Source organism: Blennius ocellaris, assembly GCF_963422515.1.
Source record: "Blennius ocellaris genome assembly, chromosome: 15".
NCBI classification, from domain to species: domain Eukaryota; kingdom Metazoa; phylum Chordata; class Actinopteri; order Blenniiformes; family Blenniidae; genus Blennius; species Blennius ocellaris.
In genome coordinates, this window is record NC_137664.1 from 18466206 (window position 1) to 18527153 (window position 60948).

General features: G+C 42.6%; 2 protein-coding genes across 5 annotated transcripts; one reads left to right on the forward strand and one right to left on the reverse strand.

The window, feature by feature from the left end:
- Positions 1-10883: 10883 nt before the first annotated feature.
- On the reverse strand, positions 10884-45164 carry tsc1b (TSC complex subunit 1b). 4 transcript variants are annotated; one of them, XM_080510669.1, is made up of 22 exons: positions 45066-45164; positions 37701-37948; positions 37502-37605; positions 35627-35779; positions 35382-35526; positions 33781-33935; positions 33614-33687; positions 33356-33534; positions 31639-31757; positions 29481-29646; positions 29278-29399; positions 29028-29121; positions 28761-28868; positions 24701-25358; positions 21859-21902; positions 19648-19814; positions 18417-18599; positions 17958-18068; positions 14462-14584; positions 13243-13430; positions 12985-13158; positions 10884-12868 (listed from the first exon to the last, which is right to left on the reverse strand). In XM_080510669.1, the coding sequence occupies exons 2-22, from the start codon at positions 37807-37809 to the stop codon at positions 12187-12189; spliced, it is 3858 nt and encodes a 1285-aa protein (XP_080366795.1). In that variant the 5' UTR covers positions 37810-37948; positions 45066-45164; the 3' UTR covers positions 10884-12186. The 4 variants fall into 4 exon arrangements, with proteins under 4 accessions (XP_080366795.1, XP_080366793.1, XP_080366794.1 ...); XM_080510667.1 differs by having other exon boundaries at positions 12979-13158; XM_080510668.1 differs by having other exon boundaries at positions 28761-28871.
- A 3844-nt stretch (positions 45165-49008) lies between these two features.
- On the forward strand, positions 49009-54265 carry gfi1b (growth factor independent 1B transcription repressor). The gene is made up of 7 exons (XM_080510062.1): positions 49009-49124; positions 49459-49559; positions 49744-49920; positions 49998-50242; positions 51856-51993; positions 53311-53476; positions 53840-54265. Exons 2-7 carry the CDS (start codon positions 49466-49468, stop codon positions 54016-54018), a joined length of 999 nt encoding a protein of 332 aa, XP_080366188.1. The 5' UTR covers positions 49009-49124; positions 49459-49465; the 3' UTR covers positions 54019-54265.
- The last annotated feature ends 6683 nt before the right edge of the window (positions 54266-60948 follow it).

The window sequence follows — 60948 nt, forward strand, 5'->3', positions numbered from 1 at the left end:
TACTTTGGTAACTTAATACATGCCTGCCCCAAAAAAAGCACAACATTTGGAACCAAGTTGTGTTATTTTCCGATGAAAGAGATCAAATATGCTAAAACAAATGATATCATCACTTTTCATTCCGAAATGGTACTGAAAATAATCAATTACACTTGTTGGTTTTAATGAATAGTATTTCATAAAATTTAGTAACTGTATCAGTTACGCCTCCTGCGTGAGACATGATGTTTAGACAACTTGTTGCTATAACTCTTCCTGCGTAGTGCAGCTGTACGATGTACATGAAGACTACGTAAAATTTGGACAGACGCCAGATGAGATGGACTGACACTTTGTTCGGAATGGTTCTGGGCCACCTCCCGTTAGACCACACGACGGGACAAGACCCCAGGGTCAAGATCAGGACTCGCTGAAGAGATTCAAATCTCCTGGGTCCCCCAAGATAAGCTGTAGGGAGTTTTTTCCAGGACACAGGAATACCTGTGTTTCTTTGATTAGACCCCATGTGTATTAATAAGGAAAGAATATGAATGGACGGGAACAAGTGCATTTGCCAAAAGCCCATCCTCAGACCATACACCACTGTGGGGAATTTGTCCTGTCTAAATGGAATATTGATTTTCAACAGCAGGACTTTTTGTTCTTCTGGCATAATGTTTAGGGTCATCGTCACTATTAAGAATACAATGTGATGAATTAGACCTCTCTGTAATGGTATTTTGTGATAAGACAAATGTGTAATAGGCAGCTCACAATGTCTTAAGTGTTTTGAAACAGTATATAACATCAAGCAAAAAACTGTCACCAGTCTAAATATTGTGAAGAATTCTCCAAAGAGTCATAACAAGAACAAAAAAACCCCAGCATTTTGCAGAGTTGTAGCTCCTTTTCTTGTGTCTCTATCATCAATTCTAATTAGCAGCAGTTGAGCTCAATTAATGTTAGAGACATGAGCCACAGATGAAGGTCTGAATAGCAACGTCTCCCTGACAGGACAGGGGAGATCAGAGCTGATTGACAGACACATTTCGGCTCTGATCAAGGTGAAGAGAGCAGGGTGGCCGCTTCCCGGCGTCTCACATTTTGTAGTAATTGACAGGTGCAGAGAGACGTTCGAGGGTCCAGGAGGAGCTCTCCGCCGTTTATGCAGATTAACACGTCAAAAGTACAAATGAATAAATAAGCCGGTAAGCACGAATCAGGCATTTAGCCTGAGGGGATGCCATCATTAACAGATTAAACAAAGCGACTAATCACAATAACAATCCGCTTCTGAAGTGAAGGAAGTCAAAAGACGGCAAAGTTTAGGGCGAAAAAGCTAAGCCGTCTTAATTATTCAGCTATAGGCACACACAAAAAAGGGAGAAAAGAAAAAGAAAAAAGCACGACTGTATAGTAAACAGGGCAATGACAGGTAACAGTTTGGTTTTTGTTTTTATTGCTTCCTCCTCACATTATCAACATGCCGATACACAAGAGAATCTGATGTTACTGATGGTGAAATTTCACAATTCAAACCAAAAATGGGCTTTGAGGACTGGATCACAGGGATGGCATGAATTCCCAGCACAGTCAGGCAATGTGGGGGACCTGAGGTATGGGGGCCTCGCGGGAATACTTTGGGTCAGTCTAAAGAAGAAGGTGGGATAAGAGATGACGAACAAACGAGACCCATGCGGAGGTTTTTGACACTAAAAAGGAAATCCAGCTCCCTTTGAAACCCAAATGAGATGACGCGTGGTCTCAGTCTGAACGCGCGCTCATGCCACTGCTCATGAACCGAATCCTTGGATGTTTGAGGAGGAGCCGCAACCAGGTGTTCTTTCATGACGTTTTCTATCCATGTATATATATATATATATATATAGAGAGAGAGAGAGAGCGAGAGAGAGAATGTATCGCCGTGCTGCCCAGACCAGCCGTAACCTCAACTTCAACTTCTCTCCATCCTGGACACAACTCAGCTGTAAACACATCACTCCTCTTAAATTGGCCTAAAAGCGCCCTTGGTTTCCCAGACATCGCCCAGCGCGCTGCGGACACCGGCCTCCTTTGACCTTCACACCAAGCCGTGGCCCGAAACCTCAGCTATTGATTTTTCTAACTATCTGTTTACTCCTCGTCTGCACACTTTCCCAGCTGCTTGGAGAGCATCGTTTGCCCCGAGGCGATCAGCAGGGCTCAGCTTGTTCCACTCTTTGATCATCGTTCAGCCAGCGGATTAACATATGCACACTCTCTTCCTCCCTTTGTCGCTGCGCTTGGTAATAAATCTACAGCCTCTTCCTCTATCTCTTTCTTCCTCCTCCTCCTCCTCCTCCTCCTCTTCTCTCTCTCTCTCTCGCTCTAATATGGGACGAGCCATGAATCAATCACCCCTGCTTTACGCCTCGTGTCCGACATGGATGCAAATCACAGAAGGATCTGTGGGTAAAGCTCTGCTTATTAAAACCCGATGCCTGACTCATTACAACCCGGCTCGCGCACATGCATGTCGCCAAGATGAACAGCAGGTAACACTCGTGAAATACAGCGATGCTGCTGGAGATAAAACACAGACAGGCAAGATTAACTGATTTCTAAGACTATTATCTCAACAGAGGCCAAAATTAAGCCTCACCCACTTTGCCAAAACTAAAAGGAGAGTGGGGTGGGGTGAGAAAAAAAAAGAAAAAAAAGGGGGGGGGGCTGATGAAGTTAATTACTGAGTCATTGTGGGAGGTTTGTGCGCCCTCTAAAAGAGGCTTAATCTGAGGGAAACTGTGGCGCCGAGGCTCGACTCCGCACCTGCCCTCGCTGTGCAGTAAGTGTACTAATTAAGGTTGGTTTGAGCCTACAACCATCTCAGTTAGCTTGCTTAAAGGGCCAGGACGTCTGGGGTTTAGAACAACACTAATACGGACTCTGCAAGTAGGACACTGAGTAAATGTGCACGAGTGGAAAGAAGAGTGTGTGTATATTCACAGGTAGACAGGCGACTTTTTTTTCTTTTTTTCAACTCTAAAAGCAACCTATGTGGTTTCTCTAACGACCACTGTTGAGACACGCCCTCGCTCCCCGTTGCTGTTCTTATTTATTACGACCTAATTATATCAGCATGTCAGCGAACGCACCCGGCTCCTTGCCCTAAATGCCTCCATGCTCCCGTGGCTGAGCTCGTACTTTGCAGACCTTATGTTTTTCCGAGCCGTGTACCATTTAACCACGGCTTTCTCGAAGGCATGCAAGGTTGTTTAGACCTCCACTTTTTTTTTTTTACCCCCCCCTAACGTCTACCCCTCCCCCCCCCCACCCCCTTCGCACTTCTCCATTCAGCCCCATCAAGAATGCAATGGACGTGGCAGTGAAGGGGGTAACATGCGGTGAATAAAAAATACAGTAACAACATGAAGTCAGGACTGGCAGGAAGAAGGAGGAGGAGGAGGAGGAGGAGAAGGTGGAGGAGTGAGTTTGGATGAGTTTCCCTCCTCATCATCAGCGTGTCGGACCGAGCGAGGCCTGTGAGGTGCCAGAGTCGAGGCCCTATTAAAAAAAAGAAAGGGAAAAAAAAAAAAAGGGGGAAAAAAGAAGAAGCCCATCTTGCTGGAAAAGATCCGTCCTTTCACCTCAGAAAACAACAACCTGCACTGGCACTGACAGCGAGACAATCAGCCGTGTGCTGCTCGGGGGTTGAGGCGGCAGTGACCCGGCGTGCCGAGAGGAGGCCGGCTCTACACACTGATGAGCGCTTTCACAAGACATCAAACGGGAGGGGAGCGCCGCAGACCTCCCCGCGACCCGCCTGCGCTGCCTTGTCTCCTGCTCTCCCGCTTTTATTTGAGGTTGATGCGGGCAGACGGATCGGCAAATATCGATCACGGCGCACTCGGTAAAATTCTCCCTCCAGGTTTGAGAGGTGATTACAGGGCTCCAGGCCCCAGCTGATGCAGAGCGAGCGTGCGTGCGTACGTGGGTGCGTGTGTGTGTGTGTACATTAAGAGCTTCCCCTACCACACCTTTCAGACACGGCTGAGAAGAGCAGCCCTGATCTTCTTTGGTTCGAATGTCTCCAATCATCTGCAGAAGAGATATCTTTAAAAAAAAAAAAAAAAAAAAGAAAAAGAAAGGGAAAAAAAGAATAGAGACACGCAGGCGGACTGGTGGGTACGCCGAACAACACAGAAAAGAGGTTATAAAGCTCGAGGAATAATGCATGTGAATCCCAATCATCGAAATTCAAATGATTTGGATGCATCCCCAACCAGCCCTCCTCTCCTTGTCTGCCTTCTGTCGAGGCCTCGCAGCTCACCAATCGGATGGGAGGGAAACAGGCTGCAGATTCAGAGGGTCTGCATTAGGAATGGCCCGTTATTAATTAAGCTCGCAGAGAGGAATTTCTTGACAGCGGCTCCCGAGGCGGCGAAGCGGTGTGGATCTTGGCGCTGACCTGGCCCAGCAGGGGTAGGAGTCTGTGTCTTTGAGGTGGTGGGTAGTGGGCTAGAATGGGCGGTGGGCGGGAGATGGGGGGGGGGAGGGGGGGTGGATGAGGAGGAGGAGGAGGAGGAGGGGGGGTGAGGCACTGGCTCCATGCCGACAGCCAGGCCTGCCACGTCTGCGTGCCCGCTTTGAAGTGTCACCTTGAGGGAAGAGCCGATGGCCGGGAAGCCGGGGAGGGCGGGCGCCGCGGAGAGGAGTGGCACCGTTGGCATTGCCAGACACGGCGCTTTTAATATTGCATGGGCTCCCGTCCATCTCTGTAACACACTCAGGACATTCCTTCTGCTTGATTTAGTTTGAAAGTAGATCTTTGTTTTTTTTTTCTTCCTCCTGCCTCCCCCTCCCTCCCTCCCTCCCTCCCTCTCTCCCCTCCTCACTCGCCATGCCGGGCCTTAACACCTGTGCTGGTTTTGTGCTCGTTCCTGCCTGAACAAATGTCAAGTTCTGCCGTCAGAGCAAGTTTAACAACTCGCCACGTTATAAAAGTTGACGGCAGCTACATTGGGCCCTCAGAGAGACATTGAGCCACACAATCCGGCACCTTATGGCGACACCAAAATAAATAATGCTTAGAAAGCTATGTAATTAAAAGAAATAAATACCTTGGGTTTCTCTCTTTAGCTGCTTTAACATGTATTTTGCTTTTTTTTTTATTACATTTAAATAGGTATGACTGAATTGATTTTATAGATGTAAAATTGGTAACTTTAATAGTTTTTCAATTTTACAGTATGTCTTGTGAATCTCATATGTCATTGGATGGTCGTTCAGTGTACTGGGAGGCCGTAGTGACTAGTACATGGGTGCAAAGCTCTATTTTAACATTTACTGTTGAGAGAAGCAGTCATGTCAGCTGTGAGAATGTAGAAATTGAAAGGGTTAAATCATCTTGTCTTGAGAGGGTGATTCCACTCTGGGGTGACGAAAGCATCTCTGACAATGATTGTTGTAACAAAGATACACTGAGAAAGAAAACATGGCACAACTATTTCCAAAAACCTGATTAATGTCAAAAAAAAAATAAAAAATGGGTAATGTAGCTGAAGAGAGGGGCTGAACTATTTATAAATATCAACCAATGAAGCACCTAAATTATTTAGATTGTGTTGCAATTCTCCTCGTTAGGTTATATTGATCAGAAAATTAAATATTAACAATTCAGCTGGGGCAATTATTTTTACTAATCTTGCCAGAAATTGAGAATTTTGCATAAACTCTTCTCTGGATAAAACCCTCAAGGCCACGCACACAATGTGTTTATCTGTTCAATCGTTGCCGACACTGAAACTGAGGGTCACAACCATATATGGTTGAAATAAAAAATAAATTTAAAAAAAAGGCCTATTCTGACTGAAGCCATGTTTGTATGCTTGCTGAACTGTGGCTGTCCGACCGGCCCGACACGTCCACCTTCAGCGTGCGGGTCGAAGAGACGAATGAAGGTGAAATCAGGTTTGGAAAACTGCTTGAGAGAAGTTAATCTGCACAGGAGATGGGAACACTTGTGGTGTACTGGCCGGAGGAAAATGCTTGGAACGTCCATTTTTTTTTTGAAAAAAGGCCAAAATTGAGAGGCCGATTTACTTGTAAGGCTCAATTCATGGGTCTCAGTGAATTGAATTGGCGAGTGTGTCTTACATGTCCACGCCGTTTCACCTTCACGTGGCCTTGAATCGTATGAGGCTACGACGTAAATTATCGTATGTTCATGCCACATTTGCACTTATTTGAGTTGATTTGCATGTGAAATACTGTTGTTTGTATTAAGTAAATGCTCAAGTGTATTTGGATACACACACACTCAAGCGACAGTATTTAACAGTGTGTGTGTGTGTGTGTGTGTGTGTGTGTGTGTGTGTGTGTGTGTGTGTGTGTGTGTGTATGTGTGTGTGTGTGTGTGTGTGTGTGTGTGTGTGTGTGGGGAAAGCACTCACTCCCCCGCTTAGTTTTTGGATAGATCAGCCAATATAATAATGAGGTGCCAGATTGTCCGATTCCGCCTACAACATCTTACACACACACAAAAAAAAAAAAACACTCCTTTGCTGCGACTCGCTAATGCTGCTTTCATCACTTGCTCGAATGCCATCATCCTTTACGAAAACAAAACCGCACCGCTGGGGACCAAACTTAAACTTTTATTATTTTCTCTCCGCGGTTCCTCGCCGCCACCGCCGCCGCTCGCCTGACCCGCTGCCAGCTGAACGCGGCGGAGAATCAAACATGGCGTTAGTTTGAGGAGGCACGCATGAGAGGGAGTTTATCAACAGAGGCTGCGAGGAAAGGAGGTGTTTTGAAGTGGTGGAAAGAAGAGAAAAAAAAAAAGAGAAAACACACACACCCACACACACACACACACCACTGCATGCACTTTCTACCCACTTTAACAACCGTCCCAGTTCACAAATAGCAGTTTTAACTCCCCTGATTAGCGCTGACATCTGCAGCCTTTCATCTCTCCCTCCATCTTGTTTTTTTAATCAGATTAACCCAAACGGGCATCCTTTTAATGGCCTCTTTTTTTTAAGGAGAGCTGAAAGAGGAGAGATAATTAAAATAATTAAACCGCTGGGACCGGTCGGCGCGCGCTCAACTCCCGCTCTTTTCTTTTTCTTCTTTAAGTTTTTTTTGATTCCGCCTTGCTTACCGATTCAAGCGGCACAGAGACAGAGGAAGGCAGCGAGACTCATCATCCTCACTTAATTGCATTAAGTTGACTCTCGGAGGTCTAATTTTTTTTCCCTCCAAAACCAGCAGCCAATGCTGGATGTGATCTTTAGGTGCATGTCAGCCATCTAAATGTGGAAGTAGAGAGAAGGGGGGGGGGGGGGGGGGGGCTTCTAAACAGCCTTTATGGAGTATATGTATTTAGTCAGTGTGTGTATTTTACATAAGGCCGAAGAGAAGAAAAAAAAAACGGGTGGTGTTGTGGGGGACAAGTGAAGTGAGTGGAGCAGGAGGGGGGGGAGAAAGTATCCTCTTTAATGATTATTTATTCATGGACTTTTAAGCTTTTAATGAGGACAAATGAAGCCGTTTTTCAGAGTGTCAGTATGTAGTATGCTTACCAAAAATATTCTTGTTTAGCATTTCCATTTTTTTTTTTTTTTTTTTTTTTAACGCCGGGTGTCCGTGAGGAATAAACAACTAACGTTTAAATATAACTAGGAGTTTTTCCGGAGCAATCAGCGCGTCTTGATCTCGCATAAACAGGATTAAAAAAAAAAAAAATGTATAAAAGAAATGAAGTTTTGATCACGGCCTGATTTCTTTATGATTTATTAATTTCCCTCCACTAATTGAGGCGTAATTGATGAAATGGTAACAGATGACCACTTGTGTGAGAAATGGGAGTTTAATCAGGGTGCTTTACAGAAGATTCCTTCAACTTTATAAAGTGGCGGCCTCCTCAACAAATCCACGCTGCCGTGTATCAATTATTCACTTCGGCGTGTAATTTATTCGAACACACCGTGCCACACGCTTCCTAACTTCTTCACTGACAACTCGGTAGGAGGAAGAAAAAAAAATGAAGAAGAGAGAAAAGAGGCCGGCTATACCGCAGCAGCCGAGTTATATTCTACATTATAGGTGTACATATCTTGAATATTATAATTACACGTCTTCAGATGAGTTCAGACTTTGCTTCCCTGTCAAAAAGAATCTAATGAATTCTTGCATGAGGATTTGACTGAAAGCAACAGCACCGACATGCTCGTCGGGAGCGAAGCCCCCCGAACTTTTACAACAAGCTCGGATGTCTTCTTTCCACTCCTTTCATTCAGATCATTTTCACAGGGCTTCATTTCAAGTTGGCACAAAAAAGTGTGGGGATAGAGGAGAGGAGGGAGGAGGTGGAGAGAGAGAGAGAGACAGACAGAGAGAGAGAGAGAGAGAGAGAATCCCTTTGCTGGAAATACTTAAGATTTATATTTAAATTTTCATGGAATCTTTGAGAACATTGAGGAGCAATTTCACATTTGCACTGACATCTAATTTCTCAAGTAGAGTCTGAAAGCACAAATTGCCAAGGATTCCCTATGTGCCCAATTATCCTGCATCAATTTCCTTGACCCTGCGGAACGCTGGTAAATTAATCATACCACTTTTTTCTTTCTTTTTTTTTTTTTTACCCCCTCCTTCCACTTTTTTTTTTTTTTTTTTGGACTCGTCGTGCAATACATATGCACACGTTTGATAAACTAATCATATTTGGTCTGTTATACTCACACATGCTCACAAAAAAAGAGACGATCCGATCCCCCTCCTGCGGAAGCAATCAGACGGGAGCCAGCGGCGAGGAGGAAGCCCTGGGAATTGGGAGCTGATAAAACACAAACGCACAAAACATACACGAGTGGGGGAAAATGCAGGATTACAAATGACTGTCAAAACTCCCTTCTTCACCCTAACTTTCTCTTTTTAAAAATATCAAATTGAGTTCCAAATAAATTTGGAAGTGTTGTGCCTCGACTGTCTGCTTGAAATATTCTACGCTGAGAATCAGAAAACGCACAGAAAGGGAAGAAGCTCGCATTAAGCGTCACTCCTCATCAATACCATCAACATTAATGTGGCACATTGACCTTAACAGCACCTTTACCAGGCTAAGCATGTGAATCATCTTCAATCATCCACTGAGCAACACTGTATTTATACATCCAGCCTTACCTGTTGATCCCACCGTGGCCACAGACTCCCGACTCTCAGTTTTATTTGGAGCAACAGTGTCCTCTGGTGGAAACAAGGCGACAAACAATAAATACAAACAACAGGGGGATTGAACTCGTCATAGGCAATGTATTCGGCTTTTGAGTTACAATTTACACAGTTAATACTCAATAAGATACACAATATTGCCAAAAAATGTATACTGCTGTGTGATCCAAATCATTGAATTCTGGTGTACAGCATCAAGCACATGTTACAATGCCGTGTATTATTTTAAGGAAAGTTTCATTAAAAATTACTTTAAAAACTATTGATGTTCAAGCACATTTTGTCCCATCTTTAAATAAAGGATGGTTTACATAAGCAAAGAAGCCAAAAACTGTGTTGTTCATGTAATTCTGGGATTACGTATCTTTTTCTGTACATTGCAACTAACAGTTTAAAAGACAAACATGGGCCCATAACTAATTTATAAAAGCTATTCCTTTAAATCTTGCAAAATATAATTAACACCAACAAGTCGATATGCAACATGTATTACAAAATGTTAAAACATACACTGTCAGTGTGTACATATTTTGATTCACTTTAATACAAACTACAATGTAAATGAATTTCCCTAAAAGATTTACATTAAAGCACAAGCAACTATGCAAAATATACCCTCCCAATTGACTTTTGTTTGTTTTATTGAGTAAATATTTACAATATTCAAGGTTTGGTAGATAACTCCTTCAAATGTCAAGCTAAATGAGTTTAGCATCTATTAGCAGTTACTTGATTACAGAGTCTAATTGTGGTTTTGTAAAATATGACATGGCTAAGCCAAAACAAACAAACGTGTATAGTGTTTAAAAGATGTGTAACGTGTTCAATGAGCAAATAAACAGACTTACCACAATGAAAACCAAGGTTGGGAGCAGCACACTTTTCTTGAAGCTGAGCTAAATAAAGCTAACAGTGGCTAACAGGCTAATGGACACTAATTAGGTCAATAATTACTGAAGAAAAATGTATTCCTTCAATACGCTTCAGAAGTTACACTCGTCCCAAATGCTCCAAATTAATTTCCTGCATGAGGTGTGGATAACGTTTTTAAAGTGACAAAGCCGTGTTTAAACTTACAAGCTTTTGTTGTGCCACAAAGTATACATAATAAAAATGTCAACATTTTTGCAAAATTAGAGACTGCAATCTCAACAAAGTCAATTCTAATTATACTTTCTGGTGCAAAATACAGTAAAATGTCCAATGAAAGAAAAACATGTGCTATAGCTGTTGCATTATGCCTGACAACACTACTGAGAAATGAAGCAGCTGTATGTGGGCTCTCAGTGTTCAGTTGTGTTAACTGCTTTTAAGAAACTTGTTTAAAAAATAAGTTTAAATTACATTTTTTACACTTTGCTTGCTGGTTATGTATGCTGGATTGGATCCTCTTCTTGAAGGCTGGTTTGACACACCTGTGGTAGAAAGTAAGTATAAAATGTGTCTGTAAGCCTTTGCTGGACTAAAACTAAACTTTACTTGAACTTTGTACGTTCAAGTAAATGCTTCACTGTTGTTGCCTCAATAAAACACCTTTAATAAATCATAGAAATTCATGCAAGAAGGTGCTTGAAAACTGCAACAACAAAAAAAACATCGGATGAATATTTCCTCTCTGATCGACACCTCAAAACACCTTAAAAAATAAAACCGCACAAAGTCAGAACTGTAGTGCAAAACATCGACGATCTTTATTGTTCACAGTTAAACACAAGCCACTGCTTTAAGAACTTCCTTTTTTGCCATTTTGTCCCAGATTTCTCTCCAGCTCCGGTCAGAGTCCTGGTTTCTTCACGTTTTGTGCTGATTGTACCTTCTGTCTTTGTCTGCTGTAAGTTACTACGGTTGGCATTTAAAGTGGATTGTTGAACATGCTTGTAGATAGCGAGGCAGAAGGAGATGACAGCGGGACGTCCCGGTGGACAACAGGATTTTTAACACCGGAGTTTTCTCCTCCCACTTGGGAGAAGAAAGAGGAGGTAACCGTGTGTTTATCAGACCTGCGTGAGAGGGGAGAAAAAAAAAACAAAAACAACAACTCATCGGACGGTTTCCCGCGCCAACAGCTGTTACATGTTGGGTTTGTTATTGGCACTTCAAAAAATATTCAGCTGGCTGTCCAGAAATCAGAGTTAATATTCTTCTTTTTCTTTCACCGGTAGGTCTGATTTTCAATTCAAGATATGTACCTATCACTATCAGAAAGATAAAAGGTAAGGAATGTGAAGCTCTTAAAAGGAGACATGAATTGTTGTCAGATTTTGTTTTTTTTTTGTTGGGGTTTTTTTTTAGGATACTTTCTCGGAATGCAAGAATCGACTACGTGCTTGTGATACAACCTTGTTCTTGCTTTTATGGAATGATCACACCCCGAAAGAACAAAACATCCCAAACATAATCAACAGTGATAGAAGAAAGAAGGAAAAAAAAAAAAAAACAAAGGGTCGCAGTCAATAACAACTGTAACAGCACCTTCTCTACCGGGTCTTATTCAAGGTGAACAAGGTGCTGACAGGAATCTCAGCACAACACGTTCACCTCCATTGCGTCATCTCGATACCAAATCATAAAACCCACGACACTCCTGTGTGGGACAACTCGTCGGAGCAGATTGCGGGGAAACTGTGCAAGTTTTGGGCGAATGGAACCCTTTAAATATAAAACTCTGGATAGCTTCAGGACATTGTGTTGGTGTAGCTTTTCACTCTCTCTCCCTAATGTCCAAATCCATGGTGTGCTGGTAACTCGATGACTTGGTCATATCGCCGTGGGGAATGAATCAGTTCAGGAAATAAAGAGACGATGGGAAAAACCTTTGGAGAATCCTGTTGTCCACCCTGAGGACTCTCGGAGGGGGGGGGGGGGATGGAACAAATAACACTGAATTCCAAAGACATGTTGCTCTTTATCTGATTTGTAGCTCTGCTCCACCTGTAAGTTTCAGTCCTGTTTCTGTCCTATGTTTCCCCCCCCCAGCCCAGTTCTGTGCCCCTAACTGTGCTCGTGATGTGTTTCGTTATAGTCCATGATCTTTAGCTGCTGCTGCCGGGGGCGACCGGCCCCCGACTGGCCCCTGCCGCCACCGTGGCCCGCCCCCGCCTTCCTGCGGGGGCTTTCCTGGCTGGACGCCCGCTGCTTGGGCTCGGAGCGGGGCTCCTTGGTGGGCACAGTGAGAGGAGCAGCGGTGGCTGCGGGAGGGGGCGAGGGCTGCGGAACGGGGGGAGACGGGGGTGCGGGGGCGAGATGGCCCGGGCAGGGCACCTCCACGCACAGCTCAGTCTTCAGGTCGTGGGCGAGGCCGGCCAGGCGTGGCGGCGGCGGCTGCGGCTCCTCGTCGCACTGGCTCTCGCTCTTGTTGCGGAACAGCTCGCGTGCCCTCATGCCCAGGAAGCTCTTGGCGCTGGGGTAGGAGCCCACGGTGAGCGGCGCGTCGGAGGCTGGCAGCGGCGCCAGCGGGTTGGCGCGGGCGCAGGAGAGGGAAGGCTCCACCAGCAGGGGCGGGGCCGGCTCCTGGCTGCCGTTGATGGAGTTGGCCATCGGCTTGGAAGAGTTGCTTGCCTTCGGTTGCCCTGGCGATAAAGTGCTGCCGTTGCCCCGCGGGGAGTCGCGTGGCGCTCTGGTGTTGGTTTCTTCACTGGCGTGAACTTTACTTGGTCCATCGGGCACCACGGCACTGTAAACCACAACATTTACTACTGTGAGGTCGGTAAGCAAACAGAGGCGCTGCACTGTGTCATCAGGACATGATGCGGGAATGGACCTGAAAGCCAGGATTGAACTAACATTAACCTGGAGTCAGCTGGAGTGTGTAGGTCGGCTCTGCCCCCTGGTGGTGAGCTGGTGGCGGTGCTGGCTGGAGCCTCCATCTCCACTCTGCTGTAGAGCTGCAGGAGTTCGGTCTGCAGCAGCTGAGTGATTCTCCTCTGAGTCTGATACCTGCTGTCTGACGCCTGCAGCTCCGACCTGCCGCGGAGGGACGAGACGGGCAAAAGTTTGAAAGGTCATTGCTGGACTCGCGCACCCAATCGGTTGCTTGAATCTACTCACTTTGCTTGACATTTCACGTCTTCGAGGAACTTCTTCTGCTCGGCGATCAGGTGCTCCTTCTTGGACAGGTGCGTCTCCAGCTCGGCGACCCTCTGCTGCGCCGCCTCCAGTTTCTGCCCCTGAACCAGCAGACTCTGCCTCAGCGTGTCCACCTCGTTCCTGTACGACGCCTGCAACATCTGGGCCTCCTGAGCGTTGGCAGAACAGAGAGAGCAAAGCGCACGTGAGAACTTCAGAAAGCTGGAAACCGGAGGCATCAAACTAATTTCTGTTGAAGGACTGCACACCCCTCAATTTAAGTTTAACGGGTATGGTTTTAATAGAGGTCATGACAGGAATCTACGGCCCCGTTTCAAAAGAAAACGAAACCTTCTCTGTGTTTTGGAGGCCCATTTACATAACAACTGTCCTTGGAGCCACTGAAAACTCAAGTTTCTGAAAAGGGCTCCCAAGGCGAAACTTTTTGAAAACGCAAAAAAGTCATGCATTTTCACTTCAAACAAGCATTGAGTAAAAGGAGTCCAAGACCCAGAACTGAACAGCAAATAACGATGCTCGGAGCAGAGGGATCGATGATGAGAGATTATTGCGAGCTAAAACAGAAAACACCAAATTAAAGTCGTGAGGCCACGAGGGCGAGTTTGGGAAAACATGCACGTGAAAAGACGCAGAAATCTTGCCATCTGAGAAACAAACAGTTCCGCTATCATTCATGCGAGAAAAAAAACAAATACAAATTGTCAGATTTTACCTTGCACCTTTTGTCTCAAGAAATGTCTCGATGAGCAGTTTTTGTTTTTTTGTTTTTTTTTAGGGGGGGGGGGTCGGATAATCAAACATTTCGATTTAATATGCCATTATTGCACTATTGCCTCTTATCTGAAGTGACTTTGGCACCTCAGAGTTATAACATGGGGTCACTGAGATAATGGCACAACAAATTGTTGTTTCAGGTAAGACAACAAAAGATTATATCCATTTACTGCAAGGGTGGGCTGTCATTTTTTCCCAGCTGAAGCTGCCAGATTTTGTGTGAGGGGGGGGGAAACACACAGAAGAGCCTCTGTGGACTTCCTTTGCAGTGACGATAAGAACACCACTGTGGCATACCTTGACTTCAACACCCAACAAACCCAATTAGTGTCCCTTTTTTCACCTCAGGACGTCATCTCTGCAGTTCTTCTACGCACACACACGCACACACCATCTTCCTAGGTACCTTTGTGTTGTCGGCGCCTGCGTGCTGTAATTCCTGCATGGACAGCTTATGCGCCTCCCCGAGGAGCAGCAGCTGCTTGTTCAGGAAGCTCATCTGCTGCTGGGTGCTCTCGCTGTTGCTCAGCTGAAGGACAAACGAGACAAACAATGATGACGGAGGGCAAAGCAGCGATTACGCTACAAATAAAAACCTGTCCAGAGGTATCGGGGAGCGCATCAACACCGAGCGTGACAGAACTGCTCATTAGTGAACTCGGTTTGAGCGTCGGGTGATTCAAGCGGGTGCAAAGGATGCGTTGCCGCTCTGAAGAACCGCTTCTCCGACGAAAAAACTAAAGAAAAGACTTCTCAATTGAATAAAAATGTTAATTTGAGGTCCACTTAAAGTGCAACTTTGAGACTTTTGTCATGTTATGGGACTCCACTCCTCGACACTAGGTAAAATGTGTATCTCTGACTGTCTGAAGCGGGTTTTTTTTTTTTTCAACGTCTCAAATATTTCCCTCAAAGCCTGCTGACATGCAGCGTCGGTAGTTGGTAATTCAACATCAGCATCAGTACCCGTGTGGACCTTCATTTGAAAAGCTACCATTAGAATATCCTCTCCTGCCAGTGGTCAATTGGTAGACATTTGGCCCGAGCTGGTGGTAATTTAACACCAGCATCACTATTCATTTGTCTGTTCGAATTATTTCGTAACACTCGATTTATCCGATTGGCAGGCTGACAGACGGCGTCTCTCAACAACACCCAGTGAGGTGACATGCACTGTTCCATGTTTGTAATTTGACACCAGCATCACTTATTTTTCAATATCAGGCAAACGTGCAATATAGTTGTGAAGCATTGTGATAAAGAAATTAATTACAATCAATACCAACATATAAATAGATGTTAATGACTTTATGTTTTGAGATTCATTCTTTTAAATAACGGCGAATGTACATTCAAACTAAATGTATTGTGGTTTCATGTTTTGCAATAAAAAAAAATAAAAATGTGCAGGTTGACGATCTCCATGACGATGAACTTACAATATGTTGTGCAGAATTTTAAAACAAAAGAGAGAAAACCACGACAAACGGATGTTTTTGCATGTAATTCTGTCGAGTGCATGTTACACGGAAACATAATTCATCACAGTTCAGGCAGTCTTTTGTAATATTATATAGAGAGCGATGATATTGCGATGGCGTTAAATTTGCAATATATTCTCCAGTTATACATTGAATACAAAGACTGAGTGGTTTTAAAAAAAAAACATATATTGACTGAAATGCCGATAAGCCAACATGCCATTGACCCAATGTACTGGTAAAACTAAAGGTTTGGGTGGAATTAGTGAATTTTAGTGGTTCAGCCCATCTCTAAGAGGAGCCTCCAGCCTCTTCTTTGCTCCCTCTCTGCCCTCCCCTCAGTGTCAGCAGGAGGGCGGAGGACGCAGCAGACAGAAAGAGGTTACCCAAAGTGGATGACGTCAATGGCGAAAAGCCACACATGCAACAAAAACGTCCCCTGAGGCAGAGGATGCCAATTATGCACTCTTTCTGTATTCAAGACGCTGCTCATCCTGACCTACAGCAACCCGGTTTCACACAGGAACATGATGTGGATTAATAGCAGAACATAAACAATGCTTATTACAGTTATTGGAACTTCCTGAAGGCACTACATGTGGGAGCGTAGCTGAAGTCCGAGCCTCTTGTGAATGTGTTTCCAGAGTGTGGCTGACGGCGCACACTTCACAATGCGGTGACTATTTTCCACACGTTAGTGGCTTTTATGACTTGTGGGAAGAGGAGACGCAACTGTACACAATGACTGCAGCGATGAAAAATATACTTCCGTTTCATCAACTGAAGTGTTAAAAAAAGCTAAATTGTCACTTTGCCGACGTAATTGAGGACTTTTGAGCTACAGTCTGGATCCTGTCGGATTCACAGTCTCTCGTAACAAGCGCTCCTTGTTTGTCTCGGTCTGGGTCAGACGAAGGAAACAGACTTCAGACAAAACCCCAGGAGGCAGAAAAACACCCCCCCACCCCCCTCCGCGCAGCTGACCCAAAAATAAAGAGGGTGAGACGACATCTCCAAGGCAACCGCGCCCTGGGACAGAGCGAGGAGATGGTGGCGGGGCGAGGACCCGGGCCTCGGAGCCCCACACAGCGCCCCCCCCACGCTTCCAAAGGAGCAGATGAGCAGAAAAACTGTCCCCGAAAGTGACGGTGAAGCCACTGATGGCAGAAAAGGAGATGCGTTTGTGTTGCAGTCCGATAGAAAGAATACTTGTGGTTTTCAGCACCAAATACCACGTCGGCTCGGAGGCTTGTAGTACGACGCTGGATTTTCCCCTCATCGGGATAACTTCAAGGAGTAACCCTGGGTTTTGTGTACTATGACGCTCACCAGGATAAATCGCCCCCGGCAACCGACTCTGAATGTCTAACCTGCCCCTCCCCCCGCCCCTTACAGGACACGTTCTCAATAAGGGGGTCAGAGCTCCGCCTCCCGACCAATCAGATCTCTTGGGAAATGACCTGCCCATTCTTAAATGATGGTGATCGGTGCGTAGGTTCAGCGCCGAGGCTGCAGAACGACTCGCGCCGTCGTGGTGAGGATCAACGTTTTCTTTAACATTTTTAGAATTTGCTCGGTGGTTTGGCCGGTTCTCTTTGACGCCGCTGCTTTAAAGTGCATCATGAATCTTTTTCCTCTCTTTGGCTGACTTTTAAGCGAGCGACACGCACGTGGGCGGCCATCATCCAGTGTGGCTTGTTGCTTTGATAAGTCATTTTTGTCTCGACATGAACAGTTTATCGAGTTGACAAAAGGACTGTTTTGTGCCTGTGTGAATTTCTCCAAAAGAGAATTTGAACTGATTCATTTGCAAAAGTGGACCCGTTTCATACTGAAATTAATAGGAAGTATGCAGTGAGCAGCAGGAGCTGATGAGAGGAACGATCGACACTTTTAACAAAAAAAGCTCAATTTGTGAGGCGTTCTGGTTTATTGAAAAAAAAACAACAACTCAAAAAACATTCAATAGCTGTTTGAAGTGTCCCGTATAACAATTTTTTTCAGGAACCTCAGGTGTATGAATGATATTTAATAATTTTCTCTGAAATCACTTCAAAGTAAAAGGATGTGTTCTCGGTTTGATTGACAGCTTGACTAGACAGTTGTATTAAACACCGCTGCCAGTCTGAGTCTTCTTTTGAAGCTGAATTTGATGTTGGTGTTGAGGGGACATGTGACAAGCTACAACAGAGACTTGGGAGACGGCGGAGACATTTAACCCAACAGTTTTATTGGATACAGATTTAAGAAACGCTCTCAGTGCGCGATGAGTTATTAGATGTTCTGAACCAGTTTACGGGGAAGAGAAACGAAGGGAATTTGTTCTTCCAGTTCCACAGCAGAAACATCGGCATCTGGGACACGAGCGAAACGCTTAGATTTTTAAAAGACTCGACCGTAAGGCGAGGTGTCGGTCTTTACCTTGATGGTCATCTGGTTGAGCAGGTGACCGGTGTGACACACTTTGTTGTTGGCCCTCTGAAGCTCCGCCTCCAACTCGTCCATTCTCTTCGTGCACTCCAGCAATTTGCTCTGGAAAGAGACTCAGTCAAGATCACATTCATATATGAACATCAGCCAGACGGCCAAACTTTAGTGGAAATGTGTGTCTGTGCATTACTGATTTCCAACATTTGTTGTTGGGGTTTTTTTTTTCTCCTCCGACTACAACACACTATGTAGGTTGGGTTGCTCCAATGGATTTTCACTGTATTTACGACAATGACAATAAAATTTTCATTAGCAATGGTACAATTTTAACAGGAATTCTGTAGTTTCGTGACATAAACTTATTTTTAAGACAAAGAAAAAGTTATAGCCCTGACCATCATAAGGGCTTGGCGTGTGTGTGTGCGTGTGTGTGCGTGTGCGTGTGTGTACCTGCAGCTCCTGGTTCTTGGTGTAGTAGTCGTCTCGGCCCTGCTGCAGCTGTCTGATCTGACTGTGCAGCCGGGTCACCACCGTCTCGCGGTCGTCCCACAGCTGCCGGTACCGCTGCTGCTCCACCTGCAGGCTCTCCCTCAGAGACGTGATGTCCACACTCTGCAAGTTCAGCTGGTCCTTCTGCAGACACACACGCGCGCGGCAAGTACAACGTGTTCAGACTTCACAATGAAAGCACAAGGACAGTTACACAGGTCTGGATTCTACCGAGTGTCTTATTACGGTTTCCTTTTTGTCGTGCAAATCTAATTTTGACAACCTCAGGGCAGACAAAGCCTCGGGCGCCTCCTCTGATCTCTGGGGTCTCAGTCCCCCGGTTGAGAACAAGTGTCACACATGACACCCGAGCCCATTATACAGCTGGTTGAAGAAACTGCTGCAAATGCTTCAGTGATCTCTGCATGTCTCTGAAGGATTCAGGTGTTTTGCTTCACTATTGTGTAAAAGTACAACACACAGGAGAGGATCTCCACAACATATGTCCCACCTGTCTTGATTAAATATTGGAGATACAGATAGAACTTGTGTTGAAGAGCTTTTTTTTTTTTTTAAAGTTTCCCTCGTCTACCTATCCTGCTGCTGATGAAGCAGAAATCCAACACTGATTTTGATGTCTAGAAAAACGTTAAAAAAAAAAACCTCTCAAAATCAGAGAAACACATACACTAGTCATTAGAGAGGCCTTCAGGGCATCTGGAATACCAACCGCTCAGCCACATCAAGACTCAACAGCATGTCATACATTTGTAACGTGATCTTCTGCCAGATATTGAAAGTTAAAATGATTCTGATCAAGGGCGCAGGAGCTCTGACATTTTTTGACAATTCCACAGCCATACAAATGAAATGAATCTTTAAAAGTCAAATCAGGCCACAGTCACAAGGCAACATTTAAGTTTACATTGCAACATTTTGAACATGACGCATGTTTACATGAAAACGGCAGAGAAGCGGAAAATTACGTCGTTTTCATGTTGGGGCACGAGTTGGCGCTGTTGATTGTTTCTGTAACGAAGCCACACACACACACACATACATGCAGAAAACAAGAACAATGGGAGAACATGGATATTCGTATTCATAATAATCCACTGGCTCGCTTTAAAGTTACTTTTAAAACTGCTGGACTCGCACATCCAGTGTTTTCGATTTGATCTGTGACACTTGCCATGGCATTGTTCTGCTCCTCCAGCGCGGTGGCGTTGATGATGCGTCGGAGGAGGCGTCGGTTGCGGACGGCGTGCTGCTCCCTCTTGTAGCGCTCGTACAGCAGCTGGTTGTGCAGCAGGAGCAGCTGGCTGCGCAGCGTGTGGAGCTCGTCCAGTGGAGCCGAGCCTGCGGAGGGCATCACAATAATAACGTCGTTAACGCAGTCACGCGGCTAAAGCAAATACATTACCAGAAATTCAATTAATTACCGCTTCAGTGTAACGGCAACACAAAAACAACAAAGATAGGCTCAATGTTAAATTGTCATTTTATATTGCAAATAAAATAATCAATTAATTTGGAGCGTTTATATATCTTTATAATCTAATGCGACAACTCTGCGATGACTTGTGCTTTAAACAAGGCCAAAAACCAGTGGATGCAAGAAGAAAAAAAAATTCATTTACTGGACGAATCCTAAAAGACAGTGTTCCACATGAGCAATGAAAGCGTAAACTCCAGCAACAAGACTTTTCCTTTTGCAACTAATAAAACTAATAGGTAGCAAACAACTGACACGGGAAAGAAATGACAACAAATTGATGAAAAGCCTAATCAGATTTACAAATCTAAACCGCACAAATAAACATCGTCATTGCAACTTCCTGCATCTATTTCAAATAGACCATATTGTGTTTGATCACATATAAAGTAACTTGTGAGTCTGCAGTTTGGGGTCAAGAGCTCTTTTGGCTCATGCGTCAAATGTGTTATCAGTTCCGCAGGAAAGTGCTTAACAAAAGGAAGAAAAGAAAAGAAAAGAGTTGCCAGGGTAAGTAAAGCAAACGTTTACATCCTGGACAGCTCAGAAATCTGTCGCAGCGTAATCAGACAATCACAAACACCAACATGCTCGCCTCAGAGCAATTTTACAGTCACCAGCTAACCGTGAAAACGTGTTTTATATACTCTCACTATATAGTGATAGTTTAAAGCTTTATTATAGCATTGTTGGACCAGTCCGGCCCACTTGGGATAAAACTGGGTCGTATGTGGTGCCTGAATTAAAATGTGGTCGACACCTTTGATATAGATGTTTGAAATCCTGAGGCAATAAAAAGCATGTTCAGAGTCATTTTAGTTAGAGACTTATATATTTATATATAAAAACTTGTATAGAGGCCTGCAACAGTCGTACCTGTTAGTGATAAAACAGTATGGCATTACAGCCCATTTTATAGTTTTGACGTAATCAGCCATGCTTGAAACAGTGGTCTAGTGGTTTAGCACTGTCCACCACTGAGAATGTCTCTGGTTCGAGTCCAGGTTGAGGTGAGTTGAGTGGAGTGTGCACGCTCTCCCTGCGGCTGCATGGATTTTCACTGGGCGCTTTGGTTTCCTCCCACAAAATGTGTTTAAGGTGAGTTTGTGACTAAAAATGGTGGCGGTTGTCTGTCTGTTTGCCCTGCGATGGACTGAAGACATGCACCCTGCTGGGATCACCATCAGCACGCGACTCTAAAACACTATAAAAAGACAGAAAGACGGACGCGCATTAATCAGTTTCTTCATTCCCCAAAACCGACCCCCCAGACACAAAAACAAGTTGCCGTAACTTTTAAAAGGCGTGTGTGAATGTGGTGGTTACACGGAAGAAGACATCCATTGGTGCATCAAGTCGTGAAGAAGCGAAGAATGCGCCAACTTTCCAAAAGCTCAGGATAGATTGCCTCACTTGTAAACATGTGCGAAGCGAAAGGGAAGCAATTGGGAGAGAACACCCGGGAGAGTTTCACCTCTGGGCAGTCAGCCACAAGCCAAGAGTTTTACTTTTAGATGCAATTGAAATGACATGACTCCCATCAGCCCGTCCGGGGACAGTGATTAAATTCCACTGCTGTAATTACAAAACTCGACCAGACTTTTATTCCATTTGTCGATTTCATTGTGAGCTGCAGCTGGAGAGAATGGGATTCTTGTACCTTCTGGAGTGAATAAAAATCTTAAAAAGGCTCCACTTTTCCATCACTGGGGTGAACGGGTTCTGCATGACCGTGAGAAACCCTGCGTGTCTTCACCGAGCCCGGCCGAACCAATTACCTGCCGGGCTTGATAAGGTTTCACCGTGACAACCCGTCGGTCGTGCTCAACACTGTTCCCGACTATCGTCTGGAAGGAACAACCCCATCTAGCAGTGTGGAGTGGTGCTGGGCTTCGTGTGTGTTTTTACCTCCAAAGTGTGTCCAGTCAGCGGACTTGCTTGGCAAAGGTAATCTGAAAGGGAGAGGAAAAGAAAAGTAAGACAAGAAAAAGAAGAAAAAAAAGCCCATCTGTCTGTGGAAAGTTTAGTTCAGGTTAGTAGACATGAGGCAGACAAGTTTTGCACTATATAAAACTGGTGACTCCAGTTACTAATTGTGTTTATAAAGTAGCAGTAACTTGACTAGAATGTGATAAAAACAGTTATTTAGGGACATTTCTCCTAAATGTCGCCTTCATTTTGGCCACTCTTTATAATCTCAATACATCTGTAGTATTATTGTAGTCTTGCTTAATCCACTCATTCCGATTAAATCACATGCCAGTGGGAGGAAGATGCTCTGTAATCTGGATACTTCTTGAAAGAGACCAACATGAAAAATGACGGCGAGAAGAAACATAACAGCGGAGATAAACGACCAACTTGCAGAGATTACAAATTAAAGGCACACATTTCGTGTCACAGTTAAGGAGGAATGAGTTCAGGATTAACGAGGCTCCACCTTCAGCAAACAGGAGGATGATGAAATATTGACAGAGCTGGTACTCAAGTCGTCGCTGAAGCTGACAATCTATTTAGTGGACAGTTCCAGAGAGACAGCAGCTCTGATGCTGCTTTCATATAAACAGAAAGCTCACAGTCATTTCAGGTTCATTGCCAATTGTGTTGATCATCTCCTAATAATGTGATTCTGCAAAAAGTAACAGAACTTGTTTAGACCATTCAGACTTGTGAGAGGACACGTTAAAAAAATATTACGCCTCGTTTACAAGACAAAGGCAAGTACACAGGCTTTTGTATGGACAGAAGATGACACTGCATTGCTATTACAGGCAATTCTCAACTATAAAACAACCATTCTAAATGTTATGTCATTTTACATTCTATAATGACTTAAAGGGGCATTGTTTATTTAGAGTAGCTAAAGTCTGATAAGCCAACAAGGATAAGAGACAGTTCACAAGAAAATGTCCTGGAATCCAAAAGCTTAACAGATTAACTCAAAAAAAACAAAAAAACAACCAAAAAAACAAGAGTTATAATAAAATTGTGGTTTTCCTGTGAAGACGGTTGCACATTCCTAGATGTTCTTTGTATGTTCTGTAACTTTTAAATAACACTGCAGCTGGATTCTGTTTGTAATGGATTGTTTTTGTAAGCACGTGTCGTAAAGCGTCATTTACTCAGACACATCGTGAGAGAACATCTTCAGTCCTCGTCACGTTGACGTCATCCATATTACCCAGCCTGACATGTGACCGTATTGTGATGGCAGCTGGTTGTTTGCATCGGTGAGGCTCTGATCACCGTGTCGACTCACTTCTCGACCCGAATCGACCCGAATCCGACGCGGTGAGACGTGGACACGGCGGGCGGCTGAAATGCGTGAAGCCAGATTGTTCTGAGCCCCAGAGCTCGCTCTGCTGACACTGTCTCTGCTGTGTGTATTACTGGCTCGAAGGACGGCGGGTGTGTGTGTGTGTGTTTGTTTGTGTGTGTGCGCGTGCATGGGGGCGGTGGTGAATTCTCAACAATGTCATACTTGTTCCGAACAGGGTGTTTCCTTTGGACAGCAGTAACTGGCTGAAAACAACCCGGACAGAAGAAAACACTCCTGATTTTCCTCAGCGTGACAAACATTAGCTTCATGTTGACAACGGTGTCCTCACACAGCGAACGCTTCTGCCACAGCGACACAAATATGTGTCGCAAGCAACAACAACAAAAAACGAGCAATCACAAGCAGCACCATATTCAATATGTCTGCACAAGATGCGTTCAAAGACCGTCTGCAGGCTATTGGTGAACTCAGGACTCAGTTGGCAGTGGGGAAAAATAAATTTAACTGAATACAGTCAAACTGGGAACTTTCCACCTCAGGCTCTGACAATCTGGACACAATTTAAATTTTGCATTTAAATGAGGAATCGATGTTGTTGATGTGCTTTGTAATAAACCAATGTGATTGCAGTTGAGATGAAAACTGTTTAACACCTCGTGATCTCACTCACTCACACACGCCTCACAAATATCACTGCCACAACTGGCCTCGTCAGACAATGTGCAATCTTACATTTTATCGTAATTTCAACCATCAGTTTTAATTGTAATCCAAATCTTGACTGGAAATTTCAATGTTTTTTGATGAGACAGTGGAATTTACCTTCGGGGATTCACAAAGTGTTATCTCATCTAATCTGATCCAACAGTGGTACTCCATTAGCCTAGCTTAAACAGTAAGCTCCCAACAAATATAGCAGTAATTCCTGATTTGGTTAAATCATTTTCGATGTTAGTTTACACAACAACGGTGCTCGGGGCCACTGAAAACCAAAAATGTGGCTTCCAAGGTGGAATTTTTTCTCTCCAAAGTTCTGACTCCGTCTCCATGGACACAAGGCAAAACACTGCTACTGTGCGTCACAGCCACGTCTGTCCACACACGTCTGTATACTTGCCTGTGTTCATGTTTATAGCGTACTGGTCTCTGCGCATGTGTGTCGTTTCATCACAATAACAAAGAAACAGCACCCACTAGTGTCTCAACATGAACACTCATTTTCAGCGACTCTGCCGTTTCCATGTAAATGGACATCATTTTCAAAACGTCGGCCTGAAAACGCTGCGTCTTCACTTGAAACGTCATGTGAAGAGGGAAGAAAAGTCGTGATCTATGTCAAAAAGTTCTGAAGAGCAAGAAGAAGCGACATTGTTCACTATGACAGCATGTCATAATGGCATTCCTTAAAGCTGTGATAAACTGTGACGGAGTCTAATAAACTGAGAGGTTACGTAACCGTGAGTCGCTCACCTCTTTAGTACTTTATCGTGGGCGTCACTCCCCTGCTGAACAAGGCGATCCAGCACCTCCAGTGGTGAAGCAGACATGACCCCCTCCTCCTCGCCGTCCTCCAGCCCCTCCTCCCGCTGCAGCAGCCGCTCCATCGCCGCCTTGTGCACCGCCTCGGAGGTTTTTTGCCCCACGAAGAGCGAGGCCGCCCTGGGGAGCGCCAGGTCGAAGAAGGACTCGTAGGGCACTGAGGCCGGCGTCTTGCTGCCCGGGCTGGGAGAGAACATGCCGAACTTGCCCACCTCGTCGTCCGGGGCCGAGGGGCTTCGGTGGAGGTGGTGGTCGATGGGCGTGAAACCCGACTGGAAGGACCAGGGCTGCTCAAGGCCGAGGGCTGAACCCCTGCTGTCTCCTCCTCCTCCTCCTCCTCCTCCTCTTTCACTGCTCACGCCGCCGCCGCCGCCGCCGCCAGCGTTGTTCTCAGCTTTGTCCGGTGTTGAAACGGCGTGGTGGGTGTCACGCACCAGGCTTCCCGGCTGAGCGTTGGAGACGGCCTTGTCTTGTGTCTGACAGCCAGTCAGCGTCTCGGTGGTGTGATAGAACGGGGAGTCGAAGCCCCTCAGGCCCGACAGCTCCTGCTTGTCTTCGGTGATCTTCAGCAGCTCCTCCGTGATGGCAGCTGCAGCGCAAACAACACATGAAAGATTGTGACGGCATTTATAACCTGCCTGTATTCTGAAATACCCCCCCCCCCCAAAAAAAAGCATAGAATCTGAGCCAAATACCAGCTTTGCCGCATGAAAAAATGGAAAGGAACTTTTCCAGCTTCTGTTTTTCCACCAAGGAGGAATGAAATGTTTAAGTGTAAAGCGGCCGGCTTTAGCTGCACAGCTTGTGCCATTTGGCAAACGATTTTATTCAAAGTAGTGCGCCGCGCTGAAGGTGCCTTTATTTTTAGTACAAGTGGCTCAAGTGGGATTTGAACCAATAACTGTGCAGAATGAGGCGAACACGCTGGGATACGAGCAGCAACGCGCCGGCATCTCGGATATTTAGTCTATAAGCTCAGACTCTTCCAGCTCAGTTTAAAATGGCTCATGTTCACCGTATGTTCTATCGCAACCAGTTTTTTGCCGAGGCCAAAATAGTTGTCTGATTTCACTGTGTGGAGCTGTAAGATGTCATAGTTAAGGTTGTTACCTGATGCTAAATTAAAGTGATCAATTTAGGTTGATCAAAACCGCCAACTTGAAGTTTGAATAGCATGCTCACAGGTTAAAAGAGTTTGAATGACAAACAATGAATATTAATGAACTCTATTGCATTTAGATATAGTGAATCAATTCCCCAAAACAATGTTTTTTTTAAGTCACAGTTTATTTGGTTGTATCTCAATGGCCAAATGTGATTCGCCAGCGGGCACTTGTTAGAGAGTTGCTGCAATAGTAGTAGTAATAATAACAAAAATAATAACAACAATACTCCTACTACTACTACTACTACTAATAATAATAATAATAATAATAATAATAATAATAATAATAATAATAACAACAATAAATCTAATTTGTAAAGCACTTTACATTAATAAATAAAAAGTTTAGTCAGATGAGTTGAGGATATACATGGCTTAACTTCCCGTTTCATGCAGGACAGTATTACTAATGATTTATTATAAGAATGTCACTTAAAGGTTGATGACGTCTGAAAAAAAGCTGCTAGTTTCCTTCAGGATGCACAAAACTCAAGCGAAAAAGGGAAAACTGCTTAATTTGTCCCAAAAATATGGATGTCACAGTTTTCTTTGTCAGTTTTCACCTGACTTGCAACTTTAGCAAACAGAGGTACAAAAGGCAGTGGGATTCAAACCAGTAAACATGTGGTTACTTCACAACTCATCATGAGTGTGCATGTTTTGAAATTTCACATTTCACTTCCTAAAATTTGCTCTTTTATTTCATCCAGTTGTGGCATCGCGTCAATTTCCAGCTTCTTTCCACTGAAACACGTAACGTCTCCAAATACTGGTGGTTGAATCTGTACAGCTCGTTTTTGCAGCTGTGACAAACAGGAAGTCACGATCCAGACTGTACATACAATGAGGTAAATATTGGAAAGATTGCAAATAGTCATTGCTGGAAAAACAAACTACCTCAAATAACATTTTGCACCGTCTTCTATTCTGGACAGGAGATCTTACTCTTTTTTTTTTTTTTTTTTTTTAAAGATTCAAAAAGCTTCCAAAGTTACATTTATGAGCATTTCAGATTTTTCAAACTAAACAGGAGCTCTGGTCCAAAGACACAAGTGGCACGAAACGCCGAAACCCATCGAAAAGAGATGCACAGAAAAATGTGTGCACATATTCTACATGTTCAAACCTACCTTCACAATATGAAGACCACATTCCCGCCATCATGTTTGGATGACCAACTCAGTCATGTGTAAACTAACAGAAACTGAAGAGTATATAACCTGAGGGTATTTACAGACTTCGGTTTGGAGCAGCAGCAGTTCCTCAGCCCACAAATGGAATAATCCAATCATTGTAAATTACTGTGAAACACGTAAAAGAGCAAATCCAATTATGTAAGCCTATTTGTACAATGTTATGCCCGTTTCAAATGCTCAAAACTCATGTTCTTGTTTGACAAACAAATTGTGGATTTTAAATGCATGGCTTTTATTAGTTTCTCTCCACTGTTTGAGATTCTTCAAATGATTCTGTCCTGATCGGTTTCGTTCACAATCGACCTGCAGCGACACATTTCAGTCTCTTTAAGGATCTTATTGACCTGCTTCCAGGAATAATAGTTCCTTCATTTTGCAAAGCCCGCATACATGGAGCATAGAGCGTTTGTAATTTGACATCGGACTCATCTTGGTCTGGAACAAGACATGACTGAGTGAGTTTTTGGAAAACAACTACTGATGTATCACTAAACTTTTTTGTAACCAGACATCCAAAAATTCGTTTAAAGCCCAATTTTCTTTAAAGTATTAATCCAAACCATGTAATCATTTACTAAACATACTAAATATACAGCATAGAATACATGTGTATATGCTTGTAGCAAAAGTTTTATTCTTTAGATTAATGTATTTATTTAGCTTATTCACACAAGCTCAAATAATGTTGCAAACGTCTCGACATATTACTGGGGCTGTGAAACTTTTTTTTTTTTTTTTTAAGAATGAATTCATTAACATCACAGATATACATTTTCCTATAAATGAGCCCGTTTAAAGAAATAATTTCCTGATTTATGCAGTCATCAGATTCTTCAAGTGATCATGCATGATCTGCTTTTATCAGGTAACAACAGATGTTTTATTATAGAAGCTCAGATGAACACCTGGATTTCTACCCAAAACTCGGATGTCTTTGCATGTTGGCACATTTATCTTACTCTGTTGCATCTGCACTTGTTTGGAAAAAGAAAAAGAACTCAGACAGGCATCTGAACCCGATGTCCAACAAGACAAGAGCGTCACCATACGTACTTGTATGTACAAATACATACAATATATTCATACAGCGCCGAAGCCTGTATGAATAAACAAAATACAAAATATTTAACAAAATATATAAACATGGTTTTCCAATTGTTGCATTTCTGGAGTGCGCATAAATGCGTCAGATCACATTATTAGGGTAATCCGATTATGTAAAACATCTGTGATAGAAAAAGGAGAAGATTAAAAAACTACTGTAGGTTGTTCCTTAAAGTAAGAAGACAATTCTGTTGTTTCTCCTCTGAAAATGGAGCAGCGGAGTTGGCTTGTCGTGACTGAAAATAATGAGTGATCTGTGTGAGCTGTACCTGAAATCACACACATACTGAGGATCGTCAAATTCGGAGCCAGTTGCCAACAGTCATCGCACCGTTTCAAACAGCAGATCCAACATCAAGAGAATAACGCACTCATTTCTCAACCTGCTACAAACCCTTGTTCTAATCTAAATTGTTCCTCTTGGGTGGATCAATGTTTCATTGTCCGTCTCACGTACGTTGAAGTGAGCGATCTGCTTGATACAGGCAGCCCTCCCGGATCGGGTTGTGTCGTTTTCCAGACTTACCCTCTTCCCTCTCTTTCTCTGTTCTGAGCTGAAGCTCCAGCTCCTGTTTCTTCATGTAGACCGACAGCTCGGTCAGAGTCATGGAGATGTTCTCTGCTGCTCCTGCATCTGCTGGGCAAAAGAAATAACATTTAAAAAAAGAAAGAAATGGTCTGAAACTCAATATTTAAGCAGAGTCAAAACTCAGCTTAATTTGAGTGGACTTTGTTTTTCCATGTGAAGACACTGAATTAGCGATGATGGATGACGGTATGGATCACGTCTAACCTCTGTTTGGGGCCACGTCTGCACTCTTCTCCGTGTCTTTCACTGGCTCCTGCCTCACCAGGGCCGGCTTACCGCTCTCTCCTTGTCGACGGTCCTGAGACGAGGAGACAATGGATTACGAGTTCACACCCTTAAAACACATCAACTCTTTCCATCTTCTTGTGGAATTTCTTCATGACTTTTGGCTTTATGCTGTGAATTTAAGCTCAAGTTGCAAGCAGATTTTTCAAGCGGTCGTTTATAGGCCTACTTTTCTCGGTGGACTGGACTGGACTGTGTTGGCTGGTAGGGAGATTATAGGGAAGTCGTCTGATAAGGTGGGAGGTGGAGAGGAGGTGGCTGGAGTGCTTGAAGCCGGCGTTCCTTTCCCTCCTGTGCAGGTCAGAACAGCCGGTCGGTCGCGGGCACGACTGGACTAAACCAAACACACATCCATGTGTCAAGGTGACCTACCTGAGGTGCAGTGGAAGCGGGAGGGAAGGTGTGAGGCACTGTGGGACAGCTCTAAGTTGGGCGACATGCCCCTCGACGAAGGGGGCGTGGCCATGCCACACAACGAGGAGGGGCTCCACAGAGGGTCCTTCCCCCCGCAGGAAGAATTGAGTTCACAGGTGGAGTTCTGTAAAGATTACAGAAATCAGGCTGAAAGGTCCGACAACAATTTCCAGGTCCGTCTCAGGAAGAAGAGCGTTCTGGTGTCTCAGAATAAGTTGCTTCCATGTTAACGGGTGAACCTTTTGCGTCTCTTGTTGTTACCAATAACCGGTGTTAAAAACCAAATAGAAATTTGTAGCAGTCCTCATGAACACTGTTTAGCAGTATTTACAATGACGTTTGTAGTGTTGTAGTTTTTATGAGGCTTATTTTAATATATGCTGTTACGAGCTGCTCAAGGAAGCCTGTCCCCATTTAACAGGAAAACCAGTTCATCTGGAACACCGGTACATTGCGCTTATATTTACGGTGGATTTAAAGCCACGGCTCATATAAAAACGCTGTCGTTCAATCAAACCACTTTGAACCAGAATCTGACCCAAACTCCTGAAGATGATGAGTTAAAACTATTTTGTCTGAATATATTACTGAGCTTGGTTGTTTGTGTTGTTACAGTTACTACCAAGTAGCTGATGCTCTCTCCTACAAACTATAAGGGTAGCAGGTATAGCTTTTCATATTCCACTGAGTTCATTCAGTATAACAGTGAGGTGGAGCTTCTCTACCAGAGGGAGTGGCTATTTCCCCACACGGGGATCATGAAGGGGAAAATCTCTGATTTTAGCTTTCTTAAATAAAAACATCTTCAAGTGCTTTTCAAAAGAACTTGTGGAATCGAGTTTGCAGAGGGACAGGGGCAAGTCGTACCATTGCCTGGGGGGCAACAGCCTCAAAGGGCCAGTTTTAAAGCGGGCCTTTGGGACCATCGGGAGACTCCTGAAGATCGGAGGGTGCGCCCTGAGGCGTCGGGGTATAGCATGTCAGCCATGTACTGACCATGCAACGCTCGGAAAGTGAGGATTAAAATTGGAAAGGCAATTCGAATTTTGAGTGGGAGCCAATGAAGATTTAATAAAATAGAGGTGATGTGGGCTGCTTTGGGCAAGTGGGGGAGATGACAGACTTTTTGCATAATACGGGACCTTTAAGTCTCACTGAGGGACTGGTATTCATCAATGCCAGAGAATTCTGCACAGGGAATTCGCTTAACTTCTATATTGTTTTACGAAATTTGATTAAACCGTAACACTAATGCAAAAAAACACCACTATCTCACTTCTTGTGACGGATATATTTTGATAGATGGTGAAGGAAAAGGACGTGTTCTCTTGATACACACTGAAAAGCTCAACAAGACAAGCTGCAGGAAAGCTGTGGGAATAAAAAAAAACAAGGCTTAAATCATCTATTCAACAGAACAACCCAACAATTTTCATGGGGGGGGGTGTGGGGGTGTGGGGGGATGGGTTGTGGTCATTCAACCACAGCTGCAGACAGTAGCGTCTTTGGCAGATCGTCCATCCTGCTGAATGCCTTCCTTCATCTCTGACCTCACGTAGCAAAGCGGGCCAAAGAATTAGACTCGGCTTTTAGCACTCAAGATTTGAGGATTTCTGCAGTTTACACAGCTTGATGATGAATATTTTCACCACTGATGATGAATCTGAGGTCGTGGGCCGCGTCTTGCCGTCTTGGGTACGCAGTGAAAAATCCTCCGAGATCCCAGGGGGTCGGCTCCGTCTTTATGCGGCCGGTGCAATAACACAGTGAGGCACGGCATCTCTGGGCACTCCGTCCCCGTCCAATCAGAACGAGACGGAGGGCACGAGTTATCATTCCTGCAATTGGATTCAACTGCCTTCCGGCCTGCTGACTTTGAGGACGGGAAAAACTTGTGTCCCCTCTGCATCTTGGAGGAGATTTATGGAGGCGAAATGATCAACTAACAATGTCTGACAGGTGCTATGTGGAGTGTAAACATGACCCTGTGTACAACAGCAGCAACAGCAACAACACTGTGCTCCGGTGTCAACCTCTGATCATCAATTACCCGACAGTGCTGCGTTCCCAAATCGCCCATCTTGACAGCTTTTGATGGCGTTATGGATGATCTTACCTGCCGTCTGGAGGTCTGTGGGCTGCGGTAGGAGGACTGTGTCCCTGAGAAGGGGGGCAAGGACAGCGGCGGGGGGAGCGGCTGCCGTGGAGTGGAGAATGGGGTCGAAGAAGAGCTTCCTGTTGTCAGGAAGACAAACAGTCTACGATCAATCGGCGAAAGGGTGCATCCAATAACCAGAGAGCCTTTGATATCACATTTTGATTTTTGTTCTTTGAAAAACAGGACAAAGCCCAATATTTGATATAAGAAACACAAAGAAATATGTAAGTATTCAAAAGCCACACCATCCAGTGGATTTGTGATCAAGGATTATTTGATAAATATTTTCTCGTGAACGGTTTATTCTGGCACTTTCCTACATTGGCGTTGTGTTGCCAGTATCCTTCATGGTTCATGTGCTTCACTACCGTCTGCACCACACCAGAAACAAATTCATGTGATATTATCATGCTTCTAGTATTGTCTAAATTTGTAAAAGGCACTCTAAAATAATAGAGTTTAGTAGTGGTTATACGTCAAGACAGAAGGTCCCTGCACAGGCTTCCTCAAGCTTCATCCCACAACGGACACCTGCTTGTGAGGTTAGTGAATTCAAATTTCCAATGTTGTTGAGTGTACTCGAGTAATAGTGTTTCTCTCAGTGTTAGTATTGTGATTGACTGACAACCTGTCCAGAATCAACAACCTCAACCGTGGAGAGGATGGAGAGGATGGATGGATGGATGACATAAGCAGAGCCGAACAAAATCTGAAGAATGGCCTCACGACGTAGAAAAGGAGACAATTCAAGGAATGTGTGGACGCAAAATACAATCTGTAATGAAAGTCTTTGTGTGATGAGTCATTATTGACATCAAGTTTGTTTCTGATGAGAATTTCTGTGCTTGAACACAAAGCGAAGAGAAAGATCGCGAGTCAAATGTTCTCTCCTCTCACGTACGCCATTTTTCACTTATAGAGCCATAAACTGCATGTTCTACTGTGCTGAAGGGAAATGTGTATAAATCTAATATAGATTCAGTAATCAAACTACAAAAAAGAGCTTTTAGATTAATAGATTAGGTAGGATATGTTCAAATCCATTGTTTATACTGTATGTTGTCCATTTAAAATCATTGGAATTATTATATCAGGTTCAAAATAAAAGTCTTCCTGTTTGTATTCAAAATGTTGTTTTTTTTAAGTTGAGAGAGGCGAGTATAGTTTATGAAGATTGCTTATTTGTGAATGATGTAGAGTGAGAAATAATCTATGACATAGATGTGTTTATGTTCTGGGAGTTAAGAGTTCAAAAAAGCTGTAAAATACAAAATAATGAAGGGTTACAGTTCAGGCAGATGAGAGAAAAGGAATATCACTAATAATTATGTTACTGTTGTGTTCTTCAGGTCTCCTTTTGTTTTTTCTTTTGTTATTTTTAGAGGGACATATTCTACATGATTCCATAGAATCTATATGATAAGCATAAATAATCCACTGGTTTCATTCTATTCATTTTCTTGTATTTTCCTTGAGTTAAATCATGATCAGATTGGACAACTTAGTAATTCATTCAAAAATGACGTGGAAAATAAAAACAATTTTCTCTGTGATGCCTGAAAGACTTGGGAGAAAAACATCGCCTTAAAAAACAATTATTTCCATTTTTAAAAACATGATCGCCAATAGTGCAAAGCAGACATGTGATCACACTGAGTCAGAAGTGTTTTCTGACCATAGCTGCTGTGGAGGTCTGTGTAGGGGCTGGAAGTGCAGTCTTGCGGTCGCAGGTGGATTTGGGGGTAGAAGTTCTCAGGCATGGTGGCGTAGCCCTCCTCACAGGAGGCCTCCTTAGGGTCCAGAGACACTTTGGCACATTCGATGACAATGTCGTGGATTTCATACTTTTTCCACCTGCATGAGAGCACAGTACTGTTAGTCAAACCAATGTCCTTGACTTTAGAGAATCCGTTACAACGGCCTGAAGCGTCACCTGGTGGGGTCGAGCTCGTGGTCCTTGGTTCCCGTCACCAGTTCTGGGTGTATGCGGACGTGTTCAAGCATTGGCTGAGGAGTTAAAAAAAAAACAATAACAAAACCAAACTCGTTAGAATTGATCCAAACTAATGCGAAGAAATAGAGCTGTCGCAACATCTTCACCTTCACTACTTCTTCAAAGGTTTCCATGTTCTCCTTCATGCTGTAATGGGAGCGCAGGTAGGACACAAAGTTGCACGGGTACATGCCGTAGAGCCGGTGGAAGAGCGAATAGACGCTGGCGTGCAGGTGGATTAGGTAAACCTCCGAAACGTGACCTGGACGGGATGAAAATAGCAAGTATTTAAAAAAAACAACAAAAAAAAGACAGTAGGAAAACTATTTCACCTTACATGACAAAGAAAAGTGTGATTGCTGGGCCAAATTTAGGTTTTCATGCTCCAGTAACTGGTTCAGTCTCGTTCCTGCAGCCCTTCAAGTGATGTGGACAGTTATTGAGGACAGGGTCTCTCCTGGTGGTAAAGACACCTTCAACTTGGCCCAAACATCAAGGAGTGTCAAATATTCAGTGAAGCGCAATGTCAAGGCTGCAGGAAGAAATGCTCTCCCAACATTATATGATGCCATTGATTGTCAACAAAAGGTTCTTCTTTGACAACCGACAACATTGAGAGAACCACGGAATTTGATAGGGTGGTTAAAATGAGCTATTGAACTTGTAAAATCCATTTTACCCCCCCCCCCCCTATTAAAGGATTTATTCCTCCAGTGTATGAGCCAAAGGAACATTGAATGTAGAAAATACTCCACGATATTATTTCCGTTCTATGCTTCCAGCTTCAGGTTGCGACTCTCCCACAAGAAATATTCATCGCCAGAAAAAGTGGAATCGTCTGTTATCAACCGTTTGGTCCAGAGAAGATGTGAATGAGACAGGAAGTAAAGCCAGGCTGTGCCGTCACCTGGATACAACAAAGCTAAATCCAACTGTCAGACATAAATATAACATTTCAGGGAATTTACACACTTCATCCAGTTGTTTTTATTAATGGACAAGATGGGTCATTTTCTCGTTGCAAAGTTGTGGGTTTAATCCCCTATGTTTCCCGGTACATAGGTACGTCCAAAATGTCCTTCCTGTCTCATTATCTACCGACTTCTAAACTCCGAAAGTGTTTAGTGTAGCGGCCATGATAAGGACTGTCTGAATTCTCACTTACAGATCATGTAAGTTACCGAAGCAATAATCTGTATTTAACAACTTTAAATCATCTAAAACCCAAATGTGCTTTTTGTAGTCCATTTTCTGAAACTTGCAGTTCTTTCCCCACCTTTTCCGACGTACCCCATATCTCCAAGTGTCCTTGGGCAAAGCACTAAACCAGGGGTGTCAAACATAAGACAAAATTCAGTTATAAGAGATACTTTTTTTTTTATATTTCACTACATAGAGAACCAAAAGTGCATTGTTAAAATTTGCTTCATGTTGAAATTGTAGTACTTTCCACTGCTAATGGTTTGGTTTTTGCAAAAAATATGGACATTTTCAAATCTATACTTGGTTGCCACGACAAAAACAAAAAAATTTAAGCCTAAATTTAAAGGATGTACTTTGTCAGCCAATATAAGGTGAAATTGGGTTGCACGTGACCACTCAACCGAAATGTGTTTGACACCCCTGCAGAAAACCCTGAATTGAGGGTAGAATCCCTTGCATGACTCAAAGTCCGTGCATATCACCGTGACGTGCCAGCGCCTCTCACCCGGGTTCTTGAGGTTCCAGGACGCCAGGCGGCCAAAGATGTCAAAGTACTCCCACAGGTGTTGTTTGCCAGCTTGAGGGATCATGGGCAGCAGAGTGATGAGCACCAGCACTCCAGTTATAAGCACTACGACGTCCGTGTCCGTCTGCCAGGAAACCAGAGCAGGTATAAGAAAAGCGAATAACAAAAAAGACCAAATGAAAGACGTTCACTTGATGGGAAGCGAGTTAAATCGGGGTTCTTACCTTGAGGCATTTGAGCAGTGAGAGCAGCAGGGGGTATCGCGCAATCTTGTGGATCCAGGACGGCTGCTTGCGGATGACGTGGCCGAGGAGGGTGAGGGTGGGCAGCCGGCAGGGCTGTTTGGTCATACAGTCGTTCATCTTGTCTAAAAGGTGCTGTGAGGCAGAGGCGGCCAGGTTAGGGCCAAATCTTGCACGATCAGCAGTTTCCGAACATGGCGTCGCAAAACTAGTGACACATTAAACCGACACTGTGCCCTCAAATGGAGGAACTCCCTCAAGGAAGCCCTGGATTAGGAGGTAATGATCAGATCCTTTTTAGGGCTTTAGGCTGCATTTTATTTGCGAGTTGAATTGTGTGTCGTCACCGTGCCAAGAACTAAAAGCTTCCTGAAGGCTTCTATAAAAACAAGGGTTTGTCAATGTTTGCGAGTCTCTCAGGAGATTCAAACTCATCTTCCAAATCCTTTAAATTCAATGAGGACCATTATTTGCATGTAGCACAGACTTCCAAATGACCGACCAAACCAGGAGATTTGGGTTTCATGCAAAAGGTTTGAATCCCCTGCCACAATCTCTCCGTCTGTCCGATTGATTTTATTCTCTTTCAATCCCTTAACCCCAACCAGAGCAGCAGGAAATGTCCACGTCTGAGCCTGGTTCTGCAGGATTCTTATTATTATTTCTCATTTTCCTTAATACATTCACTAATGCTCATGTGGAATTGTTGGTTAAATTTTTGGTAAAAGTGCCTTGAAATTACTGGGTTGTATTTGGCATTGTACAAATAAAATTTAATTGAAAAGTATTTTTAGTGTGCGTGTGTGTGAATACACACATATACATATATATATATATATATATAAAATGGGTAAAAAATATGAAAAGAAATGTGCACAATACAAAAATTCCATTCGGTAAAAAGCTCTGTTTACATTCCTCTAGCTCTTAAACCAGATGTGACCACAAAAGACCATGGGAGAGTATCAATCAATCTATAATGACTCTTAAAACACGACTGATGTCCTGTTCTGGTTCTATACATTTCTCCACACTGTAAAACTGTATTGTCAAGTGAGGATGTTTTGAGTGTGGTGGCTTTTAATGAGATGCTAAAACTGTGATTTAGCTTAATTATTTTAATAGCTGCATCTCATTTTGTAATAAAGAATGATTAGGAACGATTTATGTGGCAACAGGCGACGTGTTTGGTGGACTCCAAACACAACGTGTCAGGAAGGAAACCTCAAACTCATGCGAGCGAAGCGTGATGGCATCGTTTGTGGTTGCAGGAGATTTTTGCAAGAAAAACTTCAGACATTGTGAAACTGAAGTGACGCGGTATAGCAGAGAGCTGGTGCAAAACAACGTTGAGGAAGTTCTCCGGTCTGATGAGCACGGCTTAGCTATGTTTAACATGAAATATGCTATATTTTCAAATCTGTTTGTTATTTGCAAAAAGCAATTATTCATTTATGTGCTGTTAATATGATAGGTCGTACTAATGTTGATCTGGAAATGAATTAATCGCTCAACCAACCAATAAATGTAGAAAGTTAGGACTAAATAAATATATACATGTGGAGATTCACAAATAAGTGAATGGACAAAATATTAAAAATGTATTTATATCTGTATCTGACATTTCAGTCATTCATTCATTTTTATGTTAGTGTTATAAATGAAAGTAAAATATCATTTCTATTGTAATCTTGGACAAATGTCCCACATTTACATGCTAGCAATGTTTCAAAGAGAATGAAATGGTTGCATTTTTACAGTTGCAATCAAAGTTAATCAGTATTTTGCACTTAATGATCCTGAGAACCTGGTTAGAATGGAATTTGAAAGGATCAAGTCAAAGAAGAGACTCCTCACCTTGTCGTGTGGCTCTCTGACCGAGGAGAGGATATGCATGGCCTGGGCGGAGTTGGTTTCCAAAAAGTAGTCCACCAGCCCGTTCAGCAGCATGGAGCCCCGCTCTTTAAAGAAAACACAAGTGACCGTTTGCACAGAAAACTCTTGGCGTGATCTTCACAGATTGGTTAGAGAGAGAGAGAGAGAGAGCGCTGCCTACCGGTGTTGAGCTGCTCGTTGATAAGGCCTCTGATCTCTTCTAGCTGGTGGAGGTCGGAGGTCTCCAGCAGTGGGAGGAGGTCCCCCACGTTGGGCTGCTCCCTGGCCATGGTGGTGGCAGTGCTGGGGGGGAGGGAGGGAGGGAGTGGGGAGGGGGGGCGGCGGAGGCAGCGTCTCGCTCTCGGTGTCCAACCCTGCTTGCCTGGAGGGCTCCCGGGGCCCACCCACCGATACAGTCTCCAGGCACCACTGCATCACACCCACACACAAACGCAAAGCCACAATCAGGTGGCGCTCTTAAGGCCGCGACACACTCGTGTCGTGGTTCGCTGTGAACTTATAAGAGTGTTTCAATCACAGTCTGTAGGCAGCCTCAGAAAGAGTCGGCACATATGGCACATAAGAAGGTCTTAAAGAGAAAGCAAAAATGACAAACTACAGTACATTCATGAGATTTCCTCAAAAACTAGAATTAAAACCTATTTTTAAGTATTATTCGCGGTATAACAGCACTTACTTTCCAAACAATACAGCTGTACTCAACACAGTGATCAAATCAGTCGTACACAAAGCAGAATATTTAGCTACTGAAGAGCCACAAAGAAAATAGAATGAACTTGAAATGAAGTCCAAACAACTGTTTCATGAACGTCTATACAGTTTACTGCACTGTAACAACCACGTGTCAGTAACGTTTTGTGAAGTGGGCATCTGGAAAGAATGGATGTAATTCACATTTCTGTTAGCATACTAACCCAGTTAGCATGCTGTAGCTGGTGCATTAGCGGAGAATCTGAGGCGTAGATCTCAGCATAAACAGATTAGCATGCTAATAAAGCTTAAGGTCGCACAATGTGGAGGTAGGTGTATTTCTCTGTTGTTTATAAAGCTCGTGTAAGTGTCATACAAATACTAAGAGAAAAATCTAAATGTTCAATCCAAGGGGGCACAAGCATGACTTTAGTCAAATACTGTATTAAAATTGGGCTTTTGCAACTCTGCCGTGTCACACCTTCCCCCTCAGAGCCACCAAACGGGTTTTGCATGATGGTCAGAATTGGTGGGTTCCCCATTGTTTGGCTTTACTGAAATATTTGGACTCATCAGTGGTCAAAAAGTGGGTTTATAGCCTCTATTACATGGCGAGGAATTACTGTTCCAAGACACACTATGATAGAAAATGAAAGGAAAACCAGTTTGAAATGACGGGACCTTCAAGTATGTCTGTACACAGCAATGTTTTGAAAATGATGGCCACTTACACAGAAATGGCAAAAGCAATGATAATCTAGGAGTAGAGCCAGTAGTGGGTGCTGTTGGTTGTTTTTGAAATGAAACCACACACACACACAGAAAACAATACACTTTAGTGGCTCCAGCCACTGTTGCTGTGTAAACAAGCCCACAAAATGCAATAAAACTTTTGCATTTTCACTTGAAAACCTTGTCGTCTTGCTCCGTTTCATCAAGAAGATTGAAAAATGGCACGTATACAGAGTTGCGATCAATTTCCTAAGATAAGGGGACATAAGTTCACGGGCGCTACAATCAAGTTAAACCTTTTTTTTATGAGGCACAGTCTCTTTTAAATCAAACATTTTGTGTGGAAAATCACTAGTAGTCCTTCGTACATTAATCAAGCACTTCATTCAGCCATGACAGTTTGACAATGAGCCAATCTATGTTATTACTTCCCTCTGTGCTTTTCCTCCTGCTGCACGTCCCAGTATAAAAGAGGCCAATACATTTATTTTTATTGGCAAAATATATCCTTTACTCAAAGGAATCCATTTCAATTTTCCATGCCGCTCCCGTATGCTGAAGTCTCACGAGTTCACGTAAACAATGTTTCTCTCCCTCAGAGTATGCCAGTAAATTGCCTCGCTTTGCCAACAGCTGAATCGAGAAGAGTTCACATAACAGAATTGGAACAGATTAAGCGATGTGATAAATCCAAATATACATGCACCGTGCACCTTATCTGACCCCGCAAATTGAAATGCGTCTCAATCCTGTTTTCTTTCCATTTGCTGAAAGAAAACTTAGCATAGGATATGCTCGCCGTGTAAAGTATGCCTCATAAACAAAACTGAGGGGTATGTGATTCACACACACCCCCCCCTCATTAGAATGTTTAAGATGCATTTAGGAGAGACCAGAGGTTCTCAAAGTGTGAGAGGATGAGCTCCGACTTTCAACGAGATTAAACCGCAGAAAAGGAAAACTTTCATTGCTTCTTAGTTGTCAGATGACAGGACAGCAATGCTGAGAGCCACTGACAAAGCAACTTTTTTGAAAACGACTCGTCGGATAAAAGCCTTTTTTGAAGAAAAAAAACAGACTCCATCGCCATGGAAACGGGAGAGGGCAAAAAAAAGCGAATTCCCCAGCAATAAAATATCTTATCTTTATCGATAACATCTTGTCTTTCTAAGTCGCAAGATTTAATCCAAGGAGTTTTACAAAACCAGAATGTTCACACGCCTAACATGAGCTCACTTCCGGTTCTGGCAGCAACCTCATTCTGTTGTGTGGAGTCCGTCGCCGCCAAGTTGTTCACAGAAAAGGAGTTCCTTGAAAGGAGCCCGGGGCACGTCTCGTTCTGGAAATAACACTGGCATTAATAATCCTGACGGGCAGGTCATTATCCTCAGGGTGTCTGCGCCCAGCAGCTTACCCCTGAACCAGAATAATGAATCGGGAGAGATCTCATCAGCGCTTAAGATATTATCTCAAGGCTCACAGCGGAACACCTGAGACGTCACGAGATGATGAAGACTCCCTCAGATGACCAAAGATGGATGTTTTGCAGCCTTCTTCTGACAGGGCTGAAATGCCATTCAATATCGCAATGCAAAGTCACATGCTGCATAAACCAGATAACCAGAGCTATCATGCATTTCCAGTGCAGTCGTGTGCCACACAAAGAAACCCCGAGCCTCTGGGATTTACACATGACAATATCAAACTATTTGAGGCGCCCGTTCTTCACATCAGTGACTTCGGCGCTCTCGGTTTGGGAAATGCTTCAACTTATTCAGGTTGGTTCGGAGAGGAAGCCGCGGCCCGAATATCTTATCAACCGGCCCGCCGAGTCACGGGGCTGGGAGCGGATCCGAACACGAGCGGCACGCAAGGGACGGGTCAGGGGCAACAAACACGAGCTGCCCTCGGTGTGATCTCCGCCAGCTTGGGAATGCTCAGGAGCGCACAAAGAAGCATTATGCGGCACCGAGCGCTTCCATGAGCACGCTGGAAATTACATTTGGCTGTGTGTGTGTGTGTGTGTGTGAGCCATTCCCAGGACGCTTCTGTTCTCTTGCACAGATAATAAAAAAAAAAAAACTAAAAAAAACCACATCAGTCAGGGAGATATATGGACAGTTCTGGATTCACTGAAATGAATGTCCAGTGTGGAGGCCAAACAGCTCACACTATTGATCGCTCGAGAAATAAGAATGGTATTTATCACAGGTTCTCCAATCACTGCAGCTGCTGGAGGATCAGGCCAATCAAGAGAGAAGTATCCAATTTTACATGCTTATGTATGTGGGTTAGTAGAGGGCAGTTCAATCTGGATTCTTTATTTTTGTAGTCATGTTCTTAAAACTTGCAATTGTCTTCCATTGGCTGCTCTGTTCGTCTTGTGTGAAACAATTAACATGCACGCTGAGCCAGGGTCTTGTTATTTGACGCCAGCCTCATGTCGATAAATAATTAAGGCCTCATTTACACGCCAATGTTTTTTAGTGAAAACAAGAAACGTTGGTTTCATTTTGGGGATCTGTTTACACAACGATGCTCAGAGCCATTGAAAGCTTTTTTTTTTTTTTTTTAATGACTCCCAAGGTGAAACTCTGACTCCATGTCGATGGAGGAAAACTCAACTTACTGGAATGTTGCAACCACGCATGAGCAGCACAGCTGTAGTAAATAGCTCTTCTGCACGTGTGTGAGCAGATGGACGACACCAACAATGTTTGCTTCCAGAGTTTCATGACTCCCAGTTCATATTCTCCTGGGACTTGGTTTTATAATTCGGCTACCTGTAATTCCAATCCAATTTTGTTTTCTATTCATATACATGCCAGTGTGCTCCTACTGTTAATGTTTATAGCATATTGTTCCCTGTGTGTATGGTTTTAAACTTTGGCTGCCTTCAGTGTGAACATGCATCTCATGTGCCAAGAAATCCAGAAAACACACAGTATTTGCTCTATAATCAATTCTCAACAACAGGAGGCCGAGTGTCAAACGTTTTTAGAATCACACGATCTCTCAAGAAGACAAAAAAAAAAATCAGCATTTACAGTTGAAAAGTTGAGCCAATTTAATATTCAACATCTATTCAATTGAACTGTAGAGTTAGAAATTAGGGCTTTAAAATATAGTGTCAATTTGTCGTTATTGGGATATCAACATGCAAAATAAGACTGAACAGCCATAAATTGTTTCCATGCTCTGGAGAAAAAAAAGAAGAAAAAAAAATCCCGGGAGAAAAACAAACTGGTGACAGTTACGGCTGAGTGGCCGTCAACTTGAAAACAAGCGGTAGGAAGACATTCACGCCCTGGGAGGAGTGTGTGGTGAGCTGCTTTAACACAACCCCAGGCTCTCCTCCCTCAAAGACCCACAAGCCTTCATTCATCAGCTTTTAGCTGCTAAAATGTCAGCACCAATCACTGGAATCAAAGATGTTCCTCTTCTTTCAGGACTGATTTGGGAAGAATGTTTTAAAGCTACTCTGAGTTTTTACCAATCCTGGCCTGAGTGCTATCAGACGTCTTATCTGTTCATTTCACTTATTAGGAAAAAAAGAACTGTTCGCTGTTGCCATGCATTTTATAATGCTTTTGAAGTCTTTTTTTTTATTGTATATATATATATATATATATATATATATATATATATATATATATCTTTACAAGTGCATGACAAACACATTAGTGCTACACAGAATTGAGCAATATTATACATGTAATCATTCAACTTTCTAAACAATGCCAAACTACCTCAGCCCCCCCAACCAACATACATGGTTCAGTAGGCTAAGATATGCTTTGAGCTTTAAGGTTTATATTCAAACAATCAGTAATGACTTTGTCAGTCATTTACCAACATAATCGCTCAAGCACATCCATGTGTGCGGCACTGTCCTTGGTGTTTTGGGTCACCGTTTGCGCTTTTCTACGAGTACCTTATTCAGCCCTACTCGACCTGTCTTTGGCGCTTTTCCCATTTACGTGTTAGTACCTGGTACTAGTTACTTTTGTGGTACCTGCTCAGTCGAGATTCCAGGCGTGCTGAGGCGAGCAGACAACGTGATGTCGGCACACAGCAGGCCACTTGTTGGCCGGCGCCTGACGACATGTATGAGTCAGGAGGATGGCTCATTCACCCCGCCATTTTTTTTTTAAAACCCGATCACAAGAACGCTCAAAAGACAGAGATGGATGCACAGAAATCCACCCTGTGGAGCAGGGTGGATTTATCTCTTTAAAGAGCTACTTTAAATTTCTATCAGAAAGCCTTTTTTTATTTTTGTTACCAAGCAGTTTTCTTTAAATGTCACACAAAAACCGAGCGCATCCCAAAAGGAAATCAATCTTTTCAAACGTACGTTTGAAATACCAGGTTTGTTTTCATGCCTTCTGCACTGAATACACAATGCAACGGGGCCCCTGATGTGACCTTTTGTTTTTTTCAGGGGCCTCATCCATCCTCCTCATTCCTGTCAAGCCAATCAGCATCTCTTCGTTTCCACACTGCAGAATGCTAACAAGTGTACCATACAGTAGTATTCATAGTTGAGAGTTTGTAAAAATGAATTAAAACTGGCTTTCACAGATATCACAGAACTGTGCAGAGTCTGAGTTCAATATTTTCAGTGTGAAACCACAATTTACTGGTTTGTGATGCATCATTTTAGTGCACATAATACCTTAATCGCAGAAACATATCAAGCTATGGGCAAAGGCAGCACATATTGTGAACAGATTGCCAGTCCATCACAGGGTAAGAAACATGGAGACAATCACACCCACTAGTGCCTCCAGGCTCTATAGAGTCGCCAATTAACCTCAAATGTTTGTGAACTGTGGGAGGACATCGGACGATCCACAGAGGGAGAACCTGCAAACTCCCCAAGAAGAGTCCACTTGCCCGGCATTAAACCGGGGATGTCTCGGGGGTGAGCCAGCTCACCGCGACCGCCACCGTGAGAAATGAATCCCCACGAGTCCTGTGACAGACTGGCATCCTGTCTGGGCCGGACCCTGCTTTTCACAAGGCCTTTGCAGGGATAGGCTCAAGCTTGTATTCAGCATATACTTGAAAAACACAAAAACATCTTTTCAAATAGAGATATCCCCGTTCTGCACTGCACTGCACACCTCAGAGACTCAAATATTTGAACATGATTGTTACTTTATGAAGCACACGTGTTGACAAATAGATTAGATTTTTATAGTTCCCTGATCCAAGAGATCCCCCCTCGTGACTTAGGGTCTCCTGTTATGAGTGGATTCCGGCCTAACAATATTTTTATTTTTTTTGCTAGAGACTTGCACTTATGCATTGTGACAGACATGGAACCTGCTGGCAGGTCGAGGAGGTCAAACTGCGACCTGTCCTGTCTCTGTGGTGGCAGGACGCCCTGAGGGACTTGCATGCCAGTGATCACATACTAACAACAGAGGATTAATAATTTATACGGCATCAGAAGAAGAAAAAAACAGATCACAATTCTGTGAACGCAGCAAAGCTGCAGAAAAAAAACAAGCTGCAAGAGTCGTGCAACTGTGCTGCATAGTGAAGCTTAGAATGTGCAGATAAAAGAGAGAGGTCGTGTTTGTAATGCGTTGTGGCATTAGGAGGTTGATGCAGAGCCCGGTCAGTGTGTGTGTGCGTGCGCGTGTGCGTGTGTGTGTGTACTGACCACTAGCTGCTGCCTGTCGTAAACAACTCGCAGAGAACAATGGGCAGGGTTGGGTTTACTTTATCCGATTATAAAAAAAAAAAAAAAGAAAACATGCTGGCATCTTTCCTGTGTGTGGGGGGGAACCTGGCGTCGCTTTGAGAAACACGCCGAAAACTCCGATAAAACGGCGATGAAATGCGCACCGCACCACCGTCGACCAAAAAGCCATCACCGGCTCTCCCCAAAAACAAGTCAGCCCCAGCGAGGAGAGCTAACGTTAGCTGGCCAGCAGCGACCCACAGTCCGCGGGGCTTCCATTCAGCCCGGCAGCCTCCGCCAGTCCGCCGACCGACCACCGAGCCCGCTTGTCTCCACTCAGCCCCGACACCCGAGCCGAGATCCACCGTGAGAAAGCCACATTAGACGTGTAAAAAAGAAGCTGTTTACCTGTTAGAGTAGCTGCACTCCACAGGGCGCCGCCATCTTGAACGCCTCACAGCCCATCCCACCGCGGTCCGCCTCCGCCGTCAAGGCTGCATGCAAAATAATCCCACAAGTAGCACCCTGCGCGGCGTAAGCGCAACTTTTGTTTGTTTGTTTTTACAACGCCTGCGTTAAAACAACTGGTGGAAGTTTATTAATTCACGCAACTAAGTGTAGAAGTTGTGTTTTTCACGCGTGCGCTGCCAGTTTGAGAGTTGTTTTTCTCATCTCCTCATTGGTGGAAGGATGAAGTGTGTAATGCGGCTCCGCGTGACCCACATGCAAACAGCGCACGCGCATATTGGAGTTATTTTTTTAGGGGGAGGGAGTATGAAGGCTCATTACTGCCACAACAACTATAACACTTTTTAAATGTGTGTTTTTAAGGAGGTATGAAAGCTCGTCGTTGCCACAACAACCTGTAAAACTTTTTTTTATGAAGAAGAGCCTATGGAGGTCCTTTATTGCAACAAAAACTAATAACACTTATAATATTAATGTTGTTTTTTTAGGGGGGAAATAGCGAGGCTCATTACTATCACAGCAAATAATGAAGACTTTTAAAGTAGGAAATCATTTCAATCACTTAATATACAGACTTGTTGACAGAAAGAGTCTCCACATTTCACACTGCATATTTCAAGAACTCAAAATTTTAATTCCCAAGTTTGTTTACATTTGTGTATAACTTCATTGACTTTGAATGAGTAAACACAACTCGACAAAAGTAACAAGGTTCTTTACAAGAAAGCAAAAACAAAAAAAAAGGTTATTTAGAGTCTCAACACTTGTTTTGGTGACTGAAAAAGAATAGGAGTAAGGTAATTCAAAATCATCTTTTAAACTTTCTCTGACCCCATAACTTCAAGGGTTAAAGTTAGGGTTTTATTTATATAGGCCACGGCTCTGGTCACCAATCCTGCTGTCAGCATGCCAGTTACATGCTCCATCAAAACTTGCAGTATCTGTGGCATAGTGCTCTGTGTTAACACTTCACATTTTATAGTATCCTTCCTTTTATTGTGGCCAATCATAAGAGACACCTGTGCAATAATCCTGCTGACTAATCGGCATTTTGATATGCCACAATCATCTTGGGGAAAAAGAGAATAGCTCACAAACGCATATTTAAATATATTTGTGAACAATATTTGACAGAAATGTGCCTTTTGTTTATATTTAAAAAAAAGTGATGCATTTTTTTGTTCAGTGTATTTGAGTTCTATAAACCTAAAACAATAAGTTGAGCTGGCAAAGGTGAAGCTGGTGAAATGGCCTACAATAGTGATGGGATCTCACTTGACCACAAAGAAAATTGGTTATTTTCTAATGAAAGAAGGTGCGAACTGCCACAGACTCCAGCAGCTTCCCAAGGCCTGGACAACAATCAAACTCCTTCAAATACGTCAAGGCAGTGGTAGCAAACAACTGGACAAATACATGAGATGATTAGTGAAACCTGATGCTCTGCATAGAACTGTTTAACTTTTACGAAGATGTGTTGATTCTATAACAGTGATTGAGTTCTATAGATAATGATATTAGGAGCCGTTATCAACCTGTAAACCAACGTTAGCTCTGCCACAGACACAGGGTCTGCATGCTAGTCTTTGCTTTACTAACTTGTTAACTCACAATCCTACACATTTCACATCAAAGGCCACATCACACAGTAACTGAACACCATCTGACGACTCCTGACGTTTTACAAAGCAAGTCGCATTCACATAAACTCATTCTGAGTGTAGTTTATTATGATCCGCCATCTTGTTTTGTAGTTCTGTGCCAGGTCACACACACACACACTCACACACACACACACACACACACACACACACACACACACACACACACACACACACACACACACATCTGTATATCGGTTGTTAGAATCTGGGTTTTATTTGTTTTCATTGTTAATAAATATAATTTTTGGAATCATACTTGCTGTGTTATTATTGAGCACAAAGGTGAATGAAATGTCAACCTCTTCTGTGTCACGAACTCCAAAATCCTTCAAGCTTCACTGTTAATTCTGGTAATTGTAATTCATTTAACTATTAATTAAAATTCCAAATCAATTGTTTAGTATATCTAATGTCCTGTTTAGCAGGTGGTGCTCCCAAGGTATCTGATACAGATCAGATAAAATGTTCATAAAATAATGAATAATTATCTTTGATATATATTCGGAATAAAGCCAAACTCCCAATACCCAACATAAATGGCATCACGTGATCCTTCTTTAAGGTAAGAAATCCCCACAATAGCTTAACATTATGCATAACACTCAAAAGTGCTTCAAAAACATTTGAAAATTTTGCAATACCATTTATAATCCAGGAAGCTGCAGAGCCAATTTGTTAAAAAAAACAAAAAAAACAAAAAACAAAACTGACATAGTTGAAACCCACCTCCACTTTGACGTATAAAAAGCAACCATTGTCAGGGATAAATGTTGATCCAGTATTCAGATCGTATGCCCAATGTAGATGGTTTATAGCGACACCTTCTGGAAATGTTCGGGGACAACTCCTTGTAGAGTTTGGACACACTAAGACAGTGCATGCACAACACGCTCTTAGTAAAAACTTCCTCTGCTCATGTGCAAGTAGATTGACCTCACAACAATGGCAGCCTCCAGAGTGTCATGACTCCCAGTCAGTGTTCTCCTGGGACTTGGTGGAGTTGACAGTCACCCGTAATAATAATCCAACTCGGTCGTTGTTTTCAGTGTTTTAATGTAAATGGACATCATTTTCAGAACGTTGCTGTGTGGACTTAACCTTTTCTAAAGTGAAAACACAAATTTCCACTTGAAACGTTGTCATGTAAACGGGGCCTCAGGCTGATGTGCCCGTGGTTGAAGTTGATGCATATACTCCATTTGTCATGAAATGTCAATAGAAGCAATTAGAAATAAGAAAGTTTTAAAAAGTAGTTGGCTCGAAGGGCTGTAAGGCAAATACATGCACTCAGAGAGTTAATAATATTTTCAGAAGTATCTGAAAGGAGAACTATTTCCTCCTAGTACTTGTGTCATATTAATTTTAATGGACACAACAAACCAACTTCAGTTTTATTAGTGTACTGTTTTGCCACTTTAGGTATCGAGAGTGTAGATGCGCACTTTGTCCACTAGATGTCACACTTATACTTCGGCCCCGGTGCGGCGGCTTCTCATGCTTGTGGGCAAAGATGTGTGATGACCTTTGAAAACTTGCTCATCTCTACTCCCTGTACGATATGTATCATTTCTCTTCGATGCAACGATCCATCTTTAATGTGTTTGTTTACCTGCGTGTGAGTGCAGCGGGCTGCCGAGTGAAATCTGTCTGGAGACGGATACGCATGGATAGGAGAGGACGCACAGAGTCAACAGGAATAATCTCCCGGACTGGTTTGGCGTGTGTGTCTTTGGAGGTGCCGCGCTCTCATATGATCTTTTAGCCATTGAAATCTTGCACAGGACACAGTCACACGTAAATCCTGTAAATCAAACATTAAGAGATGGGAATATTCAACCGGATTTTTTTTGGGAGTGGGGGTTCGAATTCCCAAATTCCAGCTTGTCTTCTGTATTTATTTGTTTGTTTTTTCCCCCCCAATAAATCTTAAATGCATCTTGTAGACGTTCAGCTCTATCACACATATCTGTTAAGTTCTCAGACCTCTCCTCCCCCCTCCCTGGAAATACTCGATGCAGTAACTGTTCCAACAAAGTGTTTTTCTAAGCAAATTTCCACCTGCAGCTTGAGCTGCTGCTTCTCATTGGTTGAAACCACGGTCAGATTCTCCCCTGCGAAATTATCTGATTGAAAATCAAGGCGGGGAGAAGAAGACGCAACAAGTGTCATGCTTTTTTTTTTAACGCTGCTTTGCTTTGCTGACCTCTGTGAAGGGATTTCTGGGACGAACTTCACCTCCACTCAACCACATCTTAAGCAGAAGAAACTGGGGAATAACCGTCTGTTAGTATTACTGAGCATCTGATTTGGAACGAGAACAAGTCGCCGGCTAACGGTCAGTAACTGCATGGAAACTTTAAATGAACTTTTTTTTTTTTTATTAATTGTAGTGTTGAATACGATATACTTATATTTGTTACATTGTTTAAAAATGCTAAACTCAGTGTGCACTCCACAAAGGCTTGATTGGTGCATAGTTTTGATTATTTAAAAATAAAATCGCAAGATAGTTGCGCACTTGAAATTGGACTGACGTGAGTTAAAATGGTCACAACGTGCACTTTTCGTCTCCTCAATTTTCTTCAAAAAAATACTGTTTCATGACTTTAATTATTATTATTATTTTTTAAGTTGTGGCACATGTGACTCTAACAACCTGTGTGTCTTAGGATCAACATGCCTCGGTCGTTTCTGGTCAAACACAAAAAGTGCAGCTCTTATAATGTTCACCGATCGTACGAAGACGAGCCGAAGGCCCCCGTTTGTGCTGGTAAGGCTTTTTAAAAACAGATATTCTTTTACAGTACAGTTACAATACAATGTTTTTTTCTTGTATGAAACAATTGAATTATGTGACGTTTATTTGCTGAGATGAAATTTCACTTACGACATGGAGCGAATACTTTTGTTTAATGTTTTCTGGGACGTTGGGATTGTTTGCTGTTGCTCTGCAGATGCGCCATCCGAGCCGGAGAGCCCGGTGGCTGCAGACAGGCCTCCATCAGAGGACCAGCGCTCCCCCGCAGACCTGCGCCTGCTTGCAAAGCAGGAGACACTCGAGCGTCCCTTACCCGTCCACCCGGAGCCAACCAGGCCTCCGGTGACCCCCACACAGCCCTACTACGTGACCGGTGAGTATCTGTTACGCACGGCCTCTGCGTAAAACGCATTGTGTTCTATGCGTAATTGGCACCCGTGCGCCCTTCAGAGCCTCGCCTGGGCGAGTTTCCGTCGTACTACAAGCCTGCGTACTCCTGGGAGCCGGTGTCCTCCTCCTCTTCCTCCGCCTACGAGCTCCGGCAGCTGAGCTTCAGCCCCACGGTGCTGCAGCACGCCAGCAGCCTGTACGGAGGCCACATCAGGCGCAGCCCGCAGAACCAGCAGCAGCCGCTGGACTGCAGCACGCACTACTCCCCGTCCTCCAACACCTACCACTGCATCACCTGCGACAAGGTACCCCCACCCACATATAAAAAAAACCCATAACATAACAGCACCAATAATATGTATTTTCACACCATCAGATTTCTTCTTTTATTTTAAAATTGTATCTGCACAAAATAAAAATATACTAGATGTAGCCCCGTGTAAAAAAAAAACAACAACAACTCTGATATCTCATCAAAGCAAATAAGTTTAAAATGTGTGTTAAAACAAATAAAACAAAAACAGAACCAGTAATTCTATTTATGTTACGTTGTTCATAGGAGGTTACATACAGGTATACAGCTTACAAGATCAAAAATGGGTGCAGTCGACTTTTTACATCTTGATTTCTTTTAATTTTATGATGAACAGAAGTTATTACGTTCTAAATCAAATATAACAGATTAATTGTTTAATTTATGTTGTAAGTGTAGACATAGTAACTAAATTGTTTTTTAAGGATGCCCTTGAAATGTGAATATGTAAATAATAGCAACAAAAATGCATCCATAAAATAATTAAAAATGTCCATTTCCGCAAGTAACTCAACCAAGAATTAATTGACATGTTTTTCTATTTATGATATGCAACGACATATATTGATGCAAAGAGTGCAACCAAAACAAGACTGAATAAAACAACATTTCACCTGAGGCTTTTGAAGTTTGCTGATTGAAGTCAGTTCAAGATTTCTTTTCCACCTAAATATTTGTAAGAATGAATCTTTTTCAGTGACTCAAGAAATATTTCCAGCATAGCAATAAGTACACTATATAACAATTAAAAAAAACACTTTTTTTGACAATAAGATGCAGAGGTTTAGGCAGTTTTTAACTATTAAAACTATGAATTATAGAAATACATCTCAAGCAACTGTCTTTGTGCTTGTTTGTTTTGTTTTTTGTTTAGTTTAATTGACTCTTTTTAAGATGACATAAGAAAAAAATATTTTTTTCACACGTTTCTCATCTTTGTTAGAATAAATATTTGCTTCATTAATTTCCCACCCTTTAATTCTGGTTTTAAATAAATGAAATTGGGCCTTGATAATGCTTGAAGAAATGCCATTAAGCCACCAAAAATATTAACAAAATTATGCATTACAGTGGGAAGAATTGTTGTTTCACAATATTAAAATCCAGTTTGAATCCAGTTGGAGGCTCAGAGTTTACATGTTTTCCCTTTGTGTGTGATTTTGGTCTTCTACTGCAAAAACATGGGTTTGAGTGCTGATTGGTGATTTTAAACATCCCAGAGGTCTGGATGTGTCTGTTTGCTCTGTTATGGACTGGCGACCAGTTCCTTCCTTCATAGTCAGCTTGGATCAACTCCTTTGTGGATAAAACAGTAGAAGATGGCTGGATGTGTGTGATGTTGAAACAAAAATTAACCAACCGCTTTATTGAAGCCAGGGCTGCTGTGGCGCATATGTCACCTATTAACCAAACAAGTATGCTTTGGAACTGTGAAACTAAGCAACATTACTGCAGGTGAATACGTAAACGAAAGAAAAATGATTCTTACAAACAAAACACCTGACAACAGTTGACTTGTTGCCTTTTCAGTATGTGGTTTGGAGTATTTTTCCAGATGCAACGTCACTTTGTCAGACCCGCCGTTATAGATGAGGTGTTTTTCAGGTGTTCTCGACGCCCCACGGGCTGGAGGTCCATGTCAGGAGGTCGCACAGTGGAATGAGGCCTTTCGGCTGCAGCGTCTGCAGGAAAACCTTCGGCCACGCCGTCAGCCTGGAGCAGCACATGAACGTTCACTCTCAGGTAAACGCGCTCGGGAAGGGTTTCAGTTTACCCATCATATCACAAAATATTAGAACTTCCACAGTTCTCCTGATAAGTTAAGGAGAATCACAGAGGACATTCAGTAATGGCCGTGTGGCACATTTAAACAGGTGTAGTGTTTTGCAAAGTTATGTGAATAATCATGGAGCTGCAAGGTCCAGGTTCAAATCCTGGCCTGGAATTTCCGTGTGGAGTTTTCTGTGTGGAGAACAGCATTAGATAACATCTTACAGAAGCTCCACATTCAGCTATAGATCATGAAATATTCCGTTTAATTTAGCTTAAGTAAATTAAAAAGTCTAAGGGTGAAAATGACCCTTGAAATACCTCTTACTGACAAAGTGAGGATTAGTTGAGCTTTAACAACTGATATTTCCATATTTGCACAACATAAACTGGTCCATGTCTTAGTTACCAGATGAGAAGTTGAAATGACTCATTTGTACAAAAAAGTTGTTGATTGAACTTTAAGTAATCTAAGCTTATTTATTTTGAATTCACCCCCCCCCCCCAACTCATTATTACAAGTGTGATGATTTTTCAATGACTATGGGCGTGGACAGATTCCCAGTCCATCACAGGACGAACCCACACTTACATTTACTCCTTGGGGCAATTTAGGATCACTAATTATCCTCACATGCATGTTTTTGGACTGTGGGAGGAAACCAGTAGCTGGAAAAAGCTTGTAAACACACACAGGACTCCAGTTTCATACACTCCAAAAAGCAACTAAGCAATTTTTCAGTGTACATATCAGAAATATGTTTGATTAATAGCATGTTGAGTTTCTTGTTGTTAAATTGTTCATTCTAATACATGTTGTTGAGATAATGTAAATAAAGGGGATTCAATCTACTTAATATGAATAAATGGAAACGTGTGACATGATTCATTTGCATTAACTCAACAAATTATTTTTGAGAGTGTGGAAATGACTGAGAATTATTTTTTTCAGTGTATAACAGAACTGTGATGTAAATTAAATAATGAAAATTTGAACACAGCAAATGATGAAAGCCCATCCGTTGATGAAGACCTTTTTTTTTTTTTTTGCTTACTATAAAAGTTGCTAAATAAGCAAAATGTTGAACTTTGATTTCATTGAACAACTGTGGTTGTATGCTATTCTACCACGGTGATCTTAAATAGAAACGTTTAAGACGAGAACGGCTTTTTAAATCACATGTAAAAGTTTTTGGTGTTTTTTTTGTACAATGTGATCTCTGAATGTCAACTCTCATTGCCTGATTTTTCAAACTTTCCTGCTGCTTGTCGCCCAATTTTGTACTTCAGGAAAAAAGCTTTGAGTGCAAGATGTGCGGTAAATCCTTCAAGCGCTCGTCCACCCTCTCCACACACCTGCTCATCCACTCGGACACGAGGCCGTACCCCTGCCAGTACTGCGGCAAGAGGTTCCACCAGAAGTCCGACATGAAGAAGCACACCTACATCCACACAGGTGAGCGCCTCCGCGAGCTGCTGCACAGCTCCTCTATCGTCCTCTTTCCAGGTGCAGGAGTTATTTCCAGGAGTAATCTAACTGCTGATAAATCACAAACAGGGGCCTAAACAAATATCCTGTTTATTTGCATATCTGGTTTTCCTGCTTCGAGCAGAGCTCCGTGGAAGGACGTGAAGGCTGCTAGTGTGTGTCTGACAAATCTGAACAATGGCATCTTTCTCTATTTGCAAAGATGAATGGAAATACCTGCTATTTCTGGTTATATTGGAAAGAAAGACACTTCATAGAAGCTCCTCGTCGTTCATTGAAGTTTTGATTCTGCAGATGTGTCAACGGTTGGTGTGTTTTGGAAATTCGCAGGTGAAAAGCCGCACAAATGCCAAGTCTGTGGCAAAGCGTTCAGCCAGAGCTCCAACCTGATCACCCACAGCAGGAAGCACACCGGCTTCAAGCCATTTGGGTGTGACATTTGTTCCAAAGGCTTCCAACGAAAAGTGGATCTCCGCAGGCACCACGAGAGCCAGCACGGCATGAAGTGAGGGAGAAACCAAGCAACAAGTGTCTGTCGCCCGTTAAAGCAATTTGAACTTGTTTGAATTAAAACTCCATTAACAGTTTAAGTCTGGAAATAAGTTATTTATGAGGTCAATGAGCACTCTCTCTCTCTCTCTCTCGCTCACCAGAGCTGGAGGAATGAGCTCCAACAATTGCCTATAAGCTTCTTTATTCTAAAGTCAAAGGAGGCTTTTATTTGTTGCCGTGCAGTATATGAGTATACGTGATGAAAATGCCTATATATTCAGAAAACCCCCCAAAATGACTCACAGAAATGGCTACAATCTGAACATGACGCCAGTTTTAATGAAACCTTCTGGCGCAAAATAATGTGAAATGTCAAAAAGAACTGTTGCATTATGGGTGTGTTTACGATGTCACCCTGACAACACGGGTTTGAGACTAGTTTGCTTGCAGGCTTGTGTCGCGTCCACTACTCCTAAGAAATTAGTTTTTAAAAAGAATAATGTTTTCTTTGTATTTTTTTCTGTTTCCTCAGTTGGTTTGGTGGGCCGGTTTTGACATGCAGGCCTTAAGTTTGTCACCCCCGCTTTATAACGTTGTACAGCTTTTGAGTTCACAACTCCATAGCTCTGAATTATTTATTTTAAGCAATTGTCGGACATTGAAGCTCAATAGTCATATAAGTGGTATGTTCAGAAAGGAAGCTTTTCTTTCTAAGCGAAATACTTGAATAAATAATCTGGGCATGATTGTTCATGTCAGCATATTATTTGTTCTTGTAGCCAGTCAATTCAACTTTAAAAAGTATTTTTGGAGTTTACAGTTGAATGTTATCTTTAAATGGATCACTGTTATACATTTTGGGGAGGGTGCAACAATATAAAGATAAATCTTTTAGACTTTTTGCGGAGGGAACCAATGATGTGCCTGAAAAATAAAATGTGTCATTCATTACAAAAATGTTTAATTTGTGTTCATAGTTAATGTTAAATGAAAATGATTTTGGTCTTTCAGATAAGAATTAGCTTTACTTTTGAAAGATCTCACTAGTCTTCAAAAACCAAAACAGCAGTATTAAACAGAGAACATGAGCTTACCAGACATGTAATACATTTTTGTATTTTGTCTGAAAATGGTAGAAATCTGGCCTTTTGTGACGATATGATGGTACCTTACAAATGGTCTTAACCCTGTAGCGATCTCTGTGATATAAATGATTTTAAAAAATCTATCAAAGCCGTGTGTTAATGGGAAACTGCTGTCATAAACATAACACATCTATTCATTGTGTTTTGAATGCTGATAAATCTTTTTTCACTTTTGTATAATATATTAAACATGTGATTGTATATATTAAAAAAAACAACCTGTGAGGATGAGTGAATAAATCTGAAAATAAAGGATGACAAGAGACTGGACATTTTTTTTTCAGCATAAAGAAGCTTACAAACCACAATCGTTTGTCGCTAGAGGGTAAGCTACACATACTATTTGTGCAAGGCGAGCACCTTAAACACCTTTTCCACTCTTTCCTCACTCTGTGTGTTTTTCTGACTCATTTTGGGATGACAACCGGATGTGGATCGTTTCTTGACTGTGGCCTCCAGTGGAAATCTCTCGGACGTAACAACGTTGTATACAAATTATTGCACACCTGGAAGAGCATGCAAATTATTCAAAGCCACTGATGGGCCCGTCTAGAGGAAGCAAAGAACAGTCAGCAGTGAGGAACGTCGCTCTGTTTGGCGCTAGTCAGAAACAACGAGAGAGGAAAAATTCAAAGCTCTCTGGAAAAACTCCTTGATAAGACAGACAGACAGAATGTCTCCAAAGGGGCTGTTTAGCCGCTTCAGTCAATTGAGTCCAACGGGATAAACGAGGCACTGTGGAAAAAGGACTAATTACCTTTGTCAACTGTCACCCCACCCACAGAGCCTGTTGGATTTCTCCCGACAAACAAACGGCGTCTCAAACGAAGACCCGCCACCTTCCTCAAACATCAAACCTGTTGGGACGTTAAGCCGCTGGAGGCAAATCACACCGTCACCTGCTTCTCTGAAATCTGACAAGAAGCACAGTGAGAATGCCTGAAAAGGGAGATTATTGTCCAAAACAGCACGTCTTGAAGTGGCTTGGTGGCTGAACGTGTCGCGTGTACTGCTTTACGCTGACTGCACTTTACTGTACCGGACACAAAGCAAGATTAGTGAGGAAAAGGAACCACAAAGCAGGAAAAAAAAAAAAGCAAAGGGACATCTTTACTTAAAGGGGCAAATCCATAACTGGACAAGGCAGACAGAATGGACAAACCTGAGAAATACACTTCCATACACAAACAGGAAGGATGCACAAGCTTCCAACAATCAAGTCATCAGTGGAGGAGATGGAGCACAGAGGAGGAGCAAAAATATACCAAACACAGGCAGAGAACATCAAAACAGGGCAAAATATACAAGTAAGAATGGACCGAGGACACTGGGCAGTTGTGATTGCTTTCTGCAGAGCCTTGTCGACCAGGACTGCTCCTCTCCTACCGACTCTTCCTCTCATAAAGCCTCAGGACAAAGTGCAGGTGTCTTTTCCATTGACAAAGTTATTCAAGTAGACAAGCAACTCAACTCAGTATTGATGGAACCGTATTTGGTTAACACCCATATTTTGTCACATTTCTTCCAAAATAATGAGTTCATTCAAATTAAAAGGTGCATTGAGCACCCTATGAAGGGTGAAGTGAAGTACTTTGAACAAACAGTATAGGTGTTTGATTGATGTGGTAACTAAGTAGTATATGTTATTATATCATCAATAAGAGTATTATTTGTATTACTCAATTATGTATTAATCACTGACCTAATCTATCGTCCGGGGCCAAACTGTCCTCACTGGCACTGTAGCAATGGTGCAGAAATCAGTGTTTGTGAAGGGGAAAGAGTTGAAACATGAGGATGTACGGTCTGGCAAATAAATCCGATGTCTCTATGCAAAACGTGTGTTTATATGACAGGGTGGCAGGGCGTGTTGTGTTCCTCCTAACAGTTATGCATTGCATCCTGGTACGAGGAAGCAAATCAAAATCCAGCACATGCAGCCAGCAGGCAGAGAGGCCGAGGATCGCCTCGGGTGCATGGGACAGAACAAACAGGACATGGGTCCTGAAAGGGGAGGCGTGGGGAGCCAGAGGCAAAACGGAAGAACGCGAAGGAAGGTGTGCGTGCACCTGAAGTCTTCCTTCACTGTTGTCACAGTGAAAACCTTCACCAAGTGGTGTATTTCTGATTTTGTGGCACAGAATAACCAAAGACTAGCGTGCAGTGCCAGGCGTGCCAATGTGGTTATCTCGCGCTTGTTCATTTGCATACCTTTGCTTCGGTATTCAAAAGGCTGCAAATATTGTCTCTGGCAACTCTGGTTGACCAAAACTGCAGCAGGAAACAGTTAGAATAACAAGAGAAGAATATGTTTCCAATCTAAAATAAGCTGTTTTGTAATCAACTAGTGAGTTATATGAAGAAAATAAGCAAAGTGGGAATTAAAAATGACTTAAAAATGAAATGAATGGCTGCTTTTAAAATGAATTAAAAATGACTGCAATGGCAAACCTCAACATACTTTTGCAGACATACTCTTGTAAATACAGCTACTGGCATAACCCTAACCCTTCTCTTCACTTTAAACAACCTGATCACTTTAACATTCCACTTGATTTTTTGTGTTTTTTCGCGTGCAGATTTAGTGTCAATATATAACCCTCTGAACTCCTCATAATGGGAAAGTGTGAGCACGCACACACACACACACACACACACACACACACACACACACACACACACACACACACACACACACACACACACACACACACTGTATGGAGGTGGGGTGGAATTTGTCTTGCAAATCACCTCTATGCAAATGAGGCCTGGCTGGTACGGGAGATTAATGTGAGAGATCCCCGGAATCCCATGGAAATCTGAGTCCAGTTATACTGTTGTGTGGCCACATGACAAACAAACACATCTATTGTCCAAATGTGTACCTTTACATAACTTAAATGTAAAAAGCTTACATTACACAGTTCAGATCTCATTTCTGTTACCATCTATAAACATGAGAGTTCTTTCTCTCTTTCTTTCTTTCTTTCTTTCTTTCTTTCTTTCTTTCTTTCGCAAACGTTTTCCTATAAAACAAGTTTTTCATCCATCATCAAAAGAGTTTGGATGATTCTAAAATGAAAAAGTTTGAACGAAAGTTTTAAAGAAATTTAAACAACGATCTTTATGAATCTGTCATTTCAAGAGAAATATATTAAGAGGAGAAGCATTTAAAGTATTAAAACAGCAAATATGAATAAGAGGCAACAATAAATATGCAACTCCACACATGAATACATTAATTAGCCTCATAGAGCAAGGATAATTGGTTAATGCACACCAGGGGTGTCAAACAAACATTGAACATTATGCTTGTTTCATGTTGCACCATTAGTTGGAGCCATTGCTTGTTTTTGTAATGAAACCACACATATATGCAAAGAACAAAACATCAATAATGGGAAGTACGTGGACATTTGTATGGCCTGACGACCAATATTAAGATGACTGTCAACTGTTAAACTATCAAGTCCCAGGAGAATATGAACTGGGAGTCATGACACTCTGGAGGCTGCCATTGCTTTTATTGACCAATGACACATGCAAGAGCAAAGTTGCTTTGTTCCACTTGTACGACGACAGAGGGATCTTTAAAAACATGAGTCTGTGAGTCGCCTCTGATGTCTAATGATTTCGACACCACTGATCTGGAGTTTTAGATTAGGGGGTCTTCGTGTGGAATATGTATGCCTCCACAGAGTCAGTGAGAAATGACAAGGCAGTGACAGCAAGATTGAGCCGAGCCGAAAAAAGGTCAGCAGATTTCCTCATTATGACACGACACAGGAAAAGACTCGGCGTGATCACAACCACTGTGTGGGTGTGATACCGTTTGATTGCCAGTGACACAAGCAGCTTGGTCCTGCCTTCCTATAGATAAGTGCACAGATGACGTGTACACACAGCAGGGCCACGCCTACAACATGGCAAATAACACAGGGCAACACATCCTGGGGTTACAAAATACAGTGCTTTAAAAACACCTCTCATCTGTCACTATTCTCAGGACTGCTCCAAAGCTAAATGGTGATTGTGGAAGTTGATATATTTTGAACTTTCCATCAAGCATGGGCTGTCAGTAGAGGATTACTCAGAAAATGAAAATTTGTTTCGTTACAAAACATGATTTAAGTTGTCAGTTGCTTGTTTTATTGATATACACATGTCAGCTGTTTTTAGTTCACTTTAATGCAATCGCTTTATTTGATCCCGAACAGCACTAAAAAGGAAACATGTAATACACTGTCATACTGGATACATAAATACAATCAAACTAAGATGAAAAAAGGTTTTATAGATAGAAAAAATAAAGCATATCCACATAATAAAAATAGTCGGCATCTTTCAGCAAAAAGAAAAGCACATTTGATGTGGTGTTTGCATGTTCTCTCTGTGCATCTTGGTATTTCAACTTCCTTCCACAGCTCAACAACATTGCTTTAGGGTTGATTGGTGTCTGTAAATTGCGAGATTGCCTGTGTGTGTCTGTTTTTTTTTTTTGCCTTGTTGAAGATGATGACTTCTCCATGTTGAACCCTGCTTTTCATACACTGTTAGCCGATTTGCTTGTGGGTTTAGATAAAGAGGGTATAGAAATCCAATGTACAAGAGTTTTATGCATCCATAATTATATGCAATTGTGTTCCAAGATGAATATGTATTTTTATTGACTGGCCTTTGCACGGAATACTACAGATTAAGTATGATTTGCATTCTTTACACCTCATCTTAAGGATTATTGTTTTATCTTTTTACATTTACAGAGATTTAAAAGAAAACTTACATTTATATAATTTTCCAAATTCTGAGTCTGCTACAAAAATCTGTTCATTGTAAATATTGGAAAATAAGCCCTCTCTGGGTGTGTAAACAACTGCTTGAATATCTTCAAACTGCAATTTTTATTTTCTCAGAGATTATTCATGCTGTAAAAATGGTTTTAAAAGAATATTCTTGATTCTTAGGTTTGTAGATTTCTTCCACAATGTAATTCCAAAGTCATTCTATGCCATTTTTTCACCGCTGGATATAGATATGATCACAGACAAAATATAGTATGTTGGGTAATTTCCAAGAGAAATGTCTGAATTTCCATGTTTGATCATTAATCATGTTATTTTATCATGTTTTATTTATTCATACAAAGAAATGATAACTTAAGTTTTCTTTGAGTATCACATCTTCATGTCATCATGTTGAGTATCATGTCTCAAATGGTTTTCAATCTAATTTGTACATGGAAATATGGTCATTGTACTATATATTACACACTAGGATCTATTGATCCCATCAATATGCATGGATCTAAATAAATTAACCCACACATATTAAAACTGAAGCAGAAGAGTTTCATTCCAACTTACTACTACATTAGAGGACACTGGACACAGTCATGAGAAAGTGGGTATATAGTCTGTTAATAATGTCAGACCTAATAGGTCTAGCCTGTTTAGATTTTAATCAATATTTTTCTGTGGGGCATGCAGTTGTGTTTGAAAGTCCTCACAGTAAATCCAGCTCTTAAATAAATGAAGACAGTAATAACTAATCTCGGGTTTATTTGTCAACAGAACTTGGTCACATTTCCTAAAGTTTTGGCTTGAACTTCACATCTGACGTCTAAATATGAGCACACAAACAGATTTCCTTCCCCACTGATAATCAGCCAGCTGCTGTGAAAGGGTTGACAGGGAGAGGAGGATGAGGAGGAAGAGGGGGGGGGGGGGGGGGGGGCACCCAGAGTGAGGAGACAGACTGAGTGGGAGTGGAGGGGAGTTGAGTAAAATCTGTAGGCCGCAGGCT

What these genes read in the sequence shown, in the direction of transcription:
- gfi1b (XM_080510062.1), top strand. Translation starts at nt 49,466, where the DNA reads ATGCCTCGGTCGTTTCTGGTCAAACACAAAAAGTGCAGCTCTTATAAT. An exon ending in GAAGGCCCCCGTTTGTGCTG is followed by an intron (nt 49,560 to 49,743) that starts GTAAGGCTTTTT and finishes GTTGCTCTGCAG; the next exon opens with ATGCGCCATCCGAGCCGGAG. An exon ending in ACTGCATCACCTGCGACAAG is followed by an intron (nt 50,243 to 51,855) that starts GTACCCCCACCC and finishes GGTGTTTTTCAG; the next exon opens with GTGTTCTCGACGCCCCACGG.
- tsc1b (XM_080510666.1), bottom strand. Translation starts at nt 37,809, where the DNA reads ATGGCCAGGGAGCAGCCCAACGTGGGGGACCTCCTCCCACTGCTGGAG. An exon ending in CAACGAGCAGCTCAACACCG is followed by an intron (nt 37,606 to 37,700) that starts GTAGGCAGCGCT and finishes TTTTCTTTAAAG; the next exon opens with AGCGGGGCTCCATGCTGCTG. An exon ending in CACGAGCTCGACCCCACCAG is followed by an intron (nt 33,535 to 33,613) that starts GTGACGCTTCAG and finishes GCTCTCATGCAG; the next exon opens with GTGGAAAAAGTATGAAATCC.